The following is a 53,726-nucleotide window of genomic DNA, read 5'->3' on the forward strand; positions in this document are numbered from 1 at the left end:
TCAGCAGACCTAAAATCGCTATAGCACTTTGCAGACCCTGACATGTTACTTCCCCTTTGATCTGTAAATGTGGATGTGAATTTTGTCTTTGTAAAAACAACAAGCTCAGACCCTGAGATTTCTGTTCCTGTAACATTGTAGAATGACAATAGCAACTCTGTAGTTAATGTTGTGACTGAGTTTCCATTCCAAGCCTGATTTGGGCCACTCCAGCTAAAACGCCCAACCACAGGAATGTCAGCTTCAAAACTGGTAGGAGAGGCCTGAGGGAGAGGGAAATCTTCACTAAAAAAACCTGAAAAACCTGAAATGAATTGGACACCTTGAGCACAGAAGTTCAAAAACAAACATTCTTCTTGGAGGTGGGAAGGTGTATATATATGTGTCCCTCTGTAGTAAAATAATGTGACAAGAGATCACATTTAGATTACCGAGTACATCTCTGTGCTAGCCTACAGCCCAGAGTTGAATATAGTTTGTGCTCCTTAATGATGACTTTCCAAACTTTCCAGTGTGTGAGTTTCCCTGAATTTCCCAAGTTTATCCAGGCCCGCTGACGGGGGGTGGGGTGGGGTGCAGTAAAGGGGGCAATTGCCCAGGGGCTTGGGTGATTTAAAAGGGCCCTCGGGGGGCCCCAGCCACCGCAGCCAGCAGCTCAGCAGAGATAAGGCAGGCTTCCTGCCCGCCCTCACTGCACACTGCTCCTGGAAGCGGCCGGAATGGCCCTTTAGCTCCGGGGGGACAGGGGGTCTCCGCACGCTGCCCCCGCCCCCAGCGCTGGGGTGGTGTTTGTGGGCAGTGGCACATGGAGACCCCCTGGACTCCCCGCCTAAGAGCCGCTGCCAGAGGGGTGTGCCGGTCACTTTTGGGAGCCGCCCGAGGTAAGCGCCGACCCCCTACTGCAACCCAACCCCCTTCCCAGACTAGAGCCTGTACCGCACACCCCAACTCCCTCCGAGAGCCCGACCCCACACCCCTTCCTCACCCAATCTCCCTCCCAGAGCCTGCATCCCATACACCCTCCCGCACCCAAACTCCCTCCCAGAGCCCGCACCCTGTTCTTTATTATTATGAAAGCAAGGATGGCCCAGTGGTTAGGGCATTGGCTTGGGGACCCAATTCCCTCTTCTGCCACAGATTTCCTTTGTTGTTTGGTCTCTGTGTACCTTCGCTCCCTACCTCATGGAGGTGGCAAGCACTGCTCACATACTTTGATAGTGGGAGCCATGGACTATATGTGCTATGGACCTCTGTTTTTCCATAACAAATACAGCTAAAATGCTCCAGGCCTAGATTTTTACCTTACTACACATGCAATTTATATACGTTAAGGAAAAAAAACCCACCCCAGAACACTACTGTATTGATTTTTATCTTAATCAGGAGAATTGTGCAAATACAGGCAGGGAAGAGATCAGCACTATGAAGAAAGCCCTTTTGGGAAATCCCAAATTAGTATTTCTAGCTGCTTGTAAAGAAATGTGTGGTTTTCTGTTACTCAAAGAAAAACATACATTGTTTCATTTCCTCAATCATCTGTCAGCTGTTAGATTTTAACAAAGCACTGCAGAAGTTTACAAAATGGGAGGTGTAAATACATATCTCTAGTCCCATTTGTGCCAGTGTAATACCAGGTCCAGCACTATCTCCATTATAAATCACAGGTTCTTCCTTGATGGGCAGAGGAGGGGATCCTTGAAGACATTTTTGGAGCCACAAGATTTTTCCTACTTTCACATTTTCTTATCTACCTGCTATCCAAAAGACATTGGAGTCCTAGGCCCAGATGCTCAAAGGTATTTAGGCGCCTAACTCCCATTGAAATCTATGCTGGGCTGGAGGTTGCTCTCACCAGAAGCCATCAGCCCCAGTGCAGCCAGAAGCATTGCTGGTACAAGATGCTTTTCCCTTTCCTCAAGTCTCCGTCAGCAGGGCCTCAGTGCATGTTCTGTACAGCATTGCTATGTAGTGCAATCTTTCCCAGGCCGGCCCAAAAGCAGAAGAGCAAGGGCCAGATCCTCAGCTGGAACAAATCCATGACTTCAATGGAGCTACACCAATTTACATCTGCTGAGGATCTGGCCCAAAGTTGGAGCGTTCTTTAACATACAATGTATGGCTAGACGGGAGAGCCCTAAACGATGTTGTTCAGGAATTCCTAACTTCAGAAAGTATAAAAAATGTAAATCATGGCAATTTAGTGAAGATAATACCCCAAGCCTGTCATTTTAAATGTTGATTTGGGGGGTATTTGTAGTATGATCTTTCAGTCTTCATATGTGATAGACATTTATATAGTGTTTTTCTCCAAAAAAGCCAAAGCCAAAGCACCAGACTAGCTATAAAACTGTAAGCAGAGAACACTCCACCCGCTGCTGAATGCAGCTACCTCTGACACTGAAAACCTTTAAACACTGCAAAGCACCACAGCATTGAAGAATTCTGTGTCCATTGCGCCTTCTAGCTGAACGTAGATAGCCAGAATGAAATCACCCCCACTGGAATCTGACTCGAGTTTAAACTATCACTGCTAACTCTTCTTAGGTCTTCAGGAGCAGGGCTGTGCTGCCAATATTTTAACAATGGGCTCCCTCAAAAGTGTGCCATTCCCCCAACAAACAACCCTAGTTGACACAAGACCACCCTTTTCCTGGCCCAGCACATCTTGAGTCACCATGTTTTCCCCAAACCCACCATAGAAGGCTCCTTGAGGTGGTTCCCCTACGTGGCAGCTCTTCTCGCAGAAGTAGCAATGATGGCAGGTGGCTGCCTGTGGCTTCTACAGGCAGCAATTGTGGTAGGTAGGGGTGATGTCCCTTCTGTGTTGATGGTTGGTTGGGTATTGAGTCCCCTTTGTTTCTTAATGTTGATGGCTCTTCTCTACATGACATGGGGGGTTAGGTGTTGGAATGGGTCTCCAGTGGCTGTATTACCCGAGAATTGAGAGGTGTGTAGGGTTACCATATTTAAAAAATAAAAAAAGAGGACACTCCATGGGGCCCTGGCCCCGCCCCAACTCCGCCCCTTCCCCGCCCCTTCCCCGCCCCCTCCCCTGAGTCCCAAAGTCCCCGCCCCCTCCCCTGAGCGCCCACATTCCCCCTCCTCCCTCCCAGCCACGCGAAAAGGGCTGCCCGAGCGCTACCGGCTTCACGGTTTGCCGGGCAGCCCCCAGACCCTGCGCCCCTGGCCCGGCACTTCCCCCCCGGGCTCCAGCTGCTCTGCTCCTCCCCTGACTCTTCGGCTCTGTTTAAGAGCCGAGCTGCCCGAGCGCTACCGGCTTCGGGCAGCCCCCATGTCTCCGGACCCCAGCCGCCGGAGCAGAGTAGCTGGAGCCCGGGAGGGGAAGTGCCCGGCCGGCGGCTGGAGTCCGGAGGCATGGGGGCTGCCCGAAGCCGGAGCGCTCGGGCAGCTCGGCTCTTAAACAGAGCCGAAGAGTCGGGGAGGAGCAGAGCAGCTGGAGCCCGGGAGGGGAAGTGCCCGGCCGGTATTTTTCCCAGACATGTTCGGCTTTTTGGCAATTCCCCCCGGACGGGGGTTTGATTACCGAAAAGCCGGACATGTCTGGGAAAAACTGGATGTATGGTAACCCTAGAGTCTTGTTACTCCAGGATTTGATTATTCTAATTGCAGCAATATTATGTTTATTCAGCCACCATGAATTAATAAAATAGAACACCACATAGTTAAGGGTTAATTTGCATAAGCAGGGCTTTTGGAGAATACTAGCTGCAAGCTTGCAGTTTCTATTTATCGTGATGGGAGGAGGGGAGAAAAGCATCAACAAATTATGAGACTGAAAGAAAATAAGTGGATGGAGACCTTGAGCTGGGCGCTTTTGATGTAGAAGCTTATGGCTAAGATTGTTAGGAATGTTTTGTTAATAAGTAGTTGATTGAAGTTAGGAGAAGTGATGACCCAGTAGGGGTCACAATGAGCTATGAGTTTTGTAAAAATTAGTTATAAAAAGACTAGATAATGGAGTATACTTTGGAGCAGTTCTCTGAAGCTATCCTGAGAGACTTTTCCCCAAAACCATATTCTCCGGCAGGGAGGCACCTGACCATTGCTGACCTGCTGCTCATTACTCAATACCATCTCAGAGTTTAGGTAACTATTTGGAATGTTCTAAACCCATTGCTTATGTCTGTGTGTACTTAAATCTAATAAATAGTAGTTTTAGATAAGAGCATGCTTACTTGTATCAATCTTTCATTAGCCGGAAGCGCTGTGTTCCCATTGATTTATTCCTGATACCACCTGGAATGAAACAGTTAAGTTAAATTAAGTTACCACTGCTTTGGGTTCTGAAAACCCTGGGTAATGGATCTGGTGAGCCAGTTGCCAAGAGTGGTGGAGAGGAGGGGACAATTGATACAAGAAGTTTGTTTGTTTGCAATAGGGGAAAGGGAAGGTGGAACAGGATCGCAATCTGTAATTTTCCATGTCGTAGCCCATGAGTTGATTTATCATTACATTCTGCTACTGATTCAGGGCTCAGGCTGACAGCCTGATTGGGTAAGAAGATACGTTAGAAGGAAAGGGAATATCTGGAAAGAAAAAAAAGTTGGAAATGATTTTGGGAAATAGCTTGAATGATTTTGTACAGGAGCATGGTAATGGTTTCTGGAAGCTTCCTGCAGCTCTGTAAGCAAATGGTAGTGATGATAGTAGGTATGGAGATAGATCAGTTAAAGACAGAATGCCTGAAAGAGACAGTGTGATTTCTTATGTGGATGACATCCTGGTTTGCACTCAGACCCCAGGGAAGAGAATTCGGAAGTACTGGACAGGGTGTTACAAAAGATTCAGGAAGCTGGGTTTAAAGTAAATCTAAAGAAAGGCTCAATCATGGTCCCAACAAGTAAACTATTTTGGAGTGATTTGGGGACAGAAGGGGCATTCCCCTGATCAACAGAGTGTGGAGCTGATTCTTAAACTACCAGTTCCCACAGATGTCACAGCTCTTAGATCCTTTCTGGGAATGGTTCATTTCTCCCAAGATTTTATTGAGGGAGTTTTAGAGAAGGCATCAGATGGGAGAGGGGAAGGTTTCTGGATTCCCATGTTGTGCAGCAGCAGTAGGTTTCCTCCCATCCTCATATATTGGGGAATGGCCAGCAAGGATTGGGGGATGCAAGGCTTTAGCAAAATGCTGGAGGATGCATTGGGGAATTCCCCTGAGCAGCGCTCACAGCCGTAGCCAGGCACTTGGGGTGTAGCTAGTGCAAGGCAAATAATGGATTTTTTGGTTTGTTGCCAATTTTGAAAAGTAGAAAAAAAGCTGGTTTGGGGGCATAGAGAAAATGAAAAAATTTCAGCAAACTGAAAAGTAAAACAAAATTCATTTTGGATTGAACAAAATGTTTTGTTTTGATTTCAACCATTTTTAAATGTTCTTGAATTTTTAAAATAAGAATAAAGGAAATTTTGAAACAAAAAGTGATTGCAAACCGAAAAATCAAAAAGTTGCCTTTTGAAAATGTCAAAATGGAACATTTAGAGTTTTTTGGATGTTTTTGGGGTTTTATTCCAAATGAACAATTTGGCAAAATTAACACAAATTCACAAAACACTTTGGGGTCACGGAATCAGCATCTTTCCCCGAAAAAAGTTTTGGCTGAAAAATGTCACCCAACATTAGGTGTAAGAGCTTCCTGAGTGAGCATCATCAAGCTGCTGGTTTGTTCCTAACTTCAAAGGGGGCGCAACACTTTAACAAGCAGCTGTATCATTCTGGAGGGGGACAAATGAAATAAATGCCCTTCTGGGTTACTGAGTTATCTTCATTATGAGCACACCAGCAGGGCTGGTGTAAGGATTTTGGGAAGAAATAGCAAGATGATTGTGACAGAGTATATCAATCTCTCCCTGGCAAAACAGAGTTTAATGAGCAGTTCTGGGTACAAGAGGCCACACCCCCTTCACCTCTGCTGGGCATGCTCCCGTTGGAGGGAGCATTCAAAGAGGAGCAGCTCAGTTCAGTCTAAGCTGACTGAGGAGAGCAGTTGTGTGCAGCAGCCTCCTGCCAGGAAGCCTCTGGGACTCCAAGTCACCAGGTCAAGCCTCCTAGTTGCACCGTGGGAAGCCAGACGACCGTGGGAACTGAAAAGAATAACTTGCTGTTGCCATCAGAGGAGTGGCTGGAGACAGAGCAGAAGGGACACAAAAAGAACCCCACTTCCAACCCCAGGGATGATGCCAGAGTGACTGGGACAAGAGTAGGAAGTGACCCAGGAAATGTGCTTGGGTGATATTAGGAACTGAACCCAGTGACAGGATACCTTGTTTTGAAGGGCCCTGGGTCGGAGCAGGGAGGGCCCAGGTTCCCCTCCCCATGCTCTCCGCTAGGTGACTCTACCCCTGATAGTGCTGCTAGGCAAAGTGGCCCCTTGTACTCTCACTGCTAGGTGACACTACCCCCGATATTGCTGCTAGGTGAATCAGCCCCTTTTAACTCTCGCAAGCAGGCATTATCGCCATTAGACTGTACTGCCAGCCCAGGGCATTCAGCCAACCCCTGATATATGGTGAAGAATGCAGGCAATGACCAGGTTCTGTTAAAAGGACCAACAGGGAGCTAAGAATATTATAAAGACAAGGAATCATGGATACATAAAAACTGTTAAAGTGGGTGTTGGAGAGCAAGCAACAGCAGGCGGTCCAACATCAGCTGCAACAGGAGCAGATGCTGCAGCAGATTGCAGTCCAGCAGAAGCAAGAACAGCAGCAGTTGCAGATATGAGAACTGGCAGTCCAGCACCAGGCACAACAGGAGCATCTGGTCCTACAGCTGGCAGCACTAATAAAGCCCACAGGGCATCTAATACCACAGTGCTTGGGCCAGGCAGAGACAACTTCCCTGCAGGACTATCCATAAAGCTTACGAAGGGGGCCCCGGGAATGACCCTTAGGCCTTCTTGGTTACCTTTGAATGGGTAGCCAATGTGGCATGCTGACCAACAGAGCATTGGGCTACCTTGGTGGCCCTATACTTGACTGGCTCCATGCAAGCAGCATACCGAAGCCTGGACCCCGTGGACATGCTAGACTATGCCAGAGTGAAGGAGGTCATAGTCGACCAACTGGGAATCAACTCCAAGACATACAGACAGAGGTTTCAACAGGAGTACCCTCCCAGACCCCAGCCATGAGTGGTGACCCAACATCTATGGGACCATTGCTGGTGCTGGCTGAACCCAGAGAAAGAGACGGAGGTACAAGTGGCAGAGATGATAATGATAGAACAATTCACCCAGATTCTCCCCACCGGGGGAAGGGAGTGGGTGAAGTGCCATCAGCTATTGACACTGTTGGATGCGGTGACACTCATGGAAGATTACATGGCCTGGCACTTACATGGAAGACCTGATAACTCGAGCACTGAGATCCAGAAACCCTGGAAGTAAGCCCCCAAATCCTGGAGGCTGCTGGGCTAGGAAAGGAGACGGGACCACTGGGTCAGACCGACGCCACAGGAAATACCCCTGGCCAGAGGGAGGAACCTGAGCCCCGATGCATCACGAAGGAGAGTCCGAGAGCATCAGGGAGAGGGGTACACACCAACTTTGAATGTGGACAAGAAGGGCATTTCAGGTGAGAGTGCCTTTTTATGGATTGTAGCTATGGACTGCAAGCCCCCAAGCTTGGAAGAGAGGTCTGGGCAATCTTCTGCTCCCAGTGAGGATCAATGGTACCCAGGTAATGGGCCTGGTAGACTCCAGGTGCAGTCAGACTATTATCTGGACCAGTCTCATAGAATCCTCCGACAAGGCAGGGACACCCATCTACCTCCAGTGTATCCACAGGGATGTGTGACCCTACCTGGCAACCAAGGTATGCCTCGAAGTGAAGGGCTATATGGCGACATGCCCAGTCGGCCTAGTGGACACCTTGGCCCAGCGTTTCTCAAATGCGGCCACCGTGCAGCATGCGGCAACCAGGGACTTTTCTTGCAGCCACAGGCACGGTGGGGGGAGGGAAGTGGCAAAGTAGTGGCTCCTCCCTGTTGCTCCTGGATGCACTACCTTGGTGTTGGTTACTGGGGCTGCTAGCAAGGGTTGGGCCCTGTCCCCCTCTGGAGACATATGGGGCACAATGTTGGAGGAGCAGACAGCCAGTGAGTTCCCCACCTTCCCAGGGGTGGTGGGGCTCAGGCTTTGGGCTTCAGCCCAGGGCGGGTGGGACAGCAGGCTCTTGCCACAGGACTTCGGGCTCCAACCCTGGGCTCCAACTGTGTGGCAGCAGACCCCAGGCTCCAGCCACAGGGCTTCACGCTCCAATGCCCTGCTGCCTCCCCTCAGCCACCTTCCGACCCACCCCATCGCCCCTAACCCCGCTGCCTCCCAACCCCCTCATCCAGGGCTTAATTTGTCCCCAGGCTTGCCAGGGCTGAGTAAGTCCGCTGTGAAAAGTGATACTTGTATGTTTGTTAATATCACTTTTCACAACAGACTTACTAGCTAGCAATAAATAAATTACAATGATTTGGATGTGTATATGTGCATATTTATTTGTTTTTCCTAAAGCTAATCAAGTATTTTAGGGAAAAATATGAGTGCAGCCACCTGTAAGAGTTGGTGGCCTCACTCTAAGGACACCAAAAAATTTGTCCTGAGAAGCCTGGTAGCCCTGGGATGGGACTGGAGGTGATTTGGGGAGCTCCTGGGGAGCAGCAAACACCCTGTGGCGACCAACCCACGCCCAAAAGTGAGGAGGCTCATGGATCAAGATGAGACAGAGGAAGTAGAAAGAGGGCCTCTCAAACCCGGCAGAGGTGCCAGTGATCCAACCTGTGACTAAGGGGGCTTTAAACGAGATGGACAATGACTGATTGATGGAAGACGGGGACTTTGTGTGGGAGCAACGGGAAGACCAGACCCTGAGCTATGCTTGGGAACAAATAGTCACCCCTGAAGGAGAAGGGAAAGGAGGCCCATGGACACCAGAGGGGCCTCACTTTGAAGTTCAGAACAAGCGTCTGTACTGGATAGTGAGAGACCCCAAAATCCAAGAAACATGGCATCAGCTACTTGTGCCTAAGAGATTTCTACAGAAGCTACTTTGCTGGCCCACGCAGTGCTGCACCGGACACCTGGGGCAAGAGAACACTCTACAATGGATAGTCCTTTTTTTGGTCATGCATCCACCAAGAAATGTGTGAGTTTTGTGCCTCATCCCATGAGTATCAACTCACAGGACACAAAGTGGTGCCAAAGGCCCACATCCTGATCCCTGCAGTAGGAGTACTGTTTGAGCAGATAGGGACAGATCTGGTGGAACCCCTGCAGAAAAGCGCATCCAGGTTCCAGTACATACTGGTGATTGTAGACTACGTCACCTGGTATCCTGAGGCCATTCCACTGGGTATGATGAAAGTGCCCACCATAGCAGGCGAGCTCATGAAGGTCTTTGCCAGGGTTGGGATCCCAAAAGAAATTCTGTTGGACAGGGGGTCCAATTTCTCATCAAAGATTCAAAGCTGATATAAGAGCTGTGTGAATTACTTAAGATCCTGGCCCTCAAGATGTCGGTATAGCATCCACAAACCAATGGGCTGGTGGAGCATTTCAACAGCACCCTGAAATCCATGTTAAAAAAATTGTTGGCAATGACCCGCGACACTGGGACAGGCTGCTACCAGCCTTGTTATTTGCCATACAGGAAGTTCCTCAAGCCTCTATGGGATTTTACCCCTTTGAGCTTCTGTATGGGAGGCAGCCCAGGGGAATTTTGGACCTTTTCTGGGAGACATGGGAGAGCAAGAGTCCTGGGTCATGGACTCAGTACCATATGTGCTGTAGTTGTGGGAATGACTTAAGATGATGCGGGGGGGAGTGGGGGAGAGGAGTGTTCACCAGAGAGAACCTGCTGAGAGACCAACAAACCCAGGAACCTGTACAGGGGTGGCCCGTCCATATAGGCAAATTAGGTGGTCACCTAGGGTGCCAAGTTAAATGGGGCACCAAATTTGAGGGGAAAAATCAAATTAAAAAGAAATTAAAAAAATGAAAAAGCGAGAAAAAAATACAAATAAAATAACGAAGATGTCATTATTTCAATTCCTGTGCGCGTATGGAGGGAATATGAATTATAATTAATTTCTCTACATTTCAGAGAATTTATTAATATGTCAAATCTTTTATTTACTGCAAAAATAAATAATATTTTAGCGATTTTTTTTCCAATTTGTGACGTAGGGTCAAGATGACCCACTCTGCAATTTTGATAAGCAATAACTCAGCCACAATGAAACACATCCGCCAGCGGCAAGAGCTGCAAGGCTAGTGACACCTAACTCGAATATACATCAAGGTCGCATAGCCGGAAATTCATGTAGAGCAGAGATATCGTGAGTTGATACATGTCAAAAGGTCCTTTTAACACACGTTGCAGGTAGATGGTTAAGAATCGAGCGAGTACTGTGGAAAATTGTGTTTTTGGTGCCAAAGAATAAAGAATAACGTCTTTCAGCATTATAAATCCAAAATGTGAGTATCTTTAAGCGTTATTAAACCTTAGCGTTATTATCGGGCTGTATAATTATGAACTTTTTTTTGTTATAACTGGTTCACATGTAATAAATAAGGTCCATAAAAGAAAAGTAACAGCGTTAACACTTAATAGACTACAAAAGTGATGACGTCACACTCCAAGCGGGTAACCGCGAGGAAGGGGATTACTTTCTAAACAACCAGTGTCGGGTTATAACAGCGAAAAAGGTCATTTTGTTTCCGTGTAAATGCTGTAACTAACTGTTTTAATAGGTAAGTGAGTGTATGTTACTAACCATTGAACCTTTAAGCAGTGAAAAGATGTGCTGGGATGGCTGCAATGTGGTTTAAATCACCAACAATGTGGTGTGTCAGCCATCCTTAACGCTATAATGCTTGCAGTCAGAAGCACAGTACATAACAATATTCAAGTGCCCCATGGCAGAAAGAGGAAAAAGAAAACCCTCAGGAGGTGAGTATCGTAAATGAAAGGCTGAGAAGGAAAAGGATCAAGCAAAACAGCAGGGATCCTTCCTGAAATATCTTCTCTTTAATCCAAATAAAGATGGAAGCAGTTCACAGCATCCAGATGAAGGAATTTTACTTGGAGAGGAGGTTAGCTCACATCTGCATGGATGCAGTTTGTAACATCAAGATGAAGATATATTACTTTGAGATGAGGGTAGCTCACATCCACAAAAAAGCAGTTTGGAAACTCAAGATGATGGAAACTTACTTCTAGATGAAGGCAGCTCACAGCATCAGACTGATATGGAAGTGGAGAAAATGTATTCGCCTTCAGAGATACATTCAGAAATTGAAGTAAATGAAGTCGAAGAAAGAAAGGATGAGGAAGTTACAAACAAGTTACAGTATGGGGACCCAGCTTCATGGCCCAGATATGATGACAGTGTGCAGCAAATTCTCATGGAACATGGACCCGAACAAGTTCATCGAAACTGGTTACAATATTCAGTGTCGAAGGACTCTGTGTTTTGCTTTTGCTGCAAGTTGTTTAGAAATCAAGCAATTGGTATATCACTTACTGAAAATGGTTCAAAGGACTGGAAAAACGTATCTTCAATTCTCTCTTCAGATGAAAGAGGTACAGAACATTTGGAATGTTTTCAAAATTGGAAAGAACTTGAATTACGATTGAAAAAAGGAAAAACTATCTATGAAGAAAATGTACGTGTGATCAAGGAAAAAGAAGAATATTGGCAACAAATATTAGAGCATCTGATTGCTTTAGTGAGAGCAATTTAGCATTCCGCGGCCGCGGTAGAAATGAAAAATTATAAACTCCAGGTAATGGAAACTTTTTAAAATTTGTTGAATACCTAGCTTTGTATGATCCAGTCATGAAGGCGCATCTACGTAAAATAACTGATCATGAAAGACAGGTTCATTACTTAGGAAAATATATGCAAAATGAACTGATTCAAATCCTAGAAAATGCCATTAAAAAGAAAATTGTAGAAGCTGCCCATTCTGCAAAATACTTTTCAATAATACTGGACTGTACACCAGATGTGAGTCATGTTGAACAAATTATGATGATCATTCATTTTGTGGATATGGAAAAGTCTGCAGATGAAGATAATGTTGAAGTGCTCATAAAGGAACATTTTTTGGGTTTCATACCACTGAAGGAGACGACTGGAGCATTTATGACTGAAACTATTCGACAAGAGCTTGAAACAATGTCATTATCTGTTGAAAACTTATGTGGCCAAGGCTATGATAATGGGAGTAATATGAAGGGTAAAGACAATGGTGTGCAAAGGAGAATGATGGAAATCAATCCTAGGGCCTTTTTCGTTCCTTGCAGTGCGCATTCTCTGAATTTGGTTGTCAATGATGCCGCTAGATGCTGTTTGGAGGCAAGCAGTTTCTTTGACCTGGTGCAACGTGTTTATATGTTTTTCTCAGGCTCAACACGCCGTTGGGAGATTCTGACTTGCCATGTGAATTCTCTAACTGTGAAACCACTTAGTCAGACAAGATAGGAGAGTTGCATTGATGCTTTGAAGCCTCTTCGCTATGAACTTGGAAACATTTATGATGCCCTAATTGAAATTTCTGATGAAACTACCTTTACTGGATCATCTGGCAATATGGCACATTCAGATGCAGAAGCTCTTGCAAATGGCCTTTCCAAGTTCAAATTTGTGACTTCACTCATTTTGTAGTATAATATCCTTTTCGAGATTAACCTCACTAGTAAGCAGCTTCAGGAAAAGAACTTGAACATACATTCTGCTATTCAAAAACTGCAGCAAACTAAAAATATTCTGGAGCAATTCAGAAGTGATGAAGGGTTCGAAAGAACTCTGGTAGATTCTCTCGAGCTTGCTGAAGAAGAAATAGACTTTCCGACAGAATTTGAACCAGAGCCAGTTTGCATTCGGCAAAAGAAACAGCGGTTTTCGTTGAACGACGAGACACACCTATTCAGAACCGAAAACAAAGGTTCAAAGTAAATTTCTACTTCGCAGTCCTTGATACTGCTGTTCACTCGGTTGACAAAAGATTTCAACAGATGCAGCAGCTAGAGTCAGTATTTGGCTTTCTATATGATATACACAGCTTGCAAAAGAAAACAGATAAGAGAATTTTGTATAAAACTGGAGTCGGCATTGACTCATGAAAATTCAGACGACATTGATGCTATGGATTTGTGTAGTGAGCTTCAGGCTTTTTCAAGACGACTTAAGAAACATTCCACTCCTGAAGAAGTACTGAAGTTTGTTTGTGAAAATAAACTCACAGACAGTTTTCCAAACATTTTTATAGCTCTACGCATTCTTTTAACTTTGCCAGTTTCCGTAGCTAGTGGGGAACATAGCTTCTCAAAGTTAAAATTGATAAAAACATATCTGCGTTCAACAATGGTGCAAGAGAGACTTGTTGGACTTGCCACAATGTCAATAGAGCAGGGGTTGGCAACCTTTCAGAAGTGGTGTGCCGAGTCTTCATTTATTCACTCTAATTTAAGGTTTCGCGTGCCAGTAATACATTTTTACGTTTTTAGAAGGTCTCTCTCTATAAGTCTATATTATATAACTAAACTATTGTTGTATGTAACGTAAACAAGGTTTTTAAAATGTTTAAGAATCTTCATTTAAAATTAAATTAAAATGCAGATCTTATCAGTTTAGTGCAGTGGTTCTTACTCTGGGGTGCACGCTGTGACGTGCAGTCTATATGGTTTTATAAAAATATGATAATAAGTGAATATAATGTAACTGGGATATGCTTCACGCAAAAGGTCTCTTGTAAGGTATCATTACAAAGCTTATAATCTACTGAGTGTGATCATCCTATTTGTATAAATGTACCACTCTTGTATCTAAAACTAGAAATATAAAATATAACTCTGAGGGCCTATTGTAATTATGCAAAGTGTGGGCCATTAATGGTGGTTTGGAATCTTGATGGCTCCCATTAACCAGGACCATTGTCTGTAGATGGCTGTGTTTTACCTGTGAGTCTTCCTGTATATGTGTGTGCTGGCAAGTGGGTAATGAAGTCTTGCAGTGACATGTGATCATGTCACCTGAACAGGAATCCATCTTTAACCTGGTGTAACTGAGTGACCAGAGAGGTTGAAGTGTTCTCCTACTGGTTTTTGAATGTCATGATTCCTGATGTCAGATTTGTGTCCTAACTCCACATTCTACAAGCCATTATCCTCTGATCCCACTGAGGATTACCAAAAGAAACTACACCATTTGCTCAAGAAACTCCCTAAAAAGCACAGGAACAGATCTGTACAGACACATTCCTAGAACCCTGACCAGGGGTATTCTATTTGCTACCCAAGATCCATAAACCTGGAAATCCTGGACGCCCCATCATCTCAGGCATTGGCACCCTAACAGCAGGATTGTCTGGCTATGTGGACTCCCACCTCAGGCCCTATGCTACCAGCACTCCCAGCTATCTTCGAGACACCACTGACTTCCTGAGGAAACTACAATCCATGGGTGATCTTCCAGAAAACACCATCCTGGCCACTATGGATGTAGAAGCCCTTTACACCAACATTCCACACAAAGATGGACTACAAGCTATCAGGAACAGTATCCCTGATGTCACGGCAAACCTGATGGCTGAACTTTGTGACTTTGTCCTCACCCACAACTATTTCACATTTGGGGACAATATATACCTTCAAGTCAGCGGCACTGCTATTGGTACCCGCATGGCCCCACAGTATGCTAACATTTTTATGGCTGACTTAGAACAATGCTTCCTTAGCTCTCATCCCCTAAAATCCCATAGAGGCTTGAGGAACTTCCTGTATGGCAAATAACAAGGCTGGTAGCAGCCTGTCCCAGTGTCGCGGGTCATTGCCGACAAATTTTTTTAACATGGATTTCAGGGTGCTGTTGAAATGCTCCACCAGCCCATTGGTTTGTGGATGCTATACCGACATCTTGAGGGCCAGGATCCTAAGTAATTCACACAGCTCTTATATCAGCTCTTCTTAATTAATTAGCCTCTTACAGTTGGTATGGCTACTTCCACTTTTTCATGTTCTCTGTATGTATATATATCTTCTTATTATATGTTCCATTCTATGCATATGATGAAGTGGGCTGTAGCCCACGAAAGCTTAGGCTCAAATAAATTTGTTAGTCTCTAAGGTGCCACATGTACTCCTGTTCTTTTTGCGGATACAGACTAACACGGCTACCACTCTGAAACTCATGGACAGTTTTCCAAACATTTTTATAGCTCTACGCATTCTTTTAACTTTGCCAGTTTCCATAGCTAGTGGGGAACGTAGCTTCTCAAAGTTAAAATTGATAAAAACATATCTGTGTTCAACAATGGTGCAAGAGAGACTTGGACTTGCCACAATGTCAATAGAGTATGAAATAGCTGGAAAACTGGATCTAAAAGAACTAGTGACTGAATTTTCAAAACTTAAAGCAAGAAAAGTCATGTTTTAAGAGCACCGAGTGTTTTTTATTTGGAGTGTTTTGTAAATACAGGTTAAAGTTCATTGAAGAGTTTTCTTATTTCTTTCTATATTGGAGGTGGTGGTAATGGCAGTTAAAGCAGGATAGCGTAATGGATGATTTTGGATTTGTAATAATAAAAATTATAATTAACATTTTTAATGCCTTTGTATTTGAAATCGGACTGAAATATCATCTAGCTGTCGTGTACAAATCTATTCTGAAAATTTCGTGTCTCTATTTTATCTGATCTCAGAAACATTGGTTGGACAGACGGACAGACAAACCAACCGAATAATTAAGCCTCCGTTTAAAAAAAAAAATGCTTAAAAAACATTAAAAGGAAAAAAGGGGCAAAATGTTTCCCAGTTTACCAAAAACCTCAGCCTAGATCTGCCCTTGGGGTTTGGGGGTGGGGCGTCGATTGCATGGTTCACCTAGGGAACCAGTTGCTGGCAGCTAGTCTAGGGCCGCCCCTGCCAATGCATAGGAGCCGGAGGGGGGACATATCCCTGCTTCCGGAAGCTGTACAGAGTGGGGCAAGACCCCGACCCCACTCCCCGGCTGGAGAGCCAGAGCGGGGCTAGCCCCAGACCCCACTTCCCGGTGGGAGCTCGAGGGCCGGATTAAAAGTCTGGAGGGCCGGTTGTGGCCCCCGGGCCATAGTTTGCCCACCACTGGCTTAGGGTGTCCAATTCATTTCAGGTTTCTTAGTAAAGTCTTCCCTCTCCCTCAGGCCTCTCCTACCAGTTTTGAAGCTTACATTCCTGTGGTTGGGCATTTTAAATGGAGTGGCCCAAATCAGGCTTGTAATGGAAACTCAGTCACAACATTAACTGCAGAGTGGGTATTGTCATTCTACAATGTTACAGAAACAGAAATCTTAGGGTCTGAGCCTGTGTTTTTACACCGACAAAATTCACATTCACATAATTTTTTTTTAATTTACAGATAGCGGGAAGTAACATGTCAGGGTCTGCAACGTGTTATCACAATTTTAGGTTTGATGAGCAGGCCCTATTGGTATCAGTGTAGCAAGCGTCAGGACCCTAATTTAGCACACATCCCTGTAATAAAGGTGTTCTTCCACCACTGGAGAAAAAGATATAGCATAGACTCTTCTCTTAGGGTGTAGAAAGCCAGTCATTATTGAGACTTATTAGTGTAAATTACAAAATAGCACTTGATAGCACTTGATCAGCATAATAATACCTACCAGTCATACAAAGCATATAGGTCACAAGAGAGGTATCAATATCTCCTTTCTGCATATGTGAAACTTGAGGCAGGGATAAAGTAACTTGTCCAAGGTCACCCTGCAGCCCAATGGCAAAGCTTGAACTAGAATATAAGTCTGCTGAATCCCAGTCCAGTGCTCTGTCCTTTAGGGCACACTGCATCTTCAAAGACATAGCAGAACTTACAGATGCCACAGTGATCTAGACAACCTTTTAACCCACCTATGAAAGTATTTACAGTTTATCATTGAAAGCTGGAGCTGCAGGGAGGGGCTGTTGCTTTAGCTGCCCAGCGTGGCAGGAGGAAGATCTGGGAGCTACAGGGAAGGACCACTGCTTTCCAGGAGGGGTGTGACTCAAGCTGTTCTAGGTTATGCCTCCCCACTATTACCAGGCACACGTCATCTCTAGTCTCCAGGGTTTGCTACACTGCCAGAATGGAGGCTTTGCTAATCCTGGGGCTTTTCCTCCTGCCCATGGTCATCGGTTTGAACTCTACTGCCCTGCCTTCAGGTGACCAACCGTCATCCCCACCCCGTACATTCCTTTGCAAATTTGAAAGTCCCTTTCCTGTTTGCTCAGTGATGTGTGCAGTGGTCTCAGCACATCTTTCCAGGTGGCCATGCCTGCTCCACGCACCAGGTGATCCCCCGCTTGGAGCAATGCCGAGCTGCTGGACCTCATCGGCATTTGGGGAGAGGGGGTTGTCCAGTCCCAGCTGCGCTCTAGCCATAGGAATTATGATACTTATGGACAGATTTCACGATGCATGATAGAAAGGGGCCAGGACTGGGACACATTGCAGTGTAGGGCAAAAGTGAAGGAGCTGCGGAACGCCTACCACAAGGCGCGGGAGGCAAACCGCCGCTCTGGTGCTGCACCCACGAGCTGCCGGTTCTCCAAGGAGCTGGATGCTATACTCGGTGGGGACCCCATATGCACTGCAAAGGCCCCTGTGGATACTACATTGGCTTGCATGCCAGTCAAGAGTGAACCGAGCCAGAAGGAGGAAATCTTGGATGAAGATGTGGAAGGGGAGAGGGACCCAGAGGCTGAGGATGGCTTGGAGGCCAGAGAAGCATGCAGTCAGGAGCTCTTTTCTACCCCGGAGGAGCCTAGCCAGTCACAGCAGTTGGATCTTGGCAAAGGGCAAACAGGAGAGGAGGCCCCTGGTAAGTGGATCTGATTTTGGGAATTGCTGAAGCGATTTGCTGGCGGCAGGAGGGTTGCAGAAATCAGGCTTGTCTCCCACCGCATCATAGGCACCGACTCCGTGGGTGCTCCAGGGCTGGAGTACCCACGGGGGAAAATTGGTGGGTGCTCTGCACCCACCGGCAGCTCCCCACCCTGCCCCAGCTCACCTCTGCCTCCACCTCCTCCCTATCTCTCAGAGCTTGCTGCCACAAAACAGCTGTTTCACAGCGGCAAGCGCTGGGAGGGAGAGGGGAGGGGGAACGTGGCATGCTCGGGGAAGAGGCGGGGCCGGGGCGGGGATTTGGGGAAGGGGTCCAATAGGGGCAGGGAGGGGGCAGAGTTGGGGTGGGGACTTTGGGGAAGGGGTTGGAATGGGGGTGGGGCAGGGGCGGGAGGAGGCGGGGCAGGGGTGGAGTTGGGATGGGGCGGGGCCAGGGACGAGGGAGGGAGTCGAGCACCCACAGGTGCAGGGAAAAGTTGGCGCCTATGCACCGCATGCCTATTCTGAGCAGCGGAACAGGCTGTTGATAGACTCCCTCACTTCAAGGGAATCTCCCTCAGAGATCTCCAGGAAACTCTCATGGAGATACTGGGCAATCCGCTGCTGCAGGTTCCTCGGCAGAGTTGCTTTGTTTCTTGCCCCATTAACAGTAATTTTCCCACGCCACTGTGCCGTCACATGGTGGGCGGGGGGGACCGTTGCTGCACACAGACGAGCCGCATAGGGGCCAGGAGGGAAGCCACAGGCTTGGAGAAGACCCTCCCTTGATTCCCTGCTCATCCTCAGCAGCGAGATATCTTCCATAATGATCACATCTTGTGGAAAGTGTGAGGACAGGAATGATTATCAAGCCCACGCTACAGTGCTAGCTCGCCCCAAGAGCCACGTGCCCAGTGTACAGCAGGGTCCGGGAAGAGTGATTCACAATGCCCCTGCAGCTACTCACCATTTTGGGGGTCTTGTGGCTCATGTGTGCTTCCCTTGGGTCAGCCAGTTAGTGACAGGTGTGTGAGTACTGGTTGTGTTTTAAAGCACTGAATCAGTGTTGTCTGTGTTGCAAATAATACTGCTTCTGTAAAATGTTGCATTTACAGAGATGACCTTAATTAAAAAGCGGCCACGAAGAACTAAGGAGGACGTTCTCCATGAGGTTCTGATGGACTCCGCTGCTGAGAAACAGGAATTGAAGGGGTGGCGGGACAATGAGAAGAGGGACCGAAAGGAGAACGCGGCACACCAGAAAGAAGCCACAGAGCGGCTCTTAAATGTTATGGAGCGCCAAGTGGACACACTCCAGGCGATACTAGCTCTTCAAACCGAGCAGCTCCGCGCCCGCCCTCCCCTGCAGCCACTGTCACAAAACTCTTTCCCATGCGCCCCCACCACACCGCCAACACACTGTTATCAACCTCCTGCTCTCTACCCGCAGCATTCCACTCCTCCTTCCTCACAGTCCAGCACTGTGGACACCCACTGCACCCAACACCCATCCCTCTGCAGTTTGGCCCTGCTGAAGTACACCACCCGCTGCATTGTACTCCAGAGGAGAAGGTTGGGTATGATCCCTGGACATACACAAATCTGTAGCCGTCCCAGGACCCCTCCTCCTCTTGAGACCTTCCTTTTCCCCATCCCCCTCCCTGCTGATGAATTTTTTCGTTTGACTCTTTCCTCCGATTGTTGTCTTTTAATAAAAGAATTATGTTGGTTTGAAAGCAATCTTTATTCTATTACGTGAAAGCAAAAAGAGCACTGCAAAGCAACATACAATTATGTAAAGGCCCCTTCTTGCATCATGTGCACCAATCACCTCCTAGCATTACAAGCACTGCACTCCCGAGCACAGCAACAAATAATAGTGGCTTTCAGCCTTAAATTACTGCCTCAAGGCATCCCTGAGCCTTATGGCCCCCTGCTGTGCCCCTCTAATAGCCCTGGTCTCTGGCTGTTCAAACTCAGCCTCCAGGCGCTGAGCCTCTGCGGTCCAGCCCTGAGTGAAACTTTCACCCTTCCCTTCACAAATGTTATGGAGCGTACAGCACGTGGCTATAAGTATAGGAATATTGTCATCAGCATGTCCAGCTTCCCACACAGGCATCGCCGTGGGCTTTTAAACAGCCAAATGCACACTCAGCAGTCATTCTGCACTTGCTCAGCCTGTTATTGAACCACTCCTTGCTGCTGTCAAATTGCCCACTCTACGTACACTGCCTTTTTAAATAGATCAGCAAGCTGAGACGGCAGCTGCTGCCAGGAAGCTCCCTCCATCCTGAGCCCTGTCGTGTGTCCCCCCTGCTCTATGGAAGCTGGGGTAAGCAGGGTGCAGGAGCTGGAGGAGGGGAGGGTGACCAGATGAGAGGAAGAAAATATCGGGACACATGGGGGGTGGGGTCCGCCGGCAGAGCAAAAAAAAAAAAAAGCTGCCGGCGGAGCGAAATATCGGGACAAACACCGAAATATCGGGACGGTCCCGATTTTATCGGGACGTCTGGTCACCCTAGGGGAGGGGGACACCCTGACATTAGCTCCCCTCGCCTCCCCCCCTGCACAACAGGCAGGAGGCTCCAGGGAACAGCTCCAAGGCAGAGGGAAGGAGCAGCACATGGCAGTGGGGGGAGGGACAGCTGAACTGCCGGCAACTGATAGCCTGCTGGGCAGCTGCTGCACAGGGAAGTTAGGGGAACGGGGAGCTGATAGGGGGATTGCCGGTCCACCCTGGTTCCAAGCCCCCACCAGCTAGCTGCAACAGGCTGCTCTTCCTGAAAGCAGTGGACAAAGCAGATGGCTGCCAAACCGTTATAAGGGAGCATTGCACAACTTTAAACGAGCATGTTCCCTAATTGATCAGTAATGTAACAACGAAACAACGTTAACCAGGACGACTTTAAGTGAGGAGTTACTGTATTTATTTATCTATCTAATTGAGGGGTTAACATGCTAGCGGTTCATTTTATTCTGTACCCTATCATTTTGTCTTATGTGTGTGAACATTTTCCACAGATCCTTAACAACTGGTTGTCTCTAAGGGCCATGCAAATTGCTGAAAATTATCATTGTTCTCCTATCCCTGCTCTTGCATCATCAGCTTGTGCAATAAAAAAAATCTTCCTTTAGTCTGAGTAAAGAAACTAGATATTTCCTTTTCGGCACATTTTGGGCTGCTTGTGAGTCTGTCCAATTGCTATTACATCTCAGTGTCACTTTCCAGTTGTGAGGGGTGATATAAAATTATTCTGCTTAACTGCCAGGGGGCAAATTTGTCACGTACACATGGAAGATATACAGCACAGCTATATCTATGTCTTAACTCAGGAAGTTCCTTCAAGAGGAAATGTAGCCAAACTCCAAACCTGCAGACAATGGAACTTTCTGTGCCTGCGTCCTGTAGATAAACTGCTTGGTTTGCAAAATAAGCAAGTAGGAGGGGGCAAGTAGATGAACAGTAAGGGGTCATAAGAGGGGCAGATACATGTAGCTTGCTAATTATGTATGGTAATGATAGCAAATTTTGGCCAATCATAGAGCGATAAATTATCATAGTCAACTGCATATAATGCTTTGGTGTAAGTGTTTTCTTTGTTCTTGCTGACTTATGAGCTCGAACCCAATTGCAATTGAAATAAACGGATCGCCCCTCCCGGGGCTCCTTGCTTGGCTAGCTGTGTCCGTCTCTCCTTATTCCTCAGCTGGAATGGACAGAAATTTCTATGACAGGGGGAAAAGAAATAAGAGCATACCCCATCTCCCCAAAACCACACACGCTCCATTCATTCTATACAAAACTAAAAAGAAAAAAACCTGCAGTTCACAACATAGAGTGTTCTCCTCTCCCAACTTGGCTGCATGATAGGAAGCTGGGTTATCCCTTTTGCATTTGAGAAGGGGCTCTCTTTCTCTTCATTTGTAAGGCACAAAGATGCATGTGCCTTTGAAAGGAGTCAGAAGAGAGAAGCACCCTGTGCTTGGCACTTAGATTGCACTAAAACCAGGAAAATTGCTGATTACTGGTTCTGAAGTAGCATACCTGTGGCCTGGGAGCAACATGTGCAGCATTCCCAGATAAGGGAACATATAAAAATGGGGAGTGAAAGCTATGCATGCACTTAATGGGACTTTTGTTAGAATTGCCCTATCTTCTATAAACAAAAGATCATTGGAGTCTACACTCCTGCTCCTCTGTGTATGCAGGCAATATAGGTGACCTGAAGAAGAACTCTGCGTACGCTCTCTCACCAACAGAAGTTGGTCCAATAAAAGATATTATCTCATCCACCTTGTCGATCTGTGCAGGCAATGGTAGCTAAAGTCCAGTGTCATTCCATTATCAGGCACCAGGATACTGCAACATGATGCTCCCTAGTTATTTTGGGTCCTGCTAATCTCCTACGTCTGAGCAAAAACTCATTGAACATCCCTTATTTGTAGGCAATGTCCTGTGAGATGTATCAAATAATGAGCTATTAATAAGCAACAGATCAAAAGGTTTTCAAGGATCATCTAGTGCAGGGGTTGTCAATCTTTTTCTTTCTGAGTCCCCTCAAACATGCTATAAAAACTCCACGGCCCATCTGTGCCAAAACAACCGGTTTTCTGCATATAAAAGCCAGGGCCGGCATTAAGGGGTAGCAAGCAGGGCAATTGCCCAGGACCCCATGCCACAGGGGGCACTGTGAAGCTAAGTTGCTCAGGGCTGCAGACTTCAGCCCCATGCAGTGGGACTTCGGCTTTCTGCCCTGGGCCCCAGCAAGTCTAACACTGGTCCTGCTTGGTGGACCCCCTGAAACTTGTTCGCGGCCCCCCAGGGGGCCCTGGACCCATGGTTGAGAACCACTGATCTACTGTGTGTGATTTTTGTATCCTGAATGACGTGTTGAGTCTTACAAAGCAGCCTATCCTGTATTATTCAAACACTTTGTTCATTATTTCCTGGACATGTCTGTTTTATTCTAAATAGGTTTTTATTCTGCACTCATCACCATACTATCTAAGCACCTTCTAGGAGTGCATTAAGCAACATGACTAACGTTTCACGTTTGTTCCCTTGGCCTCCTCACATGGGTAGAAATGTGCGCCATGGAGTATTTTGTTTCTGATTTTTTTTTAATATATGTGCAAACCTATATCCCCATAGCTATCTGTTTATGTTAGAGAAGGCAGATCAAAGAAATGCACTTTGCAGTTAGAGCCAAAGGTGGTGAGGTTTATTCTGGTCCTTAGTTTCTGGGGGAATTTACTGCAGTCTTGGGCCAGCCCCTGAGAAAGCTCTGTTTCCTGCATAGGCAAGTTTTACCCTTATCGTAGAAAGTTCCATTGTGCCAGAAAAGTGAAGACATCCACCATGGTCTTCATCCTGAAGCTGTCCCTAGACTACAGCACACATCAGCACCTCCAAATCTGCCATTAGGGGGAAACAGCAGAATGGTAGCACCTGGGTACCAAAACCAATCCTACCCGGGCACTTTCTTCGCCAAAGACTGCACTACCAGTGGCCACTCATGCATTCCCAGAAGGTGGGACTTTCTGGTACTTCTGGGAATGGCGTGGGCCTGCCCTGTGGCGTGAGCTCCCATGCATCACACCACATGGACACCATTTTGAAGAGCATATGCTGCTGCACCCCCAACCATAGGCATGCGCCTCAGGGCCCTCAGGGCTTTGGATCCAGCCTGCGGGATTTGCCCCTGTGGTGCTGCAGGCCCCGCACCGCTCTCAGAAGTGGCTGGCACCACGTCCCTGGGGCCCCGGGGAGGAAGGGGGCAGAGGGCTCCGTGCGTTGCTCCAGGCACCGCCCACCGCAGCTCCCATTGGCCGGGAACAGGGAACCGCGGCTAATGGGAGCTTCGGGGGAGGTACCTGGAGGCGTGGCAAGGGCAACGCGCGGAGCCCTATGGCCCCCCCCAGGGGCCGCACAGGGACGTGCTGAGCAGCGCGGTGTGGGGCCACGGCAGGCAGGCAAGGGAGCGCGCTGCTGCAGGTAGTGGCAGTGGGCAGGAGCCTGAACCCCTCCTGCACCCCAAACCCCTTCCCTGAGCCCCCTGCTGCACCCTGCACCCCAACTCCCTGCCCTAAGCCCCGTGCCTGCACCTCGCACCCCTCCTGCACCCCAACCCCCTGCCCTGGACCCCCTGCACTCCCATGCACTCCAACTCCCTGCCCTGAGCCCCCTGTCGCACCCCTCTTGTACCCCAACCCCGTCCTGAGCCCCCTGCTGCACCCCAACTCCCTGCCCTGAGCCCCCTGCTGCACCCCGCACCCATCCTGCACCCCAACCCCCTTCCCTGAGCCCCCTCATACACCCGCACCCCTCCTCTGCCCCAATCCCTTGCCCTGAGCGCCTTCCTGCACATCGCACCTCCTCCCACAGCCCGCACTCCCTCTCACACCCCCTTTATGATGTTTCCCTTTAAAAAAAAAAAAATCCCTGGGTGCACACCCTAATGAAATGTGCTGCACACGCCTATGCCCCCAATGGGTGGGTCAGGCACACTCTCTGAAATGGCTTTCCCAGCTGACACTCGACAACACCAAGTCTGGCACAGTCTCAGGCCTGGATGGGGGCGGGGGCAAGCCACCCACAATGAGGGACCTGGGATTTAAAATCAGACCAACGTCCTGCCTAATTACCCCTCATCAGCTTAATGCCTCCATCCACTCACTGACCCGCTCTGCCCTTCCCCCCACTGACCAGCCCCGTGTATGACCCCGCACTAGCTTCCCCCCGGGCTTCCCGCCCAGCCCATCTGCCTTTTCCCGTCCCCGCTCCGCCCCTTTCGCCCCTTCTCCTAGTGGGTGGGGCAAGGTGACATCACGGACCCCGTGACATATGACTAGTGTTGGCCGCGGCTTCTTGCCAGAGGGAGGCGGGGTGACCTCGCGCTGCCTGTCTGATGACGTAGAAGCATTAGCGTCACCCGGCAGGGGCCGGGCGGGTAACCCACCCCCACCCGATCTGGCGGCGGGGACGGAAGGAGCGAGCCGTGGCCGGAGCTGCGCGTGGGCCTGGCCTCGCTGCCGCGGAGCAGGGGGCTGAGCGCGAGCGGCCGGCGCGGCCCCGGGCGGTTCCCCGCGGTGCAATATGTTCAAGAGAATGGCTGAGTTCGGGCCTGACTCCGGGGGAAGAGTGAAGGTGCCGCCCGCGGCCGGGGCGGGGCGGGGCAGGGGGCGGCGCCCGGGGGCGGGTTCCTTTCTCCGCCGGGTTGGGGAGGGCGCCTGTCCCCACATCCACTGGGCGCTCTCGGCTTGCTGGGGGGTCCGCACGGGGCAGGGGCTCTGTCGCTCCGCTCTGCCCGCGGGCAGCCCCCAGTGCAACGCTCAGTGCCCGCCGCGGGGTGCAAGCAGCCGCGGGGGGTGGCGGCCCCGGCACCTTCACCGCTTAGCGGCCCCCCGCTACCCGCACGAAGGGCCAGTGCCCCAGTAACAGCGCGGGCCAAGCCAGCGTCCCCACCAGGGCTGGCCAGGGTGAGCAGCAGCCGTGCCTCGGGGGCGGGGGAAGCGCCTCTCGCAGCACGCGGTGATCGAGACCAGCCTTAACCCCCGGGCTGGGCACCGAAGTTTCCTATTTGTTCCGCAGAGCGGGTCCAACTGGGGCAGTCCCGCCATGCCTGCTCTGCGGGGGGAGGGCTTCGCTCTCCAGGGCTGGGCGGCTTGAGCTGCAGGGTAACTCGGTCTCCCAACTTCATCTGACTCTTGGCTTCTGCTGAGTGGCAAAGAGATTGGTTCAGCGGACTATAAACTCTTCATAACTGCTCTGCTGGTGGAGGAAAATACATTTTTCACCTCCTTCTTTTTTCCCCTTACCACCGATAGCCTCAATACTGAAACGTTATTTATGTAGCTCAGAAACGTTAATTTCTCTGTCAGGTGGAGTCTCATGGCTCTCATAATGATAAAATACATGGAAAAATACCAGTTTTAAACAAAAGAAAATATAAATGGCAGAATAGCTTAAATTGAAGTAAAAATAGCAGCTGTTATATATCATGTGGCTTCTCAACATGATTAGTTTCCAATTATAATTTATGAGATGCTGATCATTTTTCTTTTTAAAAGGGTGTTACTATTGTGAAACCTATAGTTTATGGAAATGTTGCACGTTATTTTGGAAAGAAGAGAGAGGAAGATGGACATACACATCAGTGGACGGTTTATGTAAAGCCTTACAGAAATGAGGTAGGCAAAAAGTTGATTATTGACCAAAAGATGTGTAACTGAACTAGAAATGTTTACCATAAATTGTCATCTGTCTAGATATAGGCCTTAATTCTGCAAACACTTACATTCATATTTAACTTTAAGCATGTTAGTGGTCACATTGACTTAAAAGTTAAGCACATGCATAATTGCAAGATTGGGGCCTTACCTGTTAAAATATAGGAAACATTGTAATGACAGTGTCACTCGAGAAATGCCAGAAAGGTCCTTAGCATTGTGTTGGGGTCAGAAGAAAATATAGGCACAATTAGAATATCTTCTTTATCTCTAGTATAACACATTAGAAAGAATTAATTATATGTACAAATATAGAGCTGGCATTAGGGAAAAGGTGTGCCGATAAGTGTTTGGCAAAAAGTGAGTTATATAGACTGGCAGTTAAAAATAATCTCTATTTCTGCAAGGATCATATAGAAAATAAATTAGATTGATGTCATCAGAGAGAAATGTAGCAAGAGATTATGTGGATTTTTTTAATCCCGGAGTTTAGCCTGATTTTGTCAGATAGTTACAGTTTGACACATTAGTAAACATGATAGGTATGTGGAGGGGAAGAAACAATGAGAGAAACTGTTCAGTGTGCTTTAATATCTGGAAATAATTGGCTACAGTGTTTACATTTTAGGATATGTCTGCTTATGTGAAGAAAATTCAATTTAAACTACATGAAAGCTATGGTAATCCTTTAAGAGGTAAGCTTGTTTGTTTGTTTTTTATGGTTTGTACATATATTCTCATTATGTGGAAGCTAAGTCATCTGTATTCCTGCCACTGTTTTTCCACTGCAGTTGTTACCAAACCACCATATGAAATCACTGAAACGGGTTGGGGTGAATTTGAAATCATCATCAAGATATTTTTTATTGATCCCAATGAAAGACCTGTAAGTAAATTTTTTGGCTTTTAATAAACCTTTATTTATGTGTAATGTATTGTGTATTTATAAGACTTTGACATGGGATGCAGCTGACCAGAAAAAGTTCTAGTACTAAGTCTCAGCATGTTTAATGTCTTCATTACTATATGCCTAACCTTCACTTTTGGATGCAACTTGAAGATGTGTGTGCTATTACTCAGCTAGTCACTTTTCGTAATGCATTGAATCCCAGTGCATAGTTTAAAAGTGTGAAAGCCAGCTAAGTTTAGATAGGGAAAGCATGTGTCAAGTAGCAGTGTGGTGCCTGAAGGTGGGAAGGGAATGCCTACTTCTTGAAAACAGAGCTTGTAAATTACCATAATCACAAGTGCTTAGTCCTTTCCCCTTGTCCAAAACTCTCAAAAAGCTCTTCATGCTTTCCTTGACCTGATTAACACTAAGGAGGAATATGATAGTGTAAGGAGCTGGGCTCACCCCTGCGGTGCCTCCTGCTGGTTGTCCTCAGGAATTAGCTCATTTTCCAGCCAGGAGCGCCCTCTGCAGGCCGGTGATCTGCCTTACCTCACTCTGGCCCCCTGTGTCTCTCCCAGGACCCTGGTGCCCCTTCACTGGGTTTCTGACCCTCACCCACTAACCCCACCTCACCTCAGTGTATGGCTACTGCCAGTCACCCTCTAGCCTGCGCTCCCTGGCGCAGACTGCAGTATAAGCCACTCATCATCGGCAAGGTTGGGTTTGGACCTGCTGCCTTTGCCTACCCCGGAGCTGCCCTCTGCAACCCCCAATACCTATTTGCCTTTTACTAGGCCACAGCCTGGGGCTTTCTAGGCTGGAGCTCCCCGGCTCCTCTGCCTTTCTCCAGCCCTGCTCCACTCAGGTACCCTGTTTCTAGCTCCCTGCAGCTAGGCCCATCTCCCTCTACTAACAGAGAGAGACTGTTGAGCTCCTGGCTCCCAGCCTCTTAGATAGGGCCAGCTGAGGCCTGATTGGGGTGTGGTCCAGCTGCGGCTACTTCCCCAATCAGCCTAGCAGCTTTTTCCCTTCCAACAGCCCTCCCTCAAGGCTGTCTTTAAACCCCTCAGGGTAAGAGTGGGTCACCACCCTGCTACAGATAGGTTACACACTTTTGAATGGTGTTGAAGGAAGGAAAAGAACTGTAAGATGTTCCAAAGAGGTATCAGGAGTAATAGGATCAAAGTAGATAAAATGGCCTGGATTGTGTCTGTTCCTTCCCGGCCCTCCGTTATGTACAGTTCTTCCAACTGGAAGCAGGGATCAGCCATCTCTATGGCACTTAACAGGTTTGCTTAAGGGAAGGAGTGGAAAGGGCAGAGTTGTTGGGATTTGTTGATTAGAGCCAGAGCCATTGTGAATCCATGTTGCCTCCATGTGGCTGTCCCTGGCCTCCCATGAATAACCAGGGGTTTGTAGGTAGGCTCACAGCCTATTCCAGTATCTATCACCTCCCACAGAATAATAGAAAAGGAACTCTTGGAGAAGAACTTCATCGAGGGGTGATCTAAATCTAGATTAGTTTTGAGGAGCACTTCCTAACTGTTTTGTTAGGCATCGGTATGCATAGGGTTCCACATGAACCAAGTGATCTTTTCTGTGCTCAGAGCTTGTCTACATGGTGGGCTGGGGCACAGAAAGCTAACGTGAATCTATAGCCAGCTACATCGTAAAAAGTTCTGTAGTGTGCTTTGACTTACTGCTGTTAGTGCTGTAGCTGTGTCCACACGGGATGTTGTTGTGTGGCTAGGTAGTATTCTGCAGATGTACTTCCTGGCTTGTTGTGCACCAACTCATTGAATGTTTTTAAAAAGGTAATTATTATAATAGCATTTATAGATCAGTCTTAGTTTATCTTATTTTCTATTTTACTTTCCCTAGACCCTTTCCAAATCTAGCCAGACATTTGGCTTCAGGATGCTTAAGTTGTTTAACAATTAATATTAAATTCAGTTATTCTGTTGAAGTTTAAATGGTATCAGAAGATCGGTTTAGTTCTTGTATTCTTACAGGTTTTTAAAAATCCTATATGCTTGCACAGCAAAAAGAGCAATGAATGTTTTAATTCCATTTGGGTGTATCACTTATTTTTTCTTAAAGTGATCATATTACATTTATTCAAGTCTATCTGTTTTCCTTGCACAGGTAACTTTATATCATTTGCTGAAGCTGTTTCAGTCTGACACCAATGCAATACTGGGAAAGAAAACTGTAGTATCCGAGTTTTATGATGAGATGGTAAGAAAAGAGAACATGTTAAAGGTTTTGTTTTTAACTAGTGAGATTGATAACAGGTGTGTATTTTTCTCCTCTTAGATATTTCAAGATCCTACTGCTATGATGCAGCAGCTTTTGACAACATCTCGTCAGCTAACTCTAGGAGCTTATAAGCATGAAACAGAGTGTAAGTGCCAACTGATAACAATTCTAGTGTTACACGTGAATTTTAGAAGTTAAGATTAATCATTAATGTTTAATTATCCTTTTTTGCTGCTGTAAAGTGAAATTTGTATGTGGAAAGAGCTCTATTTTTGAAAAACATCTTGTATCTCTACAGACATAGCTCTATTAATGTGCAAGAGTATTATACTAATTTTAAGATCTAAAGGTTTCAGATTTGTACATTTTTCACAATTATTGTTTACCTCTGAATAATTCTGTATGAAGGCTGATAGAAATATTTATCCTTCACTGGAATTACATGAAGTCCGAGAATAACACAAGGAATGAAGTTGCCCTATAGATTTGAGGTGTGAACTTCCCCCGTTCATCTAAATAGGATATTAACTGAACTCGGAGATTAAAGTTGAAATATTAACATTAAATATTTCAATACTAACACCTTTTCCTGAAGCCAGCAGCTATTTTGGGATGGAGTGAATAGTTTACTATTCTAAATGAAGTTCTCAGACTTTCATGCTGTAGGCCATTTCTTAAGATAACAGACTTTTGAGAGTCACCTCCCTATCCAACCTCTTTCCTAATTGTTTTCTTTGCAACTGTAATGCTTTCTTTGCCCTCAACACTTAGTTCACGTATTAAGGAGATAAAATGAAAATAAACTTTATTAATATTGACTGGTGTGGCTGTTTGGTTTATATTCCCCTCCTTCAGATTTTGAATCAGTTTTCTGATTTCCTATCCCCAGAGCATGGATTTAATATATATTCATTCCAAATCTCACCTTGCTGTCTACAATTTACTGCTCTAATCTCTCCAGGCCACTTACACTTTGGTTCTGTCCTCCTGTCTGCATGTTACCCCACTCGTTTAAGTATTGTCAGCAAATTATATTACTTAAGATACTTCTGAGATGCCTAAAACCAAGGACTAAGGAAGTACATATAGCTTTGAAACCCAGAAAATGCTGGATTCTAATCTCAGCGTTGCCACTGTAGTGCTGTCTCGACTTTGGTAAATCGCTTGACTTTCCTGCCTTAGTTTTATCATCTGTGCCGTGGAAATAATGTCCATCAGTTTCCTCATTTGTAAAATACTTATCTCACAAAAGTACTGAGGATTATTTTTTGTATTTGTAGCTTGTTACTTTGTTAACTGGACAATAGAAAATGTTTTATGACTTTACTTTTGAGCATGTCAAATTTTTACATTTTAACTAAAAAGTGGCTACATGTTTCTACTAGGCATGGATAGAAGTGATTTATTGCTCTACAGCCAGAGTATTAGAGGTGTTTCCTTATTCTCATTTCTCATAAATATGCTTGTAGAAGCAGATATAGAGTAGGACCTTCCTGGAGCATGGGCTGTTCAATATCCCACAAATGGGAGGGGTGATGTATTTGCGGTGGAGCGGAGTGCCAGTGTTCTAGTCAGATTTCTGTTGCCTTGCCAGCCCAAAAAGGGAGAAGTGGGGAAAGTAACATTCTCACAATGTTTTTGTGCATAAGCTAAAAAGCTGGAATTTACGGTATTTCAATACTGCAGTTTCTGTAGGATACTTGCAAAGACAGATTCTGTGCCACTGTATCTCTGAGACATGTAGAATAACTATTGTGGCAAGGCATAGAGGGCAAGGTGCTTTTTTTTACACCTGGTAGGGAATAGGAGCCGAACTTCCAGCCATGCAAACTCCAAAATGGGATCTGAAGGTCCTTCTGGATTATTTTAGGGCCCATGCATTACCAGTAGTGAAGATTCTGTGAAACAGATTCTGCCCTTCATTACCTTTTTTTGAATATTATATTGAGTAATTGCAGTTTTGCAGTGCACTAAAAATATTTTTTTCTTTGTCACTATCCCAGTTGCAGATCTTGAAGTAAAAACCAGGGAAAAGCTGGAAGCTGCCAAAAAGAAAACCAGTTTTGAAATTGCTGAGCTTAAAGAGAGATTAAAAGCAAGTCGTGAAACTATCAACTGTTTAAAGAGTGAAATCAGGAAACTAGAGGAAGATGACCAGTCTAAAGATATCTAACAAGTATCAATTTGATAGAGACTTTGCTGTAAATAAAGGGACTTGGATCATGGAACAATGTTAACGTATTCCCTCAAATTTCATAGAGGGGACTATGTACAGTTTCATCCATGAATTTCATTTCAAAAGATTGTTGCATGTGAGGCCAGCTTTACAGATGAAAAATGTCCAGTGTTTAAACTATAGAAGTATGTGAATTTTTTTATTTTTTTTAATCATTTTAAAGAATGTAATTCTTTTGAAATCAGACTTTTTAAAAATTGCATTGAGTGCAGCATGGTAACTTTGTAATAAATCTCAGGTTACTATGATTTACAACATGTAATCAGTTTTCATACTCCATTTACTCTTTCTAAATGATTGGAGACAAATCTTTAAAACTGAACATTAAAATAGTAGTAGCTTTTTCACTGTTAGGAATCTGAAACTCCTCTGCTTAGTTGTTGGCTTCACATCCAGTATGATGAGTAAACTTGAAGGGAGAGGTTAAAATCTTTGGTATGCAGGTAGATTAAGCCTGTCAGTTTAAAATTACATCTGCACTTCTGTTTTCTGGTATTGATATTAGGAAAAAGTAAGCTGGTAGAGATTCAGGAGGATGAGATTCTTTTAACTAGCAGTTCTACTTTACAAATGGTACAGAGACAAACTATACAAACGTAGATCAGACTTGTATAAATGCAGCAACCACATTACTTGTATTCCAAGAGGTAAGGTGACTTGTCATATTTTGCAACTTTTTGTTGGCCTAATATATTAGTATTATACTATATTATTTGTTACCAACTCAGTAACTCTAGCATACATCCTTACTGAAAAAGCAGTACATGTTCCCCTTCTCAGCTCTGACTTTATTCATAGGAATAGAAGAGCCTGGCAGTGATGGAGCAACTTGTGATCTTGGAATAAAAGGGTTATCTTCCCTGCTATTTTTTAAAGTACCACTTTACAATAAAATCACTTGTTAAATACACACACAAACCCCAGGAATTAATGTGAGATTATGAAGATTCAAAGCATTGGGATTGCTTTAAATTTGAGATGAACGTGAACCGCCTGTTGACCCTGACTTTAGTAAACTAAATACATTTAAAACAGTTTCATAGAATTGTAACATACTTCAAATAATGCAGTTTTTTGATATCTGCACTTAATACAGAATTGGAAGGATTTTGCCTTCATTCTCTGGTCCCACAATGCAGCCAAGATATGTGGGAATCAAATGAGAAGGCACAAGCCAAGACCCTTTGTTAAAAGGTGTTTCAAAGAGTTATAACTTTTCCATGGAACCAACTACTATCTGATGTTCAAATAAAGCTGGCTGACTCTAAAAGATGGTCCAAGTGGCTACCTTGGACAAATTGTTGCCGGTCTGATGCCTTGCAAGACTCAGAGGAGAACAGGGGTGGAAATGTACTAAATTGACAGGGAAGTAAAATAGATGTCTGTATTCCAGAAACAGCAGCTCCTCTGACTCCTTGCAGCTGCTACTCTGGGCTTGAGAGCGGGCTCAAGTTAGAGAGATAGGGTTTATAGAGAAGCCAATGGCTTACCCAAGCCCCACCAGTTCAGATAATGCCTTGTCACTTTCCCAACCTCTGAGTGAGGGTAAAAGAGCCACTATCCAGACGAAGCAAGGCCCAGTGGGTGGGGAACTAGTTGAGGATTGGGGAAACTATGGTTCAGTTTCTTGCTCTCCACAGTGAGAGACCTTGAACAAGTCACTTAGCCTCTCTGTGCCTCTGTATCCCTTGTGATATGGGGATAATAGTATATCCCTACCTCATTAAGGATTATGAGATGCTCAGATACTACAGTGATGTGGATCATATAAGCACCCTAGGTAACTTCTTTTTCTGACAGTGATTGTAGAGGGTTCTTGGAGCTACTTGCTAGAGTTGAAGCTGTGAGGCGTCACTAGAATTTCAGGAGTACTATCACACAAGAGTTAGGGGAATCACATTCCATTTCCTGAGGTGGCTTTTAGGATATAGAGGGGGAGGTAAAGGAAACCTGGGAATTTGCAGTAATGGTGGGACAAAAATGGGTCTAGAACTCAAATTCTGCCAATACTTACTCCTGCACAGCCCTGCAACACGAGATTGTGGGGGAATGAGGAAATCATCTCAATGTTTTTAATCTTCACACTGAGCCAACATATGTGACAAGAATGCCTCTCCTGCTTTGGGAGTTGAAGTTGTGAATCCTAATTCTAGAGTACACGAGTCAAAATAATGGGAATATGAGTAACATACAATCAGAATTCTAGAGCCTCCAAAGTGTTGAAATAGATCTTGAAAGGCTGTGTCATAAATAGCTTAGCAGAATTCAATTTTTATTTTTTATAATTTTGACATATCAATGTTTAGTTTTAAACATTTTTTAAAAATTTTATTAACTTAAATTTTCAGTTGCAGGAAATTGGGGCGGGGAGGAGGGGTCAGGCAATAGGCGAGATCAGACCATAATTCTTTAATGACAGTAGATTTTGAGATTTCAAAAAGTTAAAGCTTTATTGCCATTAAAGCACAAATTGTCCACGTCAAAATATACAAAATAAATATTCTTAAATCAAACTCTTCTCAAGCAGCATGTTTCTTATTTTGCCTATCTGTAAACTATGGTTATTATAGATGTAAATTTTTGTTAATGTTTATGTATGGTGAAATGAACATCTACTGTCACTTACTGATAATCTAATCCTTCCAAGCCTAGTGATAAGAAATATCTGAATCATAGCTTTTCTTAAGAACCTTAAAAACTCTATCCAGCTGTATTTTTAAACCATCGTTATCACCATAGTATTAGAATACTTTATTTAAGTGCACAACTCAGCCTTAAAAATGGACCCAAGACTGATGCTTCCGTAATAGAGAGCATTCCCATAATAGACCAGTGATCTCCCCTCCCCCCCCCCTTACTTCTCCTGAGGAAATCAAGATTTTTTTTTTCTTGTCACTGTTCCCTCAACTTCACTTTTGATGCTTTTCTTTCTCTCCTTCCTTCCTTGCTGTTCCTATAGGAGGAGGAGACAGAAATAATACCTATTAGGTGGAGAGAAAAAAAATTAGTCACAAAATCTTTTCCTGAGCAGCTATGACCCTCTCATGGAAAACGAGAAACTATTTCATATTACACTGTTTAAGTTCCTTGTGTGTATTCTGTATTTTTCTTCATTAGTAGAAAATTGTTTCTAAGCATGAAAAAACATGCTTGAATTCAGGGGTATCAGGAAAATTCAATTGCAATGGTTGACTATACTTTGGCCACCCCTGAGTAAGATGTTTTTCACTTGTTCCAGACAAATAGTTATGGTTCATGATTGTGAATTTAAGTGGTAGCAATGTACATTGTTGACTCTGACTTTCTGCCTTCAGACAGTGGTTCTATCCTGAATTATAGTGATGACACAGAGTGGTGTTTTAAAATCCCTTCATGAGGGAAAAAAAAAAGAAAAGAAAACCTGATTGTGCCATATGTTTAAAAAAAATAAAAAATATCATGCATCTGGGTGAGATCAAGAAAATTTAGTCTAAATAATTGTCTAGCACTAAAGCTTCAGACTCTGTTTAAACTAATCCTTTGGTGGGTGAGGAGAAATATGGTTTATTTCCATTGTATTGCTACGTAACATGTTCAGGATTAGGAGATAAACTTGTCCCATAATAAATCATGTTACAAGTTAACTAGTCCAGATACAATGTTATCCTACTTCATGCATCAAACATGTAGCTTTATAATTAAGCACAGTTTTCTATTTCCATTGCAAACTCCATTTTCCCCCACCCCAAGAATTTTAACCCATTTTAACTCAGCTGTCTGAGATGTGAGAGCTAAATATTTAGGCTGGATGAGAGAGGAACTGCCAACTACCTCCCTTGATCACCTTCCCTTTCACTACTTTTCAGTAGTAAAGAAAAACTCTCACTAAACTGCTGATCTGAAAGTTGTATGCTTCACCATCCCTCTACAGCTTTTTCAGCATGGGGGTTGAGTGGGGTCGATTCTTCTGAGGGGGTGGTGGTTAGCATATAAGCCTGTTTGTTAGCCTGAGATAGAATTTTGGGTTTGACTTTTTGAAACTCTTATATCTTATACTAATATGTGTGAAGAACAAGAATAAAGACACTGTGTGTTGCATTTCCCACAACCAGATGGGGTTTTTAGTACAATGGGAAGAGATAAGGGATAGAGCAGTTAAAGTGTTACAGGGTATGGTGGGAGTGTAATATATGAGCATACACTGAAAGGCTGCCTGGCTCCTTTCTCAAGCCAAGGTCAAGCAACCAGATCGGGGGAGGGGATGGGGGAGAGGCATAAGAAACACTAAAAGCCTGGCCTGGGCCAGAACACAACCTCACTCCTTACCCCTCCCATGGGATACAAAAGAGGTGGGATAAAGACCCAGACCCATGACCCTCCAAAATGGAACATGACCATAAGCTGTAAGGAGTGTGACTAGGGGTGTGCACTGCAGGTATATTTGGGCCTGCTAAGGAGGAGGAGGTGGGAATGGGGAACAGGGACATAAGCAAGGCTCTGCAGCGTCAGAGCTGGGAAGGGGGACATGGGTAAATGCTCTGTGGCGTCAGAGCTGGAAATGGAACACTGGGAAACAGACTCTGCTAGCGTATAGAACTGTGGTATACATGTTTGCTGGGAACTAACCCCAATAAACACATTGCCTGCACTTCAGACTTCTGGTCTTCTGCTTTCTCTCTGCATGACAAGAACCAGGGGAGAGGGTGAAGGGAAAGCCCTCTTAACAGTGGTAGCCAGACAGGAAGTGCAGCTCTGTTGGGGCAGCCTGCCCGGCCTCATCCAACAGTGCTCTAGGACAGTAAGTAGGTCGCTGGTGCCCAAGACCCATCCCTGTTGGAGGGGGGGCCCCCAGACTGGTGGCCAGAGGCAAACTGAAGATACGGAAGCAAAGAGCCTTGTGGGCATGAGCCACACCGATGGATACTATTCTTCAAATGCAGACCTGGTGAGATCTCCTGAGACCTATGAAGTATCTAGATACAGCAAGGTGAAGTATCTCCTCTCCCTCTTACTCATTTTCTTTTGTTGTACTTCTGTATTCTGTCTGTATCTTTTGCATTCTCATATTCTTTTATCCTGTTTCATTCATTTACCCTGTCTTGCCCTTCGTTTTAGCAATTTAGGACTGGTAACAGTTGTCAGATTGAAAGCCTTGAAGAATAAAACCCAGCACAGGAAGAATATGGACAACTAACTACCTGGTTGTTGTAAGAAATGTTGCTTTATTTGACTTCTTCCGGAGAGTTATTCTTCTGGCTACACTAACCCATCTGTCCCTTTGGCATGTAAACTACACTGCTGAACCACTTACACTTTATATCATTTATCACCATCCATTTTCAGACCTGCTTAAACCTGATGTGTAACTTACACCTCCATTTACATCACCGTTCAGTTTGGTTCTAGTATTTCTACTTAACCCACATCTCTAATACTAAGCCATTTAGAGCTGTATCCCTTGTAGATTTCACTTTAGAATGCCTGGGATCTGACATGAAGTCTATTTTAGGGGTTTACTCTAAGAATTTTCATGATCAAAGGGAGAGATGGGGATGGTGTTGGGAAGTTTCCCCCTAACTGTATGTTTAATGATGTTAATGTTTATGTTTGAATTAATGTGTTTGCTGTAATGATTAGTATAAAATGAGTTAATTATGGAACAGAAATCAATGGAGTCCATGATTCAAGATGGTGTTGTGCCATAATAACAACTCGGATTCCATGTTGTTGCTCCTTTTTGTCAGAACTTTCACACCTTTTCAAACTAGTGGCGGGAAAAGAGCAACGGACTCTTGGGGGCAGTTAGAACCAGCTCAGACGGCTAGGTTCGCGCCACTGAGCATATAAAAAGGGCTGTGTGCCTGAGCATTCTTGCTCTCCATCAGAGCAGCAGCCAGGTATCACATTGATTTGTGCGGACGTCGAGGATCTCCTCAGTGACTCCGGACCCACACCATCGCCCAAGTAGACATCACTCACGAACTATAACGCCTACCTATATCCTGATTCCAGCGACGCTTTTATCTGCAATCCTGGTCCCAGTAGATCTTTGCTGACGGTCCTGTGCTCCTCCCTCCTGTAGCCCAAGTCAGGCTGTGAAGCTTGGTTTGAGGTCCAGAATTCGGAACTCACGCTGTCAAGCTACAACAAGATACACCCCCATCAGCTGTTTTGTCTTACCTGAAGTTGTCACCTCTGACTCAGTACAGTATTGGGTTAGTTTGTGTTTTCCTTTTGTTTAGTTTAAATATAGTCAAGGTTAAGGGTTGTACAGGTCTCAGGGCTTCACGTCCAATTGGGGGCAGCCACACTTGCATTTGTACTGGGTTGTTTATTCTAGTTATCATTCCCCTATCCCTCCTATTGTCAATTTTCTTAATAAATCTTTGTTAACTGTTTTCAAAGCATACACATCTCTCTGTCTCTTTTCTATCATACATGAGAGGGAGGTGTATGGACTGACAAACTGCTTCCACAGGTGATCAGATACTGTATGCCAGCCCAAGTTCCTGACCCTGTTGGCTAGGTTGAATGTTAACAATGGAGGGAATACTTGGTCACTCTCTTTGTTGATTTGTTCCTTCCCACACTGGCTTGAGGTCACTTTCTGCGATGTTGGCCTGAAGACTATTTTGTTTGGGTTTTTTAATATATTTGTCATAAATCCTGAGTCCATTTCAGAATAACATTACCTTGCTCCTTAAATAGGAATACAATTTCAATAGCACTCCAGGCTGCTCTCCAAACAACAGGAGGCAAATGTGTGCAACGTTGTCCTAACCATCTCAATAACAACTTAATAATTTGGTTTGGGGCAGGGAAAGGGGAACTTCTCACTGGGCCCATAAAGTAGCTTTTTACACTGAAGATTTTTAGCACTTTTTAAAAAAATCCAAAAGGATAATCAGTAGTGACCTGTGTCCAGGGGCCATTGGCAGTACAGAAAAAAAATACTCTTGAGTCAAAAATTGGATAGTGTATAATACCCTCAGCTGCCAGATTCAGACAACTTGCTACAATCTTAGGAACTATTTTTCCATTTGGGCAATGTTTTACTGCTATTAGCCTTCAAACCAATACATATTTGTGTTTATGGGCTTTAAGTATATTCATATATCTTACACATTTTTATCCCTGAGCATCATGAAGGTCTGAGTATATCATGCTCAGGGGGTGATCACTGAGCCAGACCATTCACTTTGACTGAGATTTGATCATGTTACAGCATGATTTGTTCTTGGTTCTGTAGATGGGACAAAATCACATCTAGCCTGCTGTGAAACTTTTACAACCCTGTGAGCCAGTAGTGCCAATTCAGATATTTCTTGGGGTGGGGGTGGGGCAAATTCCAATCCCCACCCCTACATCTTTCTCAGGGATCCTTTGTCTGGACAGTCTCCCATCTCTTACCTACAGAGCGCATGATCTGCCAATGCTGCCAGAGGTTGAGTTCTCAGTGGACTCTCCTGCTCACTGGATGGAAGGGGAGCTGGGTCAAATTTCAGTGACGAAGGGTATGTCTACACTACAGGATTAATTCGAATTTATATAATTCGAATTTAGGAAACCGATTTTATAAATTCGAATGTATTCGGCCACACTAGGCACCATTAATTCGGTGGTTTGCGTCCAAGCTACCATAGTATCATCGATTTCCAGAGCGTTGCATTGTGGGTAGCTTTTACATAGCTATCCCATAGTTCCCGCAGTCTCCACCCCCCTTGGAATTCTGGGTTGAGACCCCAGTGCATGATGGGGCAAAAAACATTGTCGCAGGTAGTTCTGGGTACAGCCTCCCCCTCCCTCCCTGAAAGCAACGGCAGACAACCATTTCGCGCCTTTTTTCCTGAGTGAACTCTGCAGACTCCATTCTGCATCAAGCATGGATCCCGTTGTGCTCCAGAACGCAGTCTCGAACATTATAAACACCTCGCGCTTTCTCGTGGAGTTTATGCTTACACAGGACCAGAAAAAAGAGGCGAGGAGGAGGAGGAGGCGGCGATTGCAGCGCAGCGACCAGCGTGATGAGGACATGGACACGGACACAGAATTCTCTGAGACCGCGGGCCCCGGTGCTTTGGAGATTATGATGTTAATGGGCCAGGTTATAGGCTTTGAACGCCGATTCTGGGCCCGGGAAACAAGCACAGACTGGTGGGACCGCATAGTGTTGCAGGTGTGGGACGATTCCCAGTGGCTGAGAAACTTTCGCATGCGTAAGGGCACTTTCATGGAACTTTGTGACTTGCTTTCCCCTGCCCTGAAGCGCCAGAATACCAAGATGAGAGCAGCCCTCACAGTTGAGAAGCGAGTGGCGATAGCCCTGTGGAAGCTTGCAACGCCAGACAGCTACCGGTCAGTCGGGAATCAATTTGGAGTGGGCAAATCTACTGTGGGGGCTGCTGTGATGCAAGTAGCCAAAGCAATCACGGAGGTGCTGCTACGAAAGGTAGTGACTCTGGGAAATGTGCAGGTCATAGTGGATGGCTTTGCTGCAATGGGATTCCCTAACTGTGGTGGGGCAATAGATGGAACCCATATTCCTATCTTGGCACCGGAGCACCAGGGTACCCAGTACATAAACCGCAAGGGGTACTTCTCAATGGTGCTGCAAGCACTTGTGGATCACAAGGGACGTTTCACCAACATCCATGTGGGCTGGCCGGGAAGGGTTCATGACGCTCGCGTCTTCAGGAACACCAATCTGTTTAAACGGCTGCAGCAAGGGACTTACTTTCCGGACCAGAAAATAACCGTGGGGGATGTTGAAATGCCAATTGTTATTCTTGGGGACCCAGCCTACCCCTTAATGCCATGGCTCATGAAGCCATACACAGGCAGCCTGGACAGGAGTCAGGAGTTGTTCAACTACAGGCTGAGCAAGTGCAGAATGGTGGTAGAATGTGCATTTGGCCGTTTAAAAGGTCGCTGGCGATCCTTATTGACTCGCTCAGACCTCAGCCAAACCAATATCCCCATTGTTATTACTGCTTGCTGTGTGCTTCACAATCTCTGTGAGAGCAAGGGGGAGACCTTTATGGCAGGGTGGGAGGCTGAGGCAAATCGCCTGGCTGCTGATTACTCGCAGCCAGACACCAGGGCGATTAGAAGAGCACACGATGAAGCGCTGCGCATTAGGGAAGCTTTGAAAACCAGTTTCATGACTGGCCAGGCTACAGTGTGAAATTTATGTTTGTTTATCCTTCCTGAAAACCCGCTCCCTTTATTGACTCATTCTCTGTAAGGAACCCACCCTCCCCCTTCCCCCAGCTTGCTTTCAAAGGAAATAAAGTCACCATTGTTTAAAAATCATTTATTCTTTATTAATTGATTATAAAAAGAGGGAGAGAACCTGAGTGGGGTTTGGGAGGAGGATCAGCGGGAAGGAAAAGCCCAGTAAAAAAAGGTTAAGAAAATGGCAGCCTTTTGCTTGGGCTGTCCACTGGGGTGGAATGGGAGGGTGTACGGAGCCTTCCCCCCCGTGTTCTTACACGTCTGGGTGTGGAGGCTATGGAACATGGTGAGGAGGTAGGGGGGTTATACAGGGGCTGTAGCGGCACAGAACCTGAGTGGGGTTTGGGAGGAGGATCTGCGGGAAGGAAAAGCCCAGTAAAAAAAGGTTAAAAAAATGGCAGCCTTTTGCTTGGGCTGTCCACTGGGGTGGAATGGGAGGGTGTACGGAGCCTTCCCCCCCGTGTTCTTACACGTCTGGGTGTGGAGGCTATGGAACATGGTGAGGAGGTAGGGGGGTTATACAGGGGCTGTAGCGGCACTCTGTTCTCCAGCAGCCGTTCCTGAAGCTCCACCAGACGCCGGAGCATGTCTGTTTGCTCACGCAGCAGCCCCAGCGTTGCTTCCCGACTCCTCTGATCTTCCTGCCGCCACCTCTCATCTCGAGCGTCTCTCCTCTCCTCACGTTGGTCCCTTCTGTCCTCACGTTGGTCCCTCATGTCCTCACGTTGGTCCCTCATGTCCTCACGTTGGTCCCTCCTGTCCTCACGGTCACTGGCTTCTTTCCTATACTTGCAAACCGTCTCCTTCCACTCATTCAGATGAGCTCTTTCATTCCTGGTGGATTGCATGATTTCGGAAAACATCTCTTCTCTCGTCTTTTTTTTACGACGCCTTATCTGGGATAGCCTTCGGGAAGGAGGAGGGAGGCTTGAAACATTTGCACCTGCTGGAGGGAGTGAAAAAAGGAGAGAATTTTTTTAAAAGATACATTTTTCAGAACAATGCTTATACTCTTTCACGGTGTATACTATTCACATTACATAGCACATGTGATTTCTGTGCAAGGTCGCATTTTGCCTCTTAATATTGAGTGCCTGTGGCTTTGCTGCTAGAGATCACAGACGCAGGTCGGGGCAACAGAATTCACCTTGCATGCTGCCATGGTAAGCCACTGTCTTTAGGCTTCTGCGCCCTGCTTTCCCACATACCAAGCAAAGCCCGTTGTGCTGCAGTTTTCCTGTTAGCTTGTTTTCTGCTGCTGAAGGTTAACACCCCCCCCCCATCCAATTCTCTGGGATGATTGCTTTCTCCCTCCCCCCACCGCGTGGCTGGTATCAGGGAAGATCCCTGCAGGAACCAAACTAACACCACCCCCCCCCCCACCCGCCATGAATTCTCTGGGATGATTGCTTTCTCCCTCCCCCCACCGCGTGGCTGGTATCAGGGAAGATCCCTGCAGGAACCAAACTAACACCACCCCCCCCCCACCCGCCATGAATTCTCTGGGATGATTGCTTTCTCCCTCCCCCCACCGCGTGGCTGGTATCAGGGAAGATCCCTGCAGGAACCAAACTAACACCCCCCCACCCCCACCCGCCATGAATTCTCTGGGATGAGTGCTTTCTCCCTCCCCCCACCGCATGGCTGGTATCAGGGAAGATCCCTGCTAGCAAAACGCGAAAAGCTCTGGGCCAATCCTCCCCCCCCCCCTTGCACTTGGCTAAATGCAGGGAAGGATTTCTTTTCAGCCACAGGCAAACAGCCCAGTAGGAACGGCCACCTCAGTCCCCTTAATTAAATTCCCTTATTTCAACCAGGTTACCCTAAGCGATATCACTCTCCTGAGGATTACACAGCAAGATAAAGAACGGATGTTGCTTGAATGCCAGCAAACACCGGGACCATACGCTGCCAGGCTGTGTCAGGCAATGATACCAGATTACTTGCTACTAGCATGGCGTGGTCAAGTGTCCTACCATGGAGGACGGAATAAGGCTGCACTGCCCAGAAACCTTGTGGCAAGGCTTTTGGAGTACCTCCAGGAGAGCTTCATGGAGATGTCCCTGGAGGATTTCCGCTCCATCCCCAGACATGTTAACAGACTTTTCCAGTAGCTGTACTGGCTGCGAATGCATCCCAAGTGCTCAGGGCAAATTAATCATTAAAAATGCTTGCTTTTAAACCATGTTTTCTATTTTAAAAGGTAAACTCACCTGAGGTCCCTTCCATGGGGTCATGGTCTTGGGTGCTGGCTTGGGAGGCTTGGGAGGGTACTTCAGTCAGGGTGAGAAACAGTTCCTGGCTGTTGGGGAGAACGGAGAGCTGGGTGCTCTCTGCCAGCTCGTCCTCCTCCTCCTCCTCCTCTTCCCCTTCCACGGAATCATCAGGTGTACCTGATGAGATTATCCCCAGCTCGGAATCCACAGTCAGAGGTGGGGTAGTGGTGGCGGCCCCCCCTAGAAATGCATTTAGCTCAGCGTAGAAGCGGCATGTCCGCGGCTCTGACCCGGAGCGACCGTTTGCCTCCTTTGCTTTTTGATAGGCTTGTCTGAGCTCCTTGACTTTCACGCGGCACTGATCTGTGTCCCTATTGTGGCCTCTCTCCATCATGCCCTTGGAAATTTTTTCATAAGTTTTGGCATTTCGTCTTTTCGAACGCAGTTCAGCTAGCACTGAATCCTCTCCCCATATAGAGATCAAATCCAGTACCTCCTGTACGGTCCATGCTGGTGCTCTTTTTCGATTATCAGCCTGCATGGTTACCTGTGCTGATGAGCTCTCTGTGGTCACCTGTGCTCTCCACGCTGTGCAAACAGGAAATGAAATTCAAATGTTCCCGGGTCTTTTCCTGTCCACCTGGCCAGTGCATGCGAGTTCAGATTGCTGGCCAGAGCGGTCACAATGGTGCACTGTGGGATAGCTCCTGGAGGCCAATAACATCGAATTGCGGCCACACTAACGCTAATTCGAATTGACAAATTCGATTTTGGCGCTACTCCGCTCGTCGGGGTGGAGTACAGAAATCGAATTAAAGGGCTCTTTAATTCGAATTAAATGGCTTCGTTGTGTGGACGGGTCAAGCGTTAATTCGAATTAAGGCAGCTAAATCCGAATTAAAGTCGTAGTGTAGACCAGGCCAACGTAACCATGCACTCAGAGCAATGCTCTGAATTACTGCAGCCAGGGCCGGCTCCAGGCACCAGTCCACCAAGCTTGTGCTTGGGGCGGCACCTGGAGGGGGGCGGCGCGGTGCGGCGCTCCAGCTCCGGCCGCCGGGGAGAGCGGAGCCGCAGCGGGCTCGCTGCCCTCCCCTGGCGCTCTGGCCGCCGGGGAGAGCGGGGCCGCAACGGGCTCGCCGCCCTCCCCCGGCGCTCTGGCCGCCAGGGAAGGCGGAGCCCTGGGCGGCTCGCCGCCCTCCCCCCGGCGCTCTTGCCGCTGGGGAGAGCGGAGCCCCGGCCGGGCTCGCCGCCGGGGAGAGCGGAGCCCCGGGCGGCTCGCCGCCCTCCTCCCAGCGCTCTGGCCGCCGGGGAGAGCGGAGCCCCGGCCGGGCTCGCCGCCCTCCCCCCGGCGCTCTGGCCGCCGAGGAGAGCGGAGCCCCGGCCCGGCTCGCCGCCCTCCTCCCGGCGCTCTGGCCGCCGGGGAGAGCGGAGCCCCGGCCGGGCTCTCCGCCCTTCTCCCGGCGCTCTGGCCGCCGGGGAGAGCGGAGCCCCGGCCGGGCTCTCCGCCCTACTCCCGGCGCTCTGGACGCTGGGGAGAGCGGAGCCCCGGCCGGGCTCTCTGCCCTCCTCCTGGGGCTCCGGCCGCCAGCGGAGCCGCGGCGGGCTCACCGCCCTCCCCCCGGCACTCCGGCTGGTCGGGGAGAGCGGCCTGCGGCCGGGCTTGACGCCCTCCCCTGCCGCGCTCCGGGGGGGAGGGGGGGCGGCGGGAGGCTTTTTTGCCTGGGGCGGCAAAAAAGCCAGAGCCGGCCCTGACTGCAGCAGCAGCGGTACTGTACTTACCCCTGCTACTGAAATTAATTAAAGGACAAATCCTGAGGGGGAGGGCGTGGCATTTGCACCTTACTGCTGTGAGCAGAATTTAGCCTTAAGTATTTGCCTGACTGCAGGGCTCAGTCATAGGGATTGTGTCTGGGTCCAAACGGAGACAATTATTGCATGGCAGGGACTGCAATTCTCATTTATTTGTCAGGGTCCAGTTTTTATAACCCATGCTCCCTTTCTGTGTGCTTTTTCAAGGGGAAATTATGTACCTGCAATTATGTGCAGACAAAAATGATGTCACACAGATGTCCTATTACATGGCATAATTTGCTTGTGCACACAATTTTTTGCATCTGTAAGAAAACCAGGTTTTAAAATTTTGAATTTAACATTCAATTGCTGGTTGTTGAACTTGTATAATAAGAACTTATGTAATAAATAATGCCATAGATGTGTGTAGGGTGTGCAAAACCAATAGATGGAGTCCCTGCTCTACACAGTTTACAATCTAAGTTAAGATAAGTGTAACAGAAGAAAACATAGGTGGAGTTCACAGGAATATAGGAACATAAGAACTGTCATACTATTTCAAACTAGTAGTCCATCTAGACCAGTATCCTATCTAACTGTGGTTAGTACCCCATACTTCAGAGGAAAATGGGTAAAAAACACTCTTTATGTAAGTATGGAATATATGGAGGAAGTAGAGTGATAGCAGGAAAATGGTGACAAAAGTGAAAGATCATGAGATGAGCTTATTGTTTCATATGCATCTTGTTCCTCTTTGGACTTTTAAAATATAATTAATTAGTAGGGATTTCTTTTTTTAACCTGTTTATGGTACAGAGCAAGCAAATAATTCATAATGGAATGTTTCAGTTTTAAGAGGGTTTAAGCCAGGACTCTAAATGATATATGCTTCTAGTAAAACAGATCTTTTACAAGGAGATATTACATAACTGAAACTGAAATTTACATTTAAACATTCAGGGAAAAACATCTTGGAAGCCCTGGAGAATAAGTCACAAAAAGAGTTCATCACCATCAGGATGTATAGCACATGTCCCCTTTTTTCCTGGATAACTGCTGTAAATTCTAAGTCACTTGAGTGTTGAAATAATAGTGGTTGACATCTTTGATCCATCTTCTACTGTATTCTCACAGCAGTGGACAATTGCTATACTTTATATTTATAGCACAGAAAACATCTATCTGATGTTCTCCCCTCTGCTGCTTAAAGGGTATTTTAATCTGAAATGTTGGCAGTTTTTCTAAGGGTCACAGCTGAAGAAATATTTCAGCTAATTCCTATTTTTGTGGTGTTTCCCTTTCAAGTGTTCTGTACACCTGTTGTACATTTTCCTATGGAAAATATTGTTGGTGACAGCTTACAGTACAACGTAACTTCAATTTAAATACTAATATTTCAGGCAAACTGTATCCTAAAACATTTTAATGCATTCAAAATTGTCAGTTCCTAGTATATGGTATAAGTTGCATAAAAGAATTGTGTAGAGACGTTGTTCAGAGAAACAAATTATAGTATTCATTCATGAGACCAAAAACGAAGCAAGAAAAAATTTAAGAGGCATATAAGTAAGAGAATTTTTCAGTTGCTATTTGAAGTAAGATGAGAACTGGCAGGCAAAACTACTGCTACTACTAATAATTATATATTGATGTAATGACTTTAATGCCAAAGGATTCCAAAGTGCATCACAGTTTTATACCCATGGTTTGTAAATTTGCATCTGTTGTCACTAATATGGTGGCTGATTACCTATTTTTGCTGCATGGTAGGCAAATACAGTATTTTTATTAAGTAATAAGGGGAAAAATCAGGCCCTATATCTTTTGGGCTGCATGTTGTATAAAAGTCAACTTTCCAGTGGAACTCGTAGACTCTTGTGAGTGAGCAGTGAGTGTTATAAGGAACTCTGGTATTTTGGGTGCAGGCTCTGTTGTGTTTACAAAGACCCAATACTGTAATCTTTTTTCCTCTGCACATACATAGAGACAAGAATGGATAAAAGTTATTTTTCTGAAACAAATAAAATGTTGCCAAAAACAAACAAAAGTTGTTTCCCACAAACCATGCCCTTAAATAAGTTTTATGATAATTGTAGTGAGGGGGCGTGACCTCACTCCAAGACTGACAGGGAGGGCTGGCCTCAAACCACTACAGTCCTGAAAGACAGAAGCTAGTAGACTGTTAGTAGCAGATAACCCCCATACTTTATTCTGAATACACCTGGCAATAAGGGTTGCCTTTCTTTGCATTTCCAAAGGAGGGAAGAGTAGGCTATACGCAACCCTGGATCTAAGAGTATATTAACCATGAGAAATCATCCTTCACTGACTGAGAGAAGCTGCAGCTGTTGTAACTATGCAGCAAAAATTATACTGTTGCTATATATTTTATACCCTTGCTACTGAAATTCATTAAAGGACAAATCCTGCCCACTCTTTACCAGTGTGGTACAGCTGCCCAAAGGAAGGCAGGGCACAGGGGGAGCCTCCTGCAAAACATGGAGTTCATTTCCATGGTGGGCTCACTCTGCGTGTGTTGGAGTGCATGGTGTGGTTAGAAGTGATCAAGATGCGAGCTGGGGGTGGAGAGGGAAGGTCCATGACCATGTGGTCCTTCCCTTCCCCTGTAGAATGGATTCACTAGCTCTGTGCTGCTTGGGGGAAGGATTGCTTCCTTCCCTCGGGGCTGGCCTTACCATGAGGCGAACTGAGGCAGCTGCCTCAGGTGCCAGACTGTGGGGGGACGGGGGGGACGGACCACTAGGGCCCAGAGTGTAGAAAACTGTCTGCTGTTGGTGCATATGTATTCTCTCTACTCTAGATGCACAGAGATGGTGGAGTGCTGTGCTGGAGGAAGGAGGGCACAAGAGACATAACAGGCAGGAGAAAAGGTGAGAGGGAATAACAGAAAGCAGCAGGAGCTGCAGGGAGAGAGAGGAGGAGGAACCTCTTATTACCTGTCTAGCACCTCCAGGAGCCTGGACTGATAAACACCAGCTTCTCAGGGAGCTTCCTGTTTCCTGCTGCTTCCCTGACCCCACTTGAGGAGAACAGGCAGTCAACTGAAGTAGTAGGAGCCAGTTAGACCTTTAAGACGCTGATATCTTCCCTCACTCAGGCCCTGCTACCAGCCTGCTTATTTGTCCCCTTCAATTGAGTGTTGAGAGCCACTATAGCTGGCACAGAACAGCAGTCATGAGTGAAAGAAGAAAACGCCCCTCTCAGGCAGCATTCAGAAAAAGAAAGAAAGCAAAGGAAGCTTTTCTATCTGTAAGCAGAGTCAGGATGAGCTCTACCCTGACATCTGGTGGTGAATTATGGTGAGTGTGGAAAAGAACTCCAGGGGCTGATCTTGTTTGTATAGGCACACCCACTCGCCTGGCATGAAACAACAGCAACTGAAAGTGGTTACTTTGGCTGGTGTGGGATCCCCAGTTTCTCTGTTATTGGGGCAGGAAGAATAAAGTTTTGTTACCCTGATTCTGTGAATCAAGGCCAGTGGAACTGTTGTATGACAGAAGGACTCACCATTACCTAAGTAGCACTTGCTTGACAAGGGGCATGGGTTACAAAACCCAGTGGATTGAGAGAGGATGGGGACAGGTATTTGTACCTGATGGTATGGGTCCCCTTTGAGGGCTTGAAACACCAATTGCACCATCTCCTCTCTCCATTGTTGAATGTCAGAGCTAACTTTAATTCCATTAGGAGTCTAGTTACAGGCTTCTGAGCTGAATTCACTTTGGGCCAATGGTGCACCAGCACTGGGGCTCCACTACTATGAGCTGAAATCACAAAAGAGCCAAAGTTATTAAGAGCTGAGATCACTGAGTGCTGTGTTAACTAGTGGGGGAGCCTGAAGCTATATTGCTAAGCAGCTGGCGGAGCAATTTGCGGGGAAGACTGGAGGAGCGGCGCGGAGCCTTGCGGGGACGGTTAGAGTGGCCCAAGGATGGCGATCGGGGCTGTTTGCAGGGACGGATGGAGAGGCTCACAGGTCGGTGAGCGGAGCGGAGCGGAGCAGCTCGTGGGACGGCAGGAAGTGGACTGGCTCGTGGTGAAGGCTGTGGCGGAACCCCACGGAGAGACGGCCGGCCGGCCTCGGATCACGTAAGGTGCCCCTTAACACCCTGCGTGCCCCCCTTTTACTCTGGGGCTGCACTGACCAGGGACAGAGACTTTGGGGGTTGTTGGACTTTTGGGACTTTGGGTGGTGCTGGACCCAAGAGACTTTGGGAGTGTTGGACTTTGGGGACTCTGGGTGATTTTTGGGTTGCTGGATTCAAGAACCAAAGGGAAAGGACACAGCCCAATTTGCTGGGGTGGGTCTTTTGCTCATGGTTTGTGTTATGAATCCTGTTTGTGGTGTTTTTCCAATTTAATGCTGATGTCATTTACCTCATGTTATTAAACATTTTCTGCTACACTCAGACTCCGTGCTTGCAAGAGGGGAAGTATTGCCTCTTAGAGGCACCCAGGGGGTGGTATGTAATTGTCCCAGGTCACTGGGTGGGGACTCAAGCCGGTTTTGCATTGCGTTATTGAAACGGAATCCCCTAGATACAGAACCCGGCCCTTGTTGCTGCCAACTTAGATGGGCAGAAGGGTTACATATCTAAGCAGGAAGGAGCTCTCCTGAGATACCTAGACATAAGTAAGTGGGCATTCACCCATGAAAGCTTATGCTCCAATACTTCTGTTAGTCTTAAAGGTGCCACAGGACCCTCTGTTGCTTTTTACAGATTCAGACTAACACAGCTACCCCTCTGATACTAGACATAAGTGTTCACGGTGAGCCTTCCGGCCCCAGTAAGGATGTGAGTGGTGAGGAGGTGCGTGATCTTCCAGTTAGTCAGAGTGCTGGTGACCTGGCAGCTACTGCAGCATCCATATCTCCATCTCAAATGGATGTAACCATGCACATTCCTGAAGAAAAGTGTAGATCAGAGAAGAGTGTGGTGGAGGCGCAAGAAACAGCTGCTGCTGAGTTTAGTTCCTTAAGTCTAGATGATCCAGGACTGTGGACCCACTTGAGCAGTAGCCTGAGGGACTTCCTTGTACTGCATGGGCCACAGCAAGTGAAAAACTTCATGTTCCCCAAAGACAATGAAAATAGATGTTTCCATCCAACACATTACTGGTGTGAAATCCCCAATGGTGGCAAAGCGGAGAGGCCATGGCTTATGTACTCAAAAACCCAGAATGCTGCATACTGTTTTTGTTGCAAACTCTTCCAGTCTAATGTTCCAGCCACATTTGGTTCTACAGGAACAAAGGACTGGAAAAATCTGGCTAGAAATTTGGCATGCCATGAGAAGGCAGCAAATCACCAGAGAGTATTCCATAGGTGGAAAGAGTTTGAGATGAGACTAAGGTTAAAGGCCACCATAGATGATCAGCATCAAGAGAAGATTGCATCAGGGTCTCCTTACCAGCAACATGTTCTGAAAAGGCTCATTGCCATTGTGAGAATGCTTGCTACCCAAAACCTAGCACTGCATGGCACTTCAGCTCAGTTGTATGTGCCAAACAATGGAAACTTCCTTAAAATTGTGGAGCTGATGGCTGAGTTTGATGCTTACTTCTGGAGCATCTAAGAAGAGTCACCACCCAAGAAATGTACACACACCACTACCTTGGAAAAACAATTCAAAATGAGATCATACAGTTACTGGCAACAAAAGTCAAACAGAAGATTGTGGCAGATCTGAAGTCAGCAAGATATTACTCTGTTATTCTGGACTGCACACCTGACATCAGCCATACGGAACAAATTACTTTAATGGGGCATTTTGTAACAACAACAGAACCTAGTGAAAATGTCCCTGCAATGGTGACTGTCAGAGAGCATTTTTTAGAATTTATTGACATTGATAATACTACAGGAGCTGGTATGACAAATGTGCTTCTTAAAAAGCTGGAAGATACGGGAATTGCGATAGCTGACATGAGAGGTCAGGGCTACGATAATGGTGCCACCATGAGAGGAAAGAACAGAGGAGTGCAGACATGGATCTGAGAGCTAAACCCTCAAGCTTTTTTTGTCCCATGCAGTTCTCATTCATTGAACTTGGTGGTCAGTGATGCAGCATCAGCTTTTAGTGAGGCTGCTGAATTTTTAATGTAATTCAAAAGATCTATGTATTTTTCTCTGCATCAACTCATCGATGGCAAATTTTGAAGCAACATCTGGGAACATACTCTCTGACACTGAAACCACTGAGTGCCACACAATGGGAAAGTCGAGTGGAAGCGATAAAGCCTATCAAACACCAAATTGGGAAGATAGATGATGCCATAGTTGCCATTATGGAGGATAATGCTATGACAGGAACTGTTTGTGGGAGAACAGTGGCAGAGGGAAATGGAATCACCAGAAACATTCATAACTTCAAATTTCTGTGTGGCTTAGTGTTGTGGCTTGACATACTGTTTGAAATAAATGTTGTAAGCAAAAGACTCCAAGGTGTTGACCTTGATATATCTGGAGCAATGGAACAACTGGACAAAGCAAAGTCATATCTACAGTCTTACCGGTCAGATGAGGGATTTCAAAACGTTCTGAATAGTGCACAGAAGTTGGCAGAGGAACTTCACACTGAAGCTATTTTCCCACCCATTCAAGAATACAAGAGTCACCGAAGAAGAAGACATTTTGATTACGAGGTACGGGATAATCCCATAAGAGACCCCAAACAACAATTCAAAGTTGAATTATTTAACCAGGTGCTAGATTGTGCAATACAGTCAGTTGAAGAACGTTTCATGCAGCTCAAGGAACACAGCAGTATATTTGGGATGTTGTATGATATTCCAAAACTCCTCACTATACCTGAAGAAGACCTACACCAGCAATGCAGAGCACTAGAGACAGTGTTGACACATGATGACATGCGCGATATTGATGCAAGTGATTTAGGTGATGAACTGAAAGCCCTTTCAAGATACATTTCAGCAGGATCAACTCCAAAGGCTGTTCTGGAATATATGTGCACAAATAAGATGACAACCCTCTTTCCAAATGCTTTTGTTGCTCTGCGCAGACTTCTAACACTTCCTGTAACAGTTGCCAGTGGAGAATGCAGCTTCTCCAAGCTGAAGTTAATAAAAACACATCTACGCTCCACAATGACAGAGGAGAGGCTGGTCAGTCTTGCAACCATCTCACTAGAGCATGAGCTGGCCCAGACTGTGGACCTTCAGCAGGAAGCAATTCAAATCTTTGCAACCAAGAAGGCATGGAAAACACCACTTTGATTATTCAAACAATTAAAAATGCCAGTGTTTACTATGCAGACAAGAAATGTTACATTTAGTGTTCAGGTGTTTGAAAGTTAAGTGTTACTTAAAATTTTTGAACAAGGCATTTTAAGTTGTTAGTTCTCCTTTATTGGGGTAGGTAGCAGAGCAGTACCATGAGAGGAGCAGAACAGGAAGAAGGCAGAATTGAGACCTTTCAAAGTTTTGGCCCAAGCGAGGGGGATGGGGGCATCATTTGAGCTCCCCGCCTCAGGTGCCAAAATGTTGTGGGCTGGCCCTGCATCTGCAAATGCGCAAAATTCCCCTGGGAATAACAACCTCAGTTCTGCCCCTTGTGCGTATGGCATTATGGCAGAGTCTTCAATTTCATTATCATATACTATTTTTTCATCAGGAGTTCTTGCTCTTTCAGTGCATTGGATGGACTGTGCTAAAGCAGGGGTGGGCAAACTTTTTGGCCTGAGGGCCACATTGGGTTTCGTAAATTGTATGGAGGGCCAGTTAGGGGAGGGGGTCATGGCCCGGCCCCCACCTCCTATCTGCCCCCCCCGGACTCTTGCCCCATCCAACCCCCCCTGTTCCCTGATGGCCCCTCTGGGACCCCTGCCCCATCCACACACCCCCACTCCCTGTCCCCTGACCACCCCCAAACCCCCACTGCCCCATCCAACCCCTCCTTTAATTCCTGACGGCCCCCCCGGGACCCTTGCCCCATCCAACCACCCCTTATCCCTGTCCCCTGACTGCCCCCGGATCCCCTGCCCCTGGCTGCCCATGCTGCCCCATCCAATCCCCCCTCCTTCCTGACTTCCCCCCCCCCGGAACCCCTGCCCCCATTCAACCCCCTGTTCCTCCCCGACCCCCCCAACCCCTATCCACACCCCTGCCTGCTGACCACCCTCCCGAACTCCCCTGCCCTCTAGCCACCCCTTGCTCCCTGCCCCCTTACTGCCTGGAGCACCAGTGTCTGGCGGCGCTACAGCCGCACCTCCCGGCTGGAACTGGGCCACGCTGCCGCTACCGCCACCATGCAGCACAGAGACTGGGTCAGGCCGGGCTGTGCAGCTGCGCTGCCCCAGGAGCTCATAGCTTCGCCACCCAGAGCATTGCGCTGGCGGCGGAGCGAGTGAGCTGAGGCTGCGGGGGAGGGGAGACAGCAGGGGCTGGGCCGGGAGCTAGCCTCCCGGGCCAGGAGCTTGGGGGGCCAGGCAGGAAGGTCCCGTGGGCCAGATGCAGCCCACGGGCCGTAGTTTGCCCACCTCTGTGCTAAAGGAATGAATCAGGGTTGTTAGTGAATGAGGCTGTTTGTAGGATCTCTGCCTCATTTGCTCTAGAATTTGGAAGATGTACAGTTAGGGTGACCAGAAGGCAAATGTGAAAAATCGGGACAGGGGGTGGGGGGTAAGAGGAGTCTATATAAGAAAAAGACCCAAAAACCAGGACTGTCCCTATAAAATTGGGACATCTGGTCACCCTATGTACAGTGAGCAGGCAGGGGATTGCAGAAAGTACATGAGCTCCCAATGTGATGTAGCTAACAGGGTGAATGCAATCCTTGAATGTATGAAGAATATCAGGTAGGAACAGGGAGATGGTGTTACCTCTGTATACAGCATTAATGAGGCTGTTACTGAACTACTATGTCCAGTTCTGTTCACACTTGAAAAAACATGCTGAGAATTTGGAAAGGGTTCCGAAAAGTGCTACACGAATGATTAGAGATCAAAAACCATGCCTTATACCGACAAGCTAAAA

General features: G+C 46.5%; 1 protein-coding gene across 1 annotated transcript; it reads left to right on the forward strand.

The window, feature by feature from the left end:
• The first annotated feature begins 24,968 nt into the window (after nucleotides 1–24,968).
• YEATS4 (YEATS domain containing 4) lies at nucleotides 24,969–31,745 on the forward strand. The gene is made up of 7 exons (XM_065413536.1): nucleotides 24,969–25,019; nucleotides 25,943–26,062; nucleotides 26,730–26,796; nucleotides 26,893–26,987; nucleotides 29,139–29,231; nucleotides 29,310–29,397; nucleotides 31,256–31,745. The coding sequence occupies exons 1-7, from the start codon at nucleotides 24,969–24,971 to the stop codon at nucleotides 31,423–31,425; spliced, it is 684 nt and encodes a 227-aa protein (XP_065269608.1). The 3' UTR covers nucleotides 31,426–31,745.
• Nucleotides 31,746–53,726: the final 21,981 nt, after the last annotated feature.

The sequence above is a fragment of the Emys orbicularis genome, chromosome 1 (genome assembly GCF_028017835.1).
Source record: "Emys orbicularis isolate rEmyOrb1 chromosome 1, rEmyOrb1.hap1, whole genome shotgun sequence".
In the NCBI taxonomy this organism is placed as follows: Eukaryota; Metazoa; Chordata; order Testudines; family Emydidae; genus Emys; species Emys orbicularis.

Coding starts and splice junctions, on each gene's coding strand:
- YEATS4 (XM_065413536.1), top strand. CDS start 24,969: ATGTTCAAGAGAATGGCTGAGTTCGGGCCTGACTCCGGGGGAAGAGTG. Junction 26,797..26,892: donor CTATGGTAATCCTTTAAGAG/GTAAGCTTGTTT, acceptor TTTCCACTGCAG/TTGTTACCAAACCACCATAT. Junction 29,232..29,309: donor CCGAGTTTTATGATGAGATG/GTAAGAAAAGAG, acceptor TTCTCCTCTTAG/ATATTTCAAGATCCTACTGC.